General features: G+C 34.5%; 2 protein-coding genes across 2 annotated transcripts; both read right to left on the bottom strand.

Annotated features, from left to right (window-relative positions):
* Positions 1-35,543: 35,543 nt before the first annotated feature.
* On the bottom strand, positions 35,544-51,545 carry LOC149788721 (uncharacterized). Its single transcript, XM_089975757.1, has 2 exons — positions 51,382-51,545; positions 35,544-37,008 (listed from the first exon to the last, which is right to left on the bottom strand). The coding sequence occupies exon 2, from the start codon at positions 36,979-36,981 to the stop codon at positions 36,031-36,033; it is 951 nt and encodes a 316-aa protein (XP_089831883.1). The 5' UTR covers positions 36,982-37,008; positions 51,382-51,545; the 3' UTR covers positions 35,544-36,030.
* Positions 51,546-52,323: 778 nt separating this feature from the next.
* LOC149788720 (uncharacterized) lies at positions 52,324-68,014 on the bottom strand. Its single transcript, XM_089975756.1, has 3 exons — positions 67,815-68,014; positions 55,911-56,815; positions 52,324-52,882 (listed from the first exon to the last, which is right to left on the bottom strand). The coding sequence occupies exons 2-3, from the start codon at positions 56,788-56,790 to the stop codon at positions 52,812-52,814; spliced, it is 951 nt and encodes a 316-aa protein (XP_089831882.1). The 5' UTR covers positions 56,791-56,815; positions 67,815-68,014; the 3' UTR covers positions 52,324-52,811.
* Between the last annotated feature and the right edge of the window lie 4,075 nt (positions 68,015-72,089).

Below are 72,089 nucleotides of genomic sequence, written 5' to 3'. Positions count from 1 at the left end.
CCTTACCTTTATTATGATGCTAATTCTAATATTCGGTTCATTGAATTGTATTCTTGTTGAGACATGTTACTACGTTTCTGTTATTTTGTTGTTGCCTCCAAGGGGAAGAATTCTACCAAGCCTAGTATTCTTAATATTCAACGTCTTATGTTACATCCATTTTCTCTTTGAATACCTCAACTTACATTTGACTTTATCTATTATGTGAGACTATGTATCATGTACTACTACTAATGGCTTGAATGTGAAATTGCTTGGGTGTACAATTGTGCACATTCCATTAAAGATATCAGATACAAATCGAGTGTGTGTGAGAGAGAAAAAGAAGATGATGACGAAGAAGAAGAAGGAGGTGGAGGAAACTAGATTACATTGACATATATTCATTATTTGAATCAATAACTATTACGTTACTAAACAACTTTTTCCGTCTGTCCATTAAGTAATGCCGGCTCAGTACGTCGTGGCTGATACAAATAAGGCCTCAAAAGTCTTCACGGAGTCAACTAATTGCTAACAATGATATCTCTTTAGCATGCACAGTTTTCGCTCATAACATGTTTGTGTACCTAGTTTGAACACATTTACTTACAAATGTAAGCCTCAAGATCGGCGAAAGCTCAGATAAACACAAGAACGAACACATCGGGACGATACTAAGATCTTACTCATACTAACCCATCGCAGACTACATTGATAAAGACCATGGACAATGGGCTCATCACGATCTGTTAAAACATGAAACTGCTCGTGTGTTCAGAAGCTCAATCAGTCACATGAAGTTCATATGAGTCTGTGCCGCTTTAATCGAACTTACTCATGATGTTAACCATGTCAATTTGATCTCAACCTGAAACAAATGGTAGCTTCTAGAATGCTAAGAAGCACATGCTGACGGGATGACGATGAACAATGGACAATGAAGCTTATAACAATTCGGTTTTCTGCAGCTTCGGTACCAACTAAATTACGTGTTTATTCATGAGGTGATATTTTAATTGAGTCATTTTGATTTGTTAGCTCATTAGATTATGTTGCTTGTCCGATCTGAGTGAAGGAGTTAGAGTTTTAAGGTAGCTTTAACAATTGTTTCAGTCATCGCTGCGATGGCAGCAGTGAGGGAGTCACGCCGCTAATATATCGATGTCTGCAGCGTGACAGTTTACAGCGATGTTTAGCACTGGGTCATCATGCCGCAGACATATCTCAGCATGCCCCACCCAGCCACATTATCCCGAAACCCGGCCTGCCAGTTATAACACTAGCTGTAAGCCACGAAAGGCAGCGGCTAGCACTTATCTATATGTCTTTGGTATGACTCAACCGGAGTTCCTGCCGTCGACTTCTCCATGATGCTCTAGCCACTTAGGTCAACGAAGCGGATTGTAAAGTTAGACTTATTTCTTGAGTCCATTAATACACATTCCCATGCACAAACATACACGTCCTTGCATCAATAATGAATAAAAAGACACTTCCGCGTTGTTTAAAATTATATATTTTCCTGTGGCATCTGTTACGTAATGTTTTATTCTGTGTTACACCTTACCACCAAAAACAATCTACCCCTCAATAAATGACAATGTTCAACAATTTAAGGGATAATCAACTGTAGCGAATCTCGTTGTTATTTCAATGAATAACGTGTGATGGTTATGATACCAAATAGGCTAAGAAACCTTTCTACATTTTCACAACGAACGTAATTCATCCTTATGTTACGATATGCTATAATTCCATACCATAACCCGTCATGGCAGCAACTCTATTAGCAGTATGACTAACGATGGGTAGGATTTAAGCTATGAAATTTGTACATACAGCACACAAATGGGAGTGGCGCCACACAATATTGTTATATATGTTAAGGCAAACGGAACCTTGAAAATAATACGCAGTTCTAGAATATAAATTGTTAATCCTTTTATACTTGTCCCTTAATAAAATATTGTACAGGCTTCGTTTTCTTTTCTTCTTCTCAGGCGATGTCCTCTTGTTATTCAGCAGTATAATGTTCACACATATAGAACATAAAATTGTTTTTTATTTGTCGTAAATCAAATAGTCCTATAATGTTATATAACTATTAGATAAGTGTATTAAATTTAAGATTATGTTACGTATTTAGATAAGTATATTAAATTTAAGATTATATTAAGTATAACATTAAATGTGACTTTTATTCTGTAACTCCCATCATAAAAGTGGACATTGTATTCCTTTTTACATAAATAGTCCTCTTCTACTTTCATTTCACTTCATTCTTTGACTATGTCAAATGCTTAAATATAAATTAAAAACTTGATTTTTGATTTGTATTTATGCTCCAAACACTGACATTAAATTTGTCTTTTTTTTCTCACTTAGCAACTTATTATGCAACAAAGGTGTTTACAGGCCTGTTTTGTTCTGAACGGTTAACATAATCGGTTTGATCATGTGTTTATTGTAGTTTTGTTTAAATTGTCGTCTGCTTCGACTGCATACATTTTCCGGTTTGATGACGAGAATCACATACTTCATCATACCATACGGCGAAGACAATTACATAAATAGGTATTTACATGGATTCATAACATTTACATGGAGTCATAACACCCACATAATCGTAGAAGAGAAGTGTGACCGACATGTCTTACTACGAACACATTGGACGAGCTCGTGGTCGTCATGCAATAATTACCGAAGTAAGCAATCAAGCAAGGAAATTATAAGCTCGCTGACTTAGCGCGTGCAGTAGACACTAAGAATACAACATTGTCTCGTACAGAGCAGCCGATACTATCAAAGAGTCATATAGTGAACGTACCTGGATATGATGATATGTATTGTTGAAATTGGTATGTGGATGACGAAGTTGTTTCTTACGTAAGTGAGTAATTCTATGTCAAACTCGGAAAGAAAGTATTTGAAACAGATTTCAATCGTTAAATATAAAAGTCCAAAATAACAACTCAGGATAAAAATCGATTTACGTTTTTCATGGAAACTAAGGTTTTTTATTCCGTAAAAGAATATGATCATATATCATATACATTAATGGATCAAATTAATACAAATCCTAGTTTTAGTAAAAGTCAGTCAGTTACTGTATTCGTTCAGTTTCAATTATTTCCGTAATGATCATGCTTCTGTTTAAATGTTCTATCCATACCTTCTAATGGAAGTGATGCACTGTTTTCATATCATCATAAATCCATATTCATGATGAATACCATTATTTACACGCCTCGAAAAGTACAGACAGTGAAATTAATGTCAAAATACTTGGACATTTTAGGACGAAATCAATCTAAGGATGTCGTCGAATAAATCCCATTTTGAATATTGGGGGCTTTTATGTCACAACAAATGGTTCTGTAAATGGCGTGATACCATACATTGTAACGATTCGGCTCGACGTAATCTCTTTTTGACCGGGTTTATTAACTGACCATCTTTGTCAAAGTGAATAGCAACCGATAAGTTTCGTCTGCAAGTTTCTTCTTTACGTTTAAGAAGCAGAGTGTTCTTTAATTAGGATAGATTTGATTTTGGTACGAAAGGGGTATCAGAATTTGCCACACTAATTTATATTTCATTTAAAATTAATAAATCAGCATACATGACCTGTATGAGATTCATGATAATGTGGTACACGCAAAGACAAATACAACTATATGTGCATATTAAGTTAATCAACGCTTGTTCTGAACTTAACTGTAACCTAGCTTATGGATACAATATGCATACCAAGAGACATAGATGATATATATATATATATATATATATATATATATATATATATATATATATATATATATATATATATATATATACTGCTCAGCATATAATCGATATACACCAAGGGAATCGATCTGGGTCGATGATAAGATTCGAAAACACACCCTGTAGGTCAGGCGTTGATCACCTTCGAGACTGGGCCACCGTTGTTCTCTGTACATAGGTAAATAATTATTACCTTTTTATGATTTTTTTTTTAAAATTGTGTTTCGTAGCTAAAATGTAAGGGTGTTTATTTTAAAAAAATAGTATTTGATGAGATGAGTGTATTCAGAAGAACAATGAAAGGAACTTGCCAAAGTCATTAATGGCACACTGTTCATTTAACTTGCGATGGTATACAGATATCCACGTATCATTTATACCTTGGAAATGCTGAAATGATGAAAGAGGTGATAGAGTGAACAAAAATACAGTACGACATCCACTTTGTAAACATAAAATACTACTCATGTTTAGTTTGTTGAAAATAAAATTACATAAAATCTATAAATGAGATAAACGAAACAAAGATCCACTTGACATGTGTTTGACTGAAGGGTCCCAATAATCGATTTAGTTAATTTTAGCGTGTAACGCTGTTGAGTTTATTTTAAATGAAATGCATTTAACATTAAAACGTCAATACTGTCTATAACGTCTTATTTTCAAACTCTTACAATCTCTAGATAAAGATATATAAAAGTACATCATTTGAATATATGACATTAGCCGTATTATATAAAAAAATACCGAAAGAATAGTACTGGTCTCGGTTTGTTAACTAAATGCCTTTGTATCCTACTAATCAATATCAAGATGAACAATGTCAGGTCCATATTAACATCTGCTTCTTGCTTCAAAGGGTAGTGATACTTTTAAGGTTTAATTACTTCAGAGTCAAGTAAAGTGCTGCTCTAATAGACACAATACAATGTAGGATTCCTGCTAAAAGTTTCATGGGAATCGAGATAATTCATTTTTTGTTATCTCGAGCCAAATGGCTCTGCGACAGAGCCACCAACGTCACACGGATGAAGCGGACATAGACACATAACAATCTGGCGGTAGGATGCAGTACGTACGTACGTATCCAGTAGTTTCTATACACTATATTTTATTGCAATATGGTATCTAAAAACAAAAACGTTTGAATTTCTGAGCTTTAACCCTGGGTTTCCTTTAACCAACGGTAGAAATATATGTTGCTTTTCTATGCATGTATGTATGTATGTATGGATGGATGCATGCATGCATGTATGTATTTTCACGTCCCCCATGGATTCAGAAACGGTACATCTTGTTATCAGCTTTCGGTTCACTTGATGATATACTATTGTCATCTAAGGGAACGATCTTATTCTAAGAGTGCAATTAATGAGCAGAGTTGTCAAATGAAATTAACATTATTTAAAGAAAGACAAGATGCAAATCAAGTGACTTACATAAAATGTTTGTGAAATTATAGCATAATCTGGGTTCAAGGTTTGCTATTGTTGATATATGCAGATGTAGGCTATTCACCATGTATTTAAATTCCAAAATAAATAAGTTGAAAACAACTAATTTTGCTAAAGTCACAAAATTACACTCTGCTAGTGTTATTTTATGCAATAGAATTAGACAAGTTTTACATTTTGTTAACATAGCCACATATGATTTTAAGGTTGGCTGAGCTATTTTGTACTAACCACCCTTGAAGAGGAATGGAAAGTAACAACTACTTTTATATTATTATTAGTATTATTATTGACCAATAAGAATTTAGCGCTTGCTATCATCGGGCAAGAAAGAACTACTGTGGTAACAGCATTTTATCTCTATGTGGATCATTGGATGAAAATACAGTTTTGTGCGATATCCAATTGCAACTAAATTTTATGTAGATGTTGTAACCAATACCGCACAGGTTTGTTTGTTCATGTTTAAGTTCATACGTCCTTCAATATCATAGCTTTCTCTTTAATGGATATAGATTAAGCTTTTAGAGGCGGAGGAGTGGATACTTGGAATTAGTCGGCGTGAAAGTTTGCGGCTCTCAAAATGCTTAAAATAAAAGTCTTGCTCTGACTTTTAAAATAAAAGCTACTATATCCATTATATTATTTGAAAACAACAGAAAGTATCTGGAGGTCAAAGATATCAAACAATCTTGAAATAATTTTCCTTAAAAGAAACAACGGTTCAATTTGAAACTAATTATAGATCGGTCTAATTCCAAACTTCTACATAAACATTCAAATTTAGCAATTCCGCCAATGCCATTTCGTAAAAGATGCTAGGCCTTCTTGTTTTCCCAAATATTTCAGTTCTGTAATCTCTAAGGAAAAAACTATTCTTAGTTAATTTAGAAATCATTAATTGCTGACGTCATATCTATTTATATGATTTACTATGACACATATTGTAATAAATGAATAGTACAGTTTAATAGAAATCGACCTAATACGGTACCGTTTAAGCAAGTGTGTGATGGTGCATATCGAGTTTAATGGAGCGTCACTTTATTTGTGTTATGGGAAGAAAGTAATAAATTTCAACAAAACACACAACCCAACTATGGCATTAACCCCTCCAAAAAAAAAATCCTTGTCCCAGCCAGTATTTATCAAACGTCCCATTTGCAATATCTGAACAATCATGTCATACTCTAGTACTTTTCCGTGCTAGCTAATTGAAATATTAGTCCGAGTATTTGCTTCGTATACCCACCTCTGACCACGTGATTACCTGTCAGTGTTGACCCAATGCGGACGTTTTATCCAAAATCTTCAAATTCAGAATTGTCGTTAAATTACCTGATAAAAATTTGTATCTTTCAGGGAGCAAATTTTCAAATATTTTAACTAATCATCGTTACGGAGACGAAGAAAACAGTAAATCGATACATAATGGTCAGATGTTATGCTACATATTGCGTCCACCTACTGTGCAATGGCACAATGTCGAGGCGAGGCAGTTTAAAAAAAAGTTATAAGGTTCATTTGTTTAAGTGGCAATACAATCGTGATATTGGTAACATAAATATAACCCTAACCTGATGAGTCTGTTCCATTTAAACTGTATCATGCATGGCACATTTGGCTGGCAGTTGTTGCTCTCGAAACTGGCTGTTAGGAGTTTTGGGGTAAGTGCGAATATGAATTCCTCATATATATCAGTTATATCTAATCAGATTTTAAAGTAACCTCAGCATATACTTTGATGAAACTTTAACCAAGTGTTTATCTTGTCAAGTATGTTTATCCTATATCACAGTTAGATAAAATAACCACAGGAACTACGTTATTAGTGGAGCAAACGCATAAAAAGATGAATATGATGTCAATATATAGTCCAATGGTGCAATGAATGCCACATAAATGATAATTATTATGTTGAAGATCACTGAAGGAGATAGGGCTGGTTTTGTCAATGAGTTATGCACACATTAAGTCAACAGTAATGTTACCTCCTTCCTCTTATATTCGTATGAGTTACAAAAATGGATATGCAGGTACAGGGTAATTTCATTTTTGCTATCTGTTCCATAACATTAATGGTTCCAATGAGTCCACGTCAGAGCAATATGTATTGCATTGCTGGGTCTGTTGAGGTTTATTATACTACTGGATCGTAATACTTTATTTTGCGTATGTTTTTTTTTTTGTTTTATGAAATGAAGTTTGAGTCAGCATAATATTGGGTGAGCTATATAATTCCAGTTTATGTGAGTTAATTCATTAAAGTGCTGGACAATTTATAGATTGCAGTCACCCTACAAGGTTTCTCATGTTTTTTATTTTCTTATTCCTGGTGATATGCTATTGTGTACCTCTGGTTTTGCAATTGACACACATTCAATCGCAGTCATTAATTAACATGTTTGCTTTTGTGAATGTGCTAGTTTTTTCATTCATTTCACATTCTAGAAAGGTCATTCATAAGCTCAAAATAGTCATGATCCTTAATGACGCATGTATCATCCTTTCACAATCACAGCTGTGCTGATACGCGACAATACGCCCGCGAAAGAAGGAATGGAAATCATGTTTAATGGCATGATACTTATTGCATGTTATAAAATGTCAATCAATTTGCCCAATTAGTTTCAAATAAGAAATAACGTTGTGCATTCTTTCGGACCATATTCGTTTTTCACTTTGTATATGACATCTTCTTTGTCATGTGTCGATTACAAAACGGATTCGTGTGGCTGTTCTTTGAAATATTGATTTGTAAACTAGTGAATTCAAAACAAATTTGCCTGATTTTAAATATTTCCTCTCGAGATTTCTGACCGTTCTCACAGCTCTCTTGTATTTCGAAAATTAACTCATAAACGTTCCAGATGTTTCAGGGCTGTCACTTAACCAAACAGACAACGAGTTATGTGAGATGCTTGCTTGACCATTTGACCCTAGTTTAAATCAAATTCGTTCAAAATATGCGTTTCGACCTTAGTTAACGTAACTTCGTTCGCTCATAATTCATTCTAAGCCATGCATTCATCAAACGTTCATATTAAAGGTCAAATACCTCAAATATCTCAAGTAACTGAGAGCTTTAATGTTATTGCCGGCTCGACAGTCAGGAAATGGCTTTCTTGCATTCTATCTAATGTATACGGTATTCCATATTTTCCTTTACATGCAAATCATTAAATGTACTGTTATAGAACTTTATTTCACCAAATGTACCTAGTCAGGCTGAAAGAGTTTACTAATATAGTGCTGTCTGTCATTTCGGTTGATTGTTTCACTTTTCAGAGTATTAAATATACTTATGTTTAACTTAGGCTATTCTTATCATTTACAATCTTTATAATTTGTTTTAGTTATAGATGGCTTCTTTCCATGCCGCTCTTGTTATAAGAGCCCACTCATATGCCTCAACGGTACGATCGTTTACGTTAATAAGTATATCTACAAACATGTTCCTTATGTGCAAAGTTACTCTTCGGCAAGCACCACTAATAAGCTACAAACATATCTACTGATACTTCTTTGATATCCTCAAAGACTTAATATAACTTCATCTTATCGCGTGTTTGGTATAATACGTAGCAAATGTAAGAAATATATGATGCATATTTGTTTGCGTCTTTAAAATATTGGAAGAGATCTTACCTTGAAAAGATAACAGTAGTAGAAGAGATGAAGAACAATTTGCTGCTTCGGTTTCGAGCACGGTCGGACGAATGACAAGAGGGTCACGCTTATTGAATTATATCGTTTTGATCGCACTTATCAGACTGTTTATCTACAATGGCGTATCTCTTCACAGGTTACCCTGACTGGTCATATGCCCTTGTTGAAGGAGCAGAGATTAACTCTAACACATGTTCTGGTCTTACGGCTTGAATAGGTAAATGTCTAGCACAACAGGTTGGAATTCAGAGTTAGTTATCCTAAAGATGTAATATGTATGCAGATGTGTGTTTTTGTCACTTGCGCATCGTCTGATATGTGTTCATATTTTTGAAGGTCCTTTTCTTCTTAATTATGATCTTCAAGCAATATTCTTATCGCAGCTCCACTTCTATGTCAGGGCTCGATTGTTTAAATATCATTTATTTAATATCATGATATATACTCTCAGATTCAATATGTTAGTCAATTCGTCAGATACCTTTTAATTAAGAACGTCATGCCTTTACCGTTCATTATTTTGGTCCTCATTGCCTGTCAACTCTTTTATCATATATATATATATATATATATATATATATATATATATATATATATATATATATATATATAGATAGATATATATAGATATATATATATATATATATATATATATATATATATATATATATATATATATATATATATATATATATATATATATATATATATATATATATATATATATATATACATATATATATATATATATATATATATATATATATATATATATATGCAGAAATTTATGCAAGTAGACCCTTTTCAAAACCTGCTTTGTATTTTAAAATTTAGATTATTTCGCCAATACGAAATATATGGGTTTCAGATGTATCAGTTGTAACAAAACAATATTTGGATCCAAAAATATAATCCAGTTATCTCACTGGTTGCTTCGAATGAACGTGTACATTTTTATATATGATTAGCATTCTTGCAAACACCAGTTTCAGTTAGCAAAACGAAGCCCATTATCTGATTCACTTTTAAGTGAAATACTTCTACAATTTCAACTTCGAAGTTCACTTAAATATTTCTACCACTACTGTAGTTTTGAAATCAAAATAGTATAGAGCAGAAATAACAAAACATTCTTCTCCGTGGACGGGAGCGTTGTCAAAAGTATTTTTTTTTGTTTTGCCTGATATGTTTAATTTGCTTATATTTCCTAAGCCCCATCAGGACCTTTCAGCCTACTTAGATTGGTAAATTCCTGCATGAATAGGTTGGTGTAATGAACTGTGTTTCGTGAGCGGGTACAAATCCATTCTAATTTTTCCATAAAGTGGGATTTATATAGGAGAGATAGGACTATTTAAACATATTTCATAATATTGTTCTCATGGTTTTATATGAATGTATACATGCTTTGATCCATCTTGATTCGTTGCACATCTCTTGCGTTGGTCGTGTATAACCATGCACCCTGCACAGCCCACGCTCAAGCTGCGGTAGATGCGTCGATGATTTACCATCTTTTTCTAAACAGGAAATCTCAGAATATTCATATTACGAAATTGCAAACGTGCAAGACAAACAATTCAACAAAATAATCAACGTTATTATAATTAGTTTACTAAGCTAACGTGTGCTATAACGCTGACTATATATATATATATATATATATATATATATATATATATATATATATATATATATATATATATATATATATATATATATATATATATATATATATAAAGTCATTCGTTACCGTTTTACGTAGATGGTATAGTCATCATCTGTTACTACCTTCTCTAGCCAACCTTACCTTATCGCATTTTAATTCTTAATTTACATATTAAAAATGCATCCAGCACAGATGGTATTGCAGCACGTGGCCGAATGAGTCATAAGCACACTTAACAAAATAACCAAGCTTTAATTTGATGTTGGAAAAGAAAGACTAGTGTACTTAATAAAATATATTGTCGACATTTGTTTACAGGCAACTAAAAAGATTAGATTAGAAAGAAATGAAGAGCATCACCAATGTTTTTGTTGTTTCTCAAATAATTGGAATAGTTGTTAAAAAAGTTTCATTTGTAGACGGATTTCGTCTCAATATCCATATATACGGATTTACTTTTAAACCTTGTGTAATGGTCACATTTTTAGTAAGCAATCACTTATCATAAGTAGCCAATTTCTGCAATATCAATAATTATCATTCTTAAAACCTCATTGAAACAGATAAAAACAATAGGAGGTAGTGTTTGATTTACGTGTCATCTCAACCACAGTTGGTACATTACAGTGTGCATATATTTTGAAATGTGTATATACATGTACTATGAGAAGCAAGAGATCATAATAAGCTTTGAACAGAGTACTAAAAGGGCCCTCAAACAAGCAAGACAGAATCTGCACGTGTTTGAATGAATGTAGATGCATTGATGATCATGAGTGCTTGGACTTGTATTATTTTAAAGTACTATTTTGAATTTTATGTCATATATATTGTCTTGGCTTTGAGTAATCTGAAGGAGAGATGTTACGAAAAGCAGTTTTCAGGCGGAAAGTCGAAGCTGTCAATAAATTTGAAGCATCATCAGAGCATTAAAACAATGTCGCCCAGTTCATAAAGACGATTGGAACAGAGAGGTCTTTATCATTATAAAGCAGACTGATCTGCAGGGAATGTTATCTGACGCTACACATAAATATTATAACTTTTGTCTGTTACCACTGAACTCAGATTTATTATACAGTGTCGGTTAGGGAGAGTGAAACGTACATCTTCCAGATCATTAACTAACTCCACATATGTGTCATATGTTAGCTCACTAGTATCACTTAACCTACATAACTTTGTCACTATATATAAAACGAGTGGGATGTAAAAGGAACAAGCACAGCTACCAATCCCTTTTCTAACGTCACATGTAGCAGCAGAGAAGGCGAACAGACTCTAATTGACTCACCCTCGAATTGCAAAACTGAGCCGTCCGGAAAATTGCAAACAAAATCGCAAAAAGAGTTGCGGTGACTGGGTGCCGGGTATGAGACTTCACCCTCTCTGCTATCAATCAATTACATTTTGTATCAAGACCGATTCGATATTGTGAACGTGGATCATACAAGTTCATTGTGATGAAACCATGCGGGGTTGTCTGTACGCTACTAAATAAATGTTTTAAAGAATTATAATCCATATCTCCGATGCAACAGGTCTGATAAATATTTCGCAACGTATGTTTATCAATACCATTAAACACAGCAATAATATTACAGTTATTCTTGATCACTTTAGGTATTTGTGTGTACCGTTGAGTAACATAAACCCAATCTGTGTTTTTATGTCTTCCCTGCGAGAATATCGGAGCTGAATGTGATTGTTTGTCCAGCATCAAATCATCGTACACGACTAAATTGTTAATAGACCCATCAAGGTCATCCACGTACGGTGCATCATTGATATCAGTAATAAAATCAATAACATACTCGCCGTTTATTATACTTGCGCTTTCCTTAAAATCTTTAAGTACATTGTAACATCGTTGATCATCAACTGACAGATATATTAAATACAAATTATCCCATTTCATCCACTTCATTATCAAATTAAGCAATAGTTGTGTTTTACCACTTCCAGATTGCCTAGTTATAATCATTCGGACAATATTTGTTACCGCTGGATGATGCTTATCGGTTCGCGCTTTCTTGTTGCCGAGAAATCAGTGACATCCATGTTATAGAAATATAATAAATAATATGATTTATATTGTGTGAAATGCATGACACGTACTCGTACAGGTTGGACTAACAGCTATTACAACAAAAAACAAACGACAAGCAGTTACAGGTAAGTGTGGACGATGTGGTACAAACAAATTTAAATTTATTCCTGAGCCAAACATTATTAAAAAGGGAGGTGATATTGCCGCCCGGTTAATAAAGTAACCAGATACACCATGGGCGAAATATCCAGGTGAAAAAACATGTTACAGCATATAACTACTGCGGTTCTGGCACTCGACTTGATATCAGGCTTGATAACCACGATCAGCCAAAACCAGGTGAATATCATGTGAATGCTATCGATAAAGCGTGTCACAATCATAATGTAGCTTATAAAAGTAAAAACCTGCAAGATAGACATATTACAGATGTGAAATTAATTCACGCGCTAACTTCCATAAAAAATAAATATGTCAAAGAATCGTTAGCTTATTGGTTGTGTGATCTAAGATGAAGGTTAAGCTTGTGTTGGGAAATGGTAATTGATCAACCGATTATTATTATAATGGAGTCTATTTGTTATAGCGCAAGAGGATATTGGAGGGGTAGATCAGCGATTAGTAAATTCACTGAAGCAGCAGTTGTCGAACCTGTTGATGCTGAAAAACGGTTAGCACGACTTACAATATGACAAATTTAGCTACCACCGCCTGACACAATCCAGTATGCACATTTTGATGTTAGCGTTCCTACTGATGTTAATCCGGCTGATATCTTGTACAGTACAGTACAGGTAGGTGGAATCGTTTATTTAAGATAAATGAAGTTTGTTTTAAGAAACAGTACTCTCGTTTTACTGAATCCGTCCTGTTTCTTGATTCATCTGTTTTTTCTGCAATTGTAATTATGGAAAAATAAAATTACCAACAGCAATACGCCACACCAATCGCGTGAGCTACTGTTGGATTTCTGAGTAACAGTTTAGCTTATATACATTATGATGCGTTTTATTATTGGGAGTCCTCTCCTGATTGTTCGAAACTGAATAGACAAGCACACCTTCCCACCATATCAACACGAGGTGGGTGCCCTTTTGCTCTCTCCCGGGGTTAATTTCGGGGGATTGTTTGCAAACATCTGTTCAATATAGAGAATGGATCCTGTGTATGTTGTGCTGTCCCTAATTAAATGTTATATACTTCATGTATTGTGCAGTCCTTAATTGATTGTAAACACTATATGTACTGTGTCGTCCTTACTGTAAATACTGTAAATTACTGTAAATACTATATGTACTGTGCCGTCCTTAGAATTAAGATTATATATACTGCATGTACTGTGCCGTCCTTAGAATTCAGTTTTACTGTCAAAAAATATCTTCGTGAGCCTACTAGACTGTCATCTCTAGGCTTTCATGGGCGATTGTTCCGTCCTTGTATATACTACATGTAGACTGTTGTTTGACAATACAGGGGCTCACATGGGATATTGTGCTTATAATTAAGATTATGTACTGTGCCTTCTTCTGCTGCTAAACACGCCCTCTTGGGTATGCTAGACTGTTGTTTGACAATTTATGAACTCACATGGCAGGTTCTTTTTCGTACAAGTTGAGACTGCTAGAATGTCATATGGCAAAATAGGGGCTCACATAGGCTGGTGCTGTCATTAGTGTAAATGAAATCTGCCTTCTGGACTTGCTAGACTGTCATATGGCAACCGCGAAATTCATATAAGAGTTTTAAATATTTTTCTTTTAAACGTATATTTAGTATATAATGAATTACGAAAATATCATCGATATTATCTTCGCTATTAAAAAATTAGAAATAGACTGCATGAATATATCTGATGAACTAAATCCTGAAACAAATTATTCCTGATTTTAAAACATTACAACAACGTAAGGAGGAGGGAGATACACTGCCATCAGAATACCGGTTAGTTTAAAAAAAATCAAACGGCAATGTTTCAATCGCTTACAGTAAATGTAAATGAAGTGAGGGAATTCGTCTTTTTCTCACTCGCATTAAACATAATAGATCAGAACTGTCTCGGGAATATGAGGCAAAAAATACAATCTATACTCGCACAAGACAATTAAGAAACATTGTGTCAGAAACTGTAAGTGATAATGAAAAGGTAAGTTAGACCCATTCGTGGAAATGAAGGTGAAAGTGTATTATATTTTAGTCGATTTGTCAGTAAAGAAACAATAACCCCTTGAAAGAGTCAAGGATAAAATCAAGGGATAAAAACCAAGGACGGGGATTATTGATCTTTACTGTTTTGATGTGTATCATGCGTCAGTGTCATTATATAAGTTTACACTTGTTCCCTTGCTAAAAGCAAGGGAGACAACACTTTATAATTAAAATTCATCGCAGATCGTAGATTTTTACGATTTCACGCATAATTTCAGACTCATCGTCTCCCCACGAAGGTCAAGCAAGTTGCTGGACAGGTCATTTAGTCTGAAATACATTCTTGATAATAGCGGATTATGACATCTTAGATAGACCGCGTTTATTGGTTCTTGCTCAATCAGAACTTGCGGGGTAAAATTATAAAGAATATATTATTGCAGTGCTTGATTTGATATTTCTGTGTTTGTCTGATGGCTTCCATCAATTACGTCACATACACGATTTACCGCGTTCTATGAGGTTCTAGCTTGGGTTTTTATTCTGACTTTACTAAAGTTTTCATAAGACTTTCGTAAACAAATTTAAAATCATATAAAATTTGATTTGATATTTCTATCTGTTTCATGATTTATTCTCTCGGCGATGACAAATCAAGACGATATTCTGTAAAATTCTGTCGTATTTTTTCTGATATTTTTTGTGGTTTTCTTTAATTTCACCGCATAACGTGTTTAAACTTGATATACCACCACCCGCTCTATTGGTGCTATCATCAGTGGTAAAATAAACTGTACTCACAATATAAATTCCTCCCCGAACAATAATTTACCTTTACAATCAGCTTCAATAATTATTGCTGTATAATACGTTTTATGTAATATTCTGGAACAGTTCCCCAGTACGAGCGTTTGTCCGAAGAAAAATCAGCTCGGGTTGGTTCAAGTATTAGCGGTGATGCCTCCGGGGCAATATCAGGCCATCCTAGCACTGATATGATCGATGACCAATAGATATTCACGGCGCAATCGGGGGAATTTATCTCTATTGTGGAGGACAGTGTTAATTCGTGGACTGTTATTGCTATCTTGGAGTATTTTTCCGGTAACGTAGTTGAATCTGCGCTGAAATTCATTATTGATTTGTTCTATTTAATAAGACGTTTCAGCAACAAATTATATACACACCAGTTAGATGTTGCGGTTAGTTCCTTTACAGCTGCTTCCAGTAAAAATGTCACTTCGTTCCCGCTATTTCACACAAGAGACACAATCCCTGAAAATGTGGCGGTTGAATTTCGCAACTGATATGTAGTGTATATACTAATGTTTTCAGCGCTAAGCACCGATAGTATGTACACACCAGTGACTACTGCGTTATGTTTGATAGGATTACTTTGCTGCGACCATGTTGAGAATCCCAAAGACATCGATTAGATTATATTGCTGATCTGTTTGTGAGGAATTTTAATCATATTAATTATGTTAACGATATCAAGAATTCCACTTATGACATCTTCTAGTGTTTTTTGTTTTTTGTTAATCGTTTCGTCTTATAGAGAGTTTTCTATTCAGCTGTCATCGGAGTATCAAAGAATTCCTCTGCGGTTTCATTAATTTTTATATTTCTACAAAGATTTGCAAACTTACTTACGTGAACATCATACTCAGCCCGCAACCTTAATAATTTACCATCTACGGTGCTGTGGTTAACGTCTACATATTTTTTTCTTGCGGCATCTTCGTCGGATGTTAGATTTAAAAGCATTACTATTTTATTTCCGTTCATGCTGAGCTCAACTGTCATTGTGTCACCGATATTCTTCAAACGATTAGCAAGGCTTCTTGTAGTTTCAGCTCTGATGGTTATAAACGATATATTTGAGTCTCTGATTATACCGCAGTCAGTAAACACATAGATGTTATCCGTGGAAGCACCTAGAACTCTACGAGTTATATCATTCCGTTTGCTGGTTTTCAAAACGCTTTATTTATCCTGAAAAAACAACAACTTCATCTCGGTCAACCCCAGAGAGGTTCATCATACCAGCGAGTTTGTATTTAGTCGCGTAATTTGGCAAATCTATGTAATCGAACTTTCTTTTACTCCTAGTGGTATCCCCGCAGGATCTGTTGTTGTAGGGTTTAACGCCATTTTCAGCACAAGATAGGCTATGCATGGCGGCCAGTATTAATGGTGGAGGACGAACCCGGGAAAAACCCTGAAAGAACCACCGACGCACGAGAAGCTACTGGCATGCGATCTCACATAACCACATTAGCCGAATCCGAGACTCGAAACGACGCTGACAGATGTGAGATGGCAGTGATCCGTAACGTTGACCACTTTAGACAACTCGGCCACTAGGGGCCCCGCCGCAGGATTTTCCGTAAATATCGACATTTATTCCTTTCTTTCTGATCTAAATCAATGATTCCCGAACTGTTGACTTGCATAATGAGATACTGCTTCGTGAGATGGCTACTATGGCGTATCTGATTTCAGCGTCAAGTACAGCAATTGCTTCACGGCTGCGTATTGGTGGATCCGTTAATGTTTGTGATGGTAGCGTTGAGTACCAGACTGGCACTCTGTGCCCGACTTTGTACGCAGAGATATTGTGTATAAATTCCTGCGGTGGAGATAACCCATACGAATCGAAATAAACAATTCCACGAGGATCAGTCCCGTATGCTACACAAAGAGTAACAGATTAATAATACCGGTTTCAATATTGTTTGGTCGTTGTGGTAATTGATCTCGCATAAAAACAACTGTATTGTTTTGTATTTTAGTTGCTTAGCAGCATCAAGGAAATCTAAATTTGACATAGGTGAAACTAACGAAGTGTTCATGGAAGTCTTAGACCCATTCGTCGATGAGTTCCTGAAGTCTTGGACCTTTTCCGGCCGATTTTGTAATGCCATTCCACCAGCTGTTCCAACAGCACCTAACGCGGATGCTTTTTCAACGGCTGGTGCTGCAGCAGTTATCAGCGCGGTATTGCTGCTAGAGGTGTGAATATCCCGCCTGTCTTAGCAGTATCTTTGATGGCGCCAAGGGAAAGTTTATGTCGTAATCCGGTCATGGTTTGTCTGGCTTTATTAAAATGTTTAATCTGACGTTCTGTCAAAAACAGTTTATTTTCACCGCCTGTGATTTGATTGTGCTTTAGCGTTATTGTGGTTCCGGGTCTTTTATTGATGGGGATTGTAGTTTTTTAATCTGACCAAGAACCAGACACTAACGTGATGATCAGACATTTCTATAAAATACTCGTGTTCTTAAATCGTTACATATTTTGAAAACATTATGTGTTTTCTACTGGTACGTCAACGGGTTTCGTTCTACCACTGGCCCCTTCAAATAACACTTCTTTGTCGATGAGTATAACTTCGATTGCTCAGTAATTATCACAACTGGATAAATGTAAGTGCTCCAGTGAAAGCAACAGATGGGATACAGTGTTCTAAAATCACACTGTGAGATTTGTAATCCAGTGTCTACGTTTGGATCACGTTCCATATACGATGATACTTGTGCGCAGTCCTATTATTTTCAAAATGCAAGATTATATCCTCGGATGGTTTTTGATGTCAGTTTATTCGTAAAGATACTTCATTGACTAAAAGGGGATTAGATATCATGTGACTACGCGTAGGACTGTTTAACCGATTCAATTGTTCTAGAACAGCAAATATTTGCCTGGTGCAGAAACACCTTGCTGAGTCGCTATTTGCCATGTAAATACCCCGGAAACATTACTCTGAATGCATTCCGTGGACTCTGTGTGCCATGGCAGCAATGACTTTCCGTATGTGTTCAAGAAAGAAAGCAATCGTTCTTCTTTAACTGTTGACGGAGTCATTACTGGCATCCACAGTGAAAGTTTATGCAGATTTACCTTATCAGCAGCAACTCCATCAGCACGCCAGATAGCATCAACGTTGTGTTTCTGACATTTCTGAAAAATCCAAAGATATGTGACAGTGGCGCATGAAATTTACGGTTACCTTTCAACACCTTTTTACGCGAGGCAAATCCAAGATTGTAATCACCGTTGGTGCCTTGTAGCATTAAAAAAAACAACACCAGGTCTTTCTTTTGTATTGTTGGAGGCGGTCCTGGTTTTGGGTCAGTCGAAGTATTCCGTGCTACTTCTACCTGAAGAAATAGCGTGTAATCAGGATGTATATAGTTATCTTTGTAAAATATCATCGACGACCAGCTGATCTTGAATAATCGTCGGAGTATCGTGCAAGCCCTATTTCTGTTGTGGCAACATCAACATCCTTTTGAATTGTCTCGATATTTGTTCCATCAATCATGTATGTCGCGCTGTTAAAAAAAAAAACGCCATAATTCCGTTATTAACAAAACAAATAATAGCCCCATCGCCGTATGGTCAGATGGTATGAAATATCTACTTGTATCATGGACATGCTAAACAATTATTCCGCGAGTGTTAGGTTCACGTGCGTCGTAAACATAAAATTGATAATCACGCACGGATTCTTCTTTGTGAATTGGTTCATCCAATATCGAATGCTTGAGTCAGATATACGTTTCAACATTTTATTGTACTGTGGTCTTTCCAAATGGTTATCGCGTGCGCCTACGAAGACCACTTCCTGAAATTAAACTGTTGTTTGTTTCGCTAGGTTCTTCTTGTCTTTTTACTAATTTTGATTTGCAGCCTGATTTATTATTTTACTGGTATTTGCAGGCATAACTTCGGGGCTTGGTAAGTTGTCTGGTTGTTGCTGAACCATCTTTCTTCTGCGTATTAATCGTACTATTCTGTCATTCATTGCCATGAACGCTTTACCAGCAACGTCGCTGATTGCATCAGGAGATTTTTCACGAATAACGTCGATGGCTTTCATTTATAATTGTTTTGCGATTGGTGCTGCTTTGGGGGCTATTCTTGTGAATAATCGCCGTCGACAAACATCAGCTGCTTCACTGATTATTTCCGGATAATTATTACCGGCTCGTTTTCCTCCTATGTGTACTTCTAGTCGTTGCACATCATTGATGATATTGTTAGGACAAGCAGCAAGACCACTTCCTGTAAAACCGCCACCAGTAGCACCGGTGTCAGGTACATCGTACAATTGTTCTGGTGATTGCGGTCGAGAAGGTTGTTGTGTTAGTTCATTTCATCTTCTTTTACTTGCTGCTTAAAATTAATGTAAACCGGAACTTGTAATTTAATCGGCAATTTTTTTGGAGCAAAATATACCACAGGAATCCAATTACCAAGTGTTATTGATCTATCGTTTTTTAAGCAATCTCAACGTGTTTCATATCCACTTGCAGCATTATCGATTAAATCATCCTGAGTTTTAAATACATTAAGAGCTTCATTGATAAATATAGTTTTAAGTCGGTAACCTTCTATACCCGACGGTTGTTGTTTTATTATTGCAGCGGTGGAAGAGGCTCTTGCTTTGGGGGTGACGAATGGGGGGAGGGGGCCCTTGTTTTCCCTGCAATAGAGCCGCTAAAATATACTTGTCCATTTCATCTAAATATCATCAATATAATACATCACTATTTGAAACTCGATCCTTTTTAGATTTTACGCGAAAGTTACATTTATATCATTTTTCTCTGCATACAGGTTTAACTCGTGTGTAGCTAGATCCCGTAGTCTTCGCGAGTAATGCTTTCGACATAGACGATTGATTTTCTTTGACTTTCTTGAGGGAGGTTGTACTGGTTGATGATAATGCAATCGAACTGTTCAAGAAATTGTGTTATGTATACTTGATTTAATTAATTTTTTATTTGATTCAATTGTTTGTTAGTTTTAACTTTTTCCATTACATGATCTTGTAATCTAATTATATTTGTTGAATTTGATATTTTCCACACATTCAGTCCAATTTTTCGGAAACCTAATTTTTGAAATTTGTATCTAAAATTTACTTAGTTCCTAATCTTACTTCTGGTACTAAAACACCTTTTTATTCATTCTTAGTGCGGGTTTCACAAACAATCATACAGTGGCTGTAGTTGCGTACGTGACTTTAGGTGTAAGAAGCTTCTACGATGTTTTGAAACATGTAGCAATTATTTCGAAATTTTGCGCCGTTATTTGAAAGTGCTAAGTTTACTGGAATTGGTATACGCAGTAGCTAGATTTAAAAGTGATGTGTCGGGAGATAGTTTTCAGTTGGGATAGAAACACTAAAACTCATGGTGTTTTCTTCTGTTGTGACCAGTTTGAGTAATATTTAAATTTTCAATGATATTTTTTGGGATTCTAAGAGATTATTCTTCCCTGGAAATTCTTGTGGTCAGAATTAATTCTTTGACAAAGTGAGTGATTGAAATTTACAGAAGTGAAAAACCGGAATATTATTTTCTGTACTTCAGCAACGAACTGTAGACAAATCAGTATTATACTGACCACATCATTCGTCAGTTTGGATATTCGTCGGGACTCGAACTCAAATTCAGTAGACCATTTATTAACATGATTTATATTTGTTTAATTCTAGGATTATTCTTGGATTATTTTTGGATTTGATTCTTAAAACAGTAAGTTATAATTGTCATTTTTACCTTGTTTTTCTAGAGAAGTAAATTATTTTGTTAACTTGTACAAAGCTTAATTTCTTCACGTTTTTTTTTTGTTACTGTTATAGGAGCCTAAACGTGTGACAATGTATACGATACAGTTCCTCCCAACCTGAATGATCTAACGGAAAATCAATGGCTTTGAGGGCAAATAAAGAGAAGGTAGTGGAAGAAGACGTAGTCATAGCGAAAGTGTTTAGAATTTCAAGAATGACACACCTTTATTCAGTGCTCAAAGTTAAACCTCGAAATGAAATACAAGAACACACAACTTCTAAAAGGTTAAGTACATCGCTAAATTGCAAAGCCAAGGTGTCAACGCGCAACACAAACAAGTCACTGTACAAAAGTGACGTTTCTAGTGTACCCTAGCAGTGACGGATTTTCAATTAGACATAGCATGTACCTACCCAATGGCCACGCGATTTTTGGGGACCCCGCGACGACGAATCAAAATAATATTGAATATAAATAATTTACGGGTTTAATCCGGCATGTACCCTATAACTTATGTGAAAATGTACTCTATTGACATTGTTTTCGTCAAGTATGACATTTACTTCGTGTCGATGTTAATGACGGTAATTTTGTACTGAATTTGTTTGTCCTCTGTGTTGGGTTCTTCTGTCACTCTGGCTAATATGGGTTTAAATTTCACAGTTTTCAGTTGGTGCTTTAAGTCCACTTTATGCACTGGATCAGTTACAAATGTCTTTGGCAATGTCAGCCACTTCGTGCGTCTAAGCATCGTAGCCAAAACGTTTCTAGTCACTTAATCTTTACAGTGGTGGTATAGGTCGCAAGCTACAAAAATATATTCGTAAGAATCCTAAGTTACTAGATCTTTTCTTGGCACAGAAGTAGAGAATTATTTATATGAAAGGGCAACGCTTTTAACATAATGATTGTCTAGTAAACATTTAAAGGAGCAGCTTTGACTTCTTTTAGGAACACTTAATAAATATAAAGTTAAAAAGAACAAGATGTTTTGCAGGAACTGTTAAATTATTCAAACGGAATCTGCTGGCAAACGAAGTGCTATAAATGTATTCACTAACATGCACACCACCAATATTTAAAGAAGATAGTACTTGTAAAATGTTCAGGGAATCCTCCAGATTCTGAATACGGTCATTGACTTCCTTCGAGGAATATGTTACAACGTTATAGATAATGGACGTGGCTCGGTGCTTTTGTATTGGCGATATAAATAGTGTCCTGCAAGAGTCAATATTTGTCTCGTCATCGTAAGGTCGTGTCCAAAACCCCACTTGTATATTTGTGAATAAAGTAGTTCCTCCACGAATTAATCTTCTCATACTTTGGAACATAGCTTTAAAAAGAAACTGATGAATGACTTTGTGTTTCTGTTCAACCTTGATTTTTACAGACTCTTTTTAAATCTATTCCCTTAGCTCCAGAGGCAGTTTCTGAATGTGCTCTTCCAAACAAGTCATTTATAGCAGTCTCGCCTCCTGTGATATTAGATGTAATGTTTGCACATAGTCTCGTTCACTCTAGTGACGAACATAAATAATGTAACACCAACTCACACACCTCGAAGGAATACAATTTCATGTACAATTTATTTTAGATCTCTAAGTCTTTCTTTGCAATTATATATAGCATTGTCACCTAGTATGTAGAAGTCGGTGCATTCAAGGCCGTTTGAATCTCAGTGGATAATCAATGTCTAACCATATGAACACTTTCACAAGAATCTCTCATCTTATAACATTCCGATACAAGTGGTTAAAACTTTTTGGTGATGCAAAGCATGCAATTGCTCTTTGTGTTTAATTTGTGTTTTAACGAAATCTTTGAAAAACGCTTTCTCTCAAGTCCGGTGGCAGATGAACAAAAGCTGTCTAGTAGAGTATCCATGCAGATATGAATGGAGTCCCAGTAAAAGAAGGTAGTGACAGTGCGGAGACAATGAGCATATTCCAGGTAGGCCGAGTCTTTCTACTCCCACTCGTGAAGTGTCACACTTCAACTGAAGCACTTGACTGTATATCCTTTCCCAGATAGATAAATCCAGCTCCGGATAATTAGTCATCTGTAGGTCATCTGTAGATATTTAAACGTTTTGAATTGACTTTTTTAAAGTCGCAGTATCCATTCAAAGCTACATGCAACGTATATTCTTCTCTGATGGATGCACTTCGACGAGAGAGTGTTAATACCCGAAGTTGTTTACTCATGCTTGGATGATATCCGTATGATGGTAGACGTACGGTATCAAGTTGATTATGTAAGCTAGTAAACGTGTTAGGATGATGAAAGCATCTCTTTCGCATCAATACGTGTTTCCACGGACATCATTACCTTATATATTAGTCATCGTAGTAGTAGGTACAGAAGTGGCCTTGTCGTACTGAATCCATGACGTATCAGGTACGACATCGATGCGTCTCAATGCACAGCATCGCAATCGAGTTTCTCACAGAACTTGAATCCCTCGTTCACCTGCAATTATGTGAAAAGATTCATCGTTCTAGGTCTTTATTTCTCATTGTCAATGAAATGTCGGCCGTGGAAGTCTTCCCATTTATGTACTCACTGATACCACCAAGTCCGTACGGTGAAGACGTTAGGAAGTCGCGTTCGCTTCCGGTAGACAATTTGATGTTCTTTCCAAGGGGAGACTAACAATTACGGGAGTTGATAACCGTACAATCATGTGAGACTTGTAGGTGGTCACTCTAAATTATGTTTCCTTCAATGGCTGAAAAGCTTATTTCAGCAGTCAAAGTTGACCAATTGACAAGTTCGATGGTTCAACATCAATCCTTTGACTTTGCCATGATGTTCAATTTTCATTGTTTATCTCGGTATTCGTAGCTATAAAGGTTTAGGACCTCCGCCAAGGAAACTCTGAAGATTGCGTTGGGGGTGCTTGTTTATTCGGTTTCCTTCAATGGTTGGGTAATACTGATGAAGAGATCGATGTAGATGTCACTGTCCATGTCACAGTACATGACGCCGTGTCTTAATTCGTGTAATGATTCGTACAATTTTATGCGAGCTTGGGCTTTCACATAGGCAGCAATAATGACATTTCCAACTTCATCGGCCTGTAGAAAACAGTTCTTCTTTTGTAGTTCACCAGGATTAGGGTTTGGAGAATCACATATATCTATTTCATATATTTCCTTTTGTAGCAAATCGTGTCGATGTAGCGGGGGGGGGGGGGGTGGCTCTGCCAAGTATTCCGTCTTGGGTCAACACGGACTTGGTGCTATTTTCTCCCATAAGCAATTCAACATGACTGGGTAATAAGCGTCTTCATTCGTCTTTTTCGACGTGGTCTAAAATGATGCCTTCGTTGGAACTGTATTCCTCTTTGAATTCGTTTTTTCCTTTGGTAGTGTGGCACCAGGAAGGATAACCACTATCTTCTTGTTCGAGTTTCAAAAAGGTATCGACTTTGCCCGCGAAAATGATAGATAGATAGATAGATAGATAGATAGATAGATAGATAGATAGATAAATAGATAGATAGATATATAGATATATAGATAGATGAATAGATAGATAGATAGATTGATAGATAGATAGATAGATAGATAGATAGATAGATAGATAGACAGATAGATAGATAGATATAGGTACATGTGTCATGGTAGTGTGTATGTATAAACGTCTAATGTGAATCGTCAGAATATACAATATTGTCTTTACATATATATATATATATATATATATATATATATATATATATATATATATATATATATATATATATATATATATATATATATGCTCCAGCCTATCGCATAAGGTAGAACACCACCGTCTACTAACAAATTGTTTAAATTTTATTTTAGAGTCCTAAAGTGCTGTTATCCGATTTGTTGTCATACATTGCACATGGGAAGCTTTTTGTGATAAGTTATGCCATACCAAAACTTAAGTATTTCTTTGATTTGCATGTGATAGTCAAAGGATAAAATGCATTTGGAAATACGGCAAATACTAATATAACCCTCACAATGAACTTTTATTCCCACAAGTATAGTCGACATTTATAATATGCATTCAGATAGCTATAATTCTGACCTCATCAAGTCTTGGTTTATCAAAACTTTATCAACTTGTATGTTGATTTAGCGGGTATAAGGACGTTCCGAAGGACAAACCCATACAGATTAAGTTGACATTACTACCATCGAGTTATCGTCGATGTATCATATCTTCTGTAGCTTTATTCAGTGACGAGACACACTAATTCGGCCAGATAAAGACGGTGTAATAATAACTGAGTCACCTAATTTGTGAATGACAATGCATGTGCGTAAATCATGTAGATTAAATCAGCCATATGTTTCAAACTTATTTTTATGTACACATATATGACTTATGATTATTTTCCTGCAAAGGTCAGTTTACGCACATTAATCATGTTCTTTTCCAAAGTATGAATTTTGAAGCACCACATTGCTTTCATTTATCTTGCATATATGTCTGAAAACCTAACTTCCATATGAAGGCGTTAAGTTAATTTAAAGTATTGAATAAAAGTGAGTACTAGTCCAGAATAAATCCAAAAACTGACGACGATGATGTGTCTGTTATAGTTTTCATTGTGTTGATGTACCAACAGTCCTTTGATGAACCACATAAATATGATTCTGGTTTGAATATATTATCAACTCCAGTGAATGTTTCTATCCAGTAATTTTATCAGAGCACACTTGAATTTCCAGAGAAAATAATCACTCGAATACAATAATTTGAAGAAAATAGATTCCAGTTCAAAACTACTGGTCCCAACATATAATGCAATTTGATTGCGCTAACACTTCAAGCACGAATGACAAAATCCTCTCAGTTACAATTAGCGAAATTAGCATTTCCAAAAAATACTAATTGATAATAACCCTCTAGAACGATCCTGATGATTACAAAATAAAATCCATACACCGGATTACACTCAGGAAATTGCAAACCTTAGACCCAATAAACTTATGTACCTCTTATATTAAGAGCAGCACTGATTTTAACCCCATACATATATGGAATAATGTATTTGTTTACAATGAATAAAAAAGAAAGGCCAATTTAGGTCATGCATAAATGAATTCAGATTTAGACAAGGTCAAGGCGAACATACAATGTTACAGTGCAATAACAGGTAATACAATAAAATAAAACTAACATACAAATCATATTAAATATGCATAACAGTACCCACATTTACAAGAACAGATGTATATCAATATGTTCCTCGTGCAATTGTGATACGGCCAAAAGAGTACTGATTAAATTGGTAAGATCGTGATGCTTATTATTCACTGTCAACATAAGTAAGTCGGTAAGCAGTTTGAAGTGTCTTGAATTTGTACCAATAACATATCGACAAGATTTAGGAATTGTGAAAACGTGAAACTAGCCAAACCATCGGGTTTACTATGGAAAGAAACATATATTTTTGGCAGGTGGTTTGCATCTAAAATAGATTTATAAATATTATGACAAGTTTACAAAATTCTTATTAATTGAAGAAATTAAGATTGACGTTCATAGTGACATCAGGATTCAGATGAAGATTATTCCGTGACTCACATATTTCATTTTTCACTAAGTCTTCCTAACTAAGTCAGGTGTTTGGTAAAAAGAGAACATCTCCTTCAAGTACAGGTATTTAATTTCAATCAACGTATTGGAATCATAGCATAAATGATCAGAATTCCATACATTTCCTACTTGCACTTTTCGCAGATAAACAGGACACCTTAATACTGATTGCAATAAGTTAATGAAAAAAGCAGCATAATAAATACACTTGCATTCTAAATGTCCTTTTTCATCCGATGTCAAAGTCCTGGTTATGTGTACATTGGATTTGTCAAATAAACCCAACTTGATATTATTATGGAGAATTATGAAACACGCATACTGAACTAATCTATATCATGTATTGGCGATTATGCCAATCATATTCCTGTTAAAATATTAAGGGACACAGGAACTTCTCAGATTCTTTTATTATCAGGAACTTTGCACTTATCTGAGTCTTATTGTATTGAAAGTGGTCACATTCAAGGGTAGAGTGCATATTGTTTTAGTATTCTCTTCGTTGTGTTAATATGTCATTAGATTAAAAAATTTCAGAAAAAGTTAAAGGTCTAAAAAATGAAAACAAATCGCACGCTTTACGAATGAACAGAAGGTGTATGAAAGTTATTTTAGTTTGTAAAGAGGCAGTACATTTCTCCCTTAAGTAATTAAAATGTACCATTTCCATTTCTTAAAAGGTAAAATAAAAGACCGCATTTACATCATAACATCTTATTTAAGTTTAACACTATATGTCTTTACAATAATTAGTACATACTGCAATTTACCTTTACAGTAGTCAGTAGCTACCTTTACAAAAATTAAAGTTCCTGAAAGTATTATCTTTTGTCAGTCGTTACTGGCAACAAAAAAGCAGTTTCTACTGTAAATTTGATAATAAGCAACTTTGATTTGCATCATAATACATCTTGTTACATTGCATATTCAACACGTTTCACCAGTGAGCTTGGGTTCAATCATCCGTGGTAGCAGTGATCACCATTCGGGTTTGATGGTTTCGTCTAGGATTTCTAATCTCCCTCGCATCCAAACCAACATATGCCCACGTATAACAGCCATCAAGTTCACAAAAGTGATGGTAAAATGATGCGTGAATAATTTATGTCATAAAAACTGCATGCCTATGGAGATGTCTGTTCACTACTGTAATCTTGGTAACAAGTTTTACTGTATAATAATGTGGGTTTATCTGGCAGGTAAGTGTAAAGTGTAAAGAACAAATGTAAAGAACAAACTCAAAAAAGAACAACATATTAGTATCATCCTTAATTAAAACATTAACTTTTTCAATAATTAAACAATAATGACCTGTACATATGGCAATAAGTTATATAATCACATCTTGTTTATCCAGCCCCCCTTAATCTGTCAATTGCATTATGATATGCTTCACATGTACATGCCTGATTAAACATAATGCATACATTTATCCATTTATGCGACAATTGCCTTTATCAAATATTTTAATATCAGTGGATTGTCTCATATAAACGAGATGAGACTGTATATTTTTAAGGAAATTTATGTTATATTACTATGTAAAATAACAATATACAATATTCAAATGAGAAAAGGTGCAGCAGGTCCATTACCAGCATACTAAAATATATATGATAATTGATCATATACTTTTTCCCCATTGACATAACACACAATGTTTTATACGACAGAAAATAACTTTGTTGTGCTGTCTATAGCTATATTTTGTCTTAAAACCTTTAAAAACATTTCCAACCGTTATTTATAAAGAAATTTAAAAGATATATGCCGTAAACGAATCACGTAATAATATCAATGGGTCACTTAATAGATGAGCTACAACAATTATTTAATTTTCTGATCCAAGTGCAAACCGATTATATTACTTCTATCGGTGTATTTAATTTACATCACACCTAGATTTACAGCAAACCAACAAGTACTGCAAGAGTAGTTGCATTCACAAAATTCTGACATACACTGCTTCAAGCTGTAAGTTAAGAAGGACAATAACTCCTCCAAAAATTAAGGAAGCAAAAGAATTTGTCAACATATGCGTATATTTAAATGATGAAACTAGTATGTGCTAAGTTTAACCGCAATCCCCCAAAATATCTTTTTTAAAAAAGGGAAAATAGGTTAATAACTAAGGTTACTCTATTGTGATTAACATAACAAGTCACTGACGCAGTCTATAAAATGCTGTATATATACTGCTGACTGTATTGTGCGGGAAGTCATAACTCGATCCTAGATCTAGTGGACACTTAAGACAATCCCGTTCTCTTTCTTATTGCAAAGCAAATTTTCTAAGGTTTCTAACTCATGCGAACATTCACAATGCTATAAAATGTTTTGACAGAAGCTTCTTTTCCCTATAACTTTGCTTCACTCGTTTTAGCTCATGTATTGCTTATCGCCACTGTGGACATTCTAGTGGTACCATAAGAGAGGAGCAATGAAAAAAAAACTATAATTATATCATTAACTCCTATATATTCTCCACAATGGGCACGAATGAAAGCAAAACTGTCAATGACAGTCACTAGCGAGAAAAAATAAGTCAGACTGGCTCCTCATCGCAATGTAATCAAACTGGGCATAGCCAATTAAAGACGAGCTAGCTCACAAAATTAGCGCGCGCAGTAGCCGTCAGCAAATACGTTAATTTCTTGGTTACAGCTTCCGATATGGACACAGAGTCATGTACGTACCTGTACGGCGGTGGGCATCGTCATCCTGAATGATCTATGGGTGATACGACACGTGGACATCTCAAACAGTTCAGCTACTTTTAGAAAGACTTGATAGACTTTTGCGACTGTACCAATTTTACCATCATAGAGGATTATGAAAAGACTCGGCAACTTTTGTTGGGGATTTTTTGTCAAAGCCTTCATACGGGCGAAATATGTGGTGAGTAACAATGAATACAATAAGCCCAGCAGTTTACTGAAAAACGTGAAAGCTTACATGCAATTAATAACAGAATAATGAAAACTACCGCATGAAAAAGGGTGTTCAAGAATTGTTGCTTAGCTTTGAGCAAAGACCGATAATTTTGCCAAAGAGTCAGTAGTAAATCGGATGTCGGCTGCCGATCCTTTGAAACATTTTGTTTTTCTCTTGTGGGAAACTAACATTTCCTTCAGAGTCGTGGCATTATATTGAGAGGTATACAAAATAGATTTCTGCTTCGGAGGATCTCAGGAATATACAGTGAAAACAATTATATATATATATATATATATATATATATATATATATATATATATATATATATATATATATATATATATATATATATATATTGATTATGAATGTAAATCCCACTGTTTGTGGCACTAGTTGTTGCATGAAATAGATTTAAACCTTATTCTCCGCATTGTTAAAATTGTTAAGTTAATCAACATGTTCACTTTAAAGTTGGTTAATGGTTTCATTTCGTTTTTATTGTATTTATTAATTTGTACAATTTGTTATTGAGTAATACGATTAAAGATACAAGTTGTCAGGCATGAAGAAAACATAATCTATAAAACGGTGACATCTCCTGTGGTTAAGGTTCCAATGTCCTTACTCGAAGTATAAAAGCTATACTTTCAAATCACTTTCAGTTATATGAGCTAATTTACTAAGTGTAAGAACATGATGCACTAACATGAACATAATGGGCTATATTAATAAGAATATCGATTTAAAATACTACTCAATAACAACAATTTAGATATGAATTACTAAATTTATCAGAAAGAGATTAAAATAAGTTGACAAAAACTGTGATAAAACATATCTAATTGATACAAAATGCATACTGAAAGACATAGTTGTATGCTGGGAAAGTATCGTTCAGATAACATACATTCGATTGACACTGCCAGCATTATTATTGTTATGGTTATATGTTTACTAGCCAATACAATTATTCAAGTACAATTATGTTGACAAAGAAGATATGTACAAGCATTAAAATATAAACGAGAATATAAACCACCAACAAAATATCAGTATACATTAATACTATCAAATTATAAATGCAATAAATTATAAATATAGATTATAGATCGTTAATCGGGTACAATCAGAAATCTAAGAGCTACATTGATACACGCACATATATCATGTTAACTCTAATTTTGAAGCAAATAATACAAGATAGCCATAAGCAAAATGACACTTTGGGTTGAAGAAATATTGTAGACAGCCAATATAGTAGAACAGCCAATATAGTAGATAGACAGCCAATTTAATTGATGGCCAATATATGACACAGACAATATAATAGACAGCCATTATGCTATTATATAAGCCAGAAAATCATCATTTTCAAGTGGTCTCTGAATGAAATTCATCTTTCTGATGTATGATCCTTTTCTACGATCGGGAACTAATAAATCTTTACCCACTCAAGATGAATGTATTAATGAGTCATATAGACATTCATTTGCTATTCACAGTGTGGCTTATCCGACTGTATATACTAATGTTCAAAAGCTGTTAGGTATAGGCCAGATTGAATCATAGATCTGTGGAGAGTGTGGAGACTTTTATAAAGTTTACAAAAAATAAGAGCGCATTTGTATGTCCTACTAGTACTGATATTATATCACAGCTGATATCTTTGAGATTTCAATTCTAATAAATAAGATAGCGTGCTTCATTCAATTTATCTTTCTTTGTGCATGAGCTATATCCCTGTCCCTCGCAACACCTTGAAATATTATTTAATTTGGAGTTTTAGACAAATTGTAGGCGTTCAGCTTTTGTTCTTCTGAAATCTTTTAGAAATAATGTTTATTACTGCTTACATGATCAAACAGGCATTTATATACAGGATTTATCATAAGTTGAACAACATTTATTATGAAACTAAAAAAACTCGGGTCACAAACTTAAACGTCTACTAATTTATTCACACACGTTAGGTTTTATGTGATACACTTAACTTTCTAGATGTGATTTGAAATAGTATTATGTCATTAATAACTCATCATTACTGAAAATAATGAGTACAAAACATGGAATTTTTTACCGCTGGAGGCAGCTCGCTTCTAGCCGAGTTCGCGCTTGGAAATTTCCATATAACAAAGAGGAATTGACGTGATATAGGGAACAGTGTATTTCTACTTTCTGTGCTAGTTACATTCAGCAGTTGGTACCATGTATTATCAGACCAGTGACAGTCGAGATAGTCTTCGGTGACTATATGAGACACGGCGATTTTGATACCGCCTATAAAATTAAAGAGTCACTTGGTATTACAACCATCGGACGACTCAGGCCAAATGCAGTGCAAGATGTGTTTTCTCGCCGGATAACTGAGTCCATGAACACCGGATCAACACAAACTAAGGTTACGGCAGGGTTTACAACATGTTGATTGAGAGGAGCTCTTCCAGAAGCGAGGGTCGCAAGTGTAAAATATTTATTCATCTTTATCTTGTTATATTATTGGTTGTCAGCCTTACATCTCGCCACAAATATACCTAGCAAAAAGAACGATCAATTGGCGATTTTAGTGGAACAGTGTTTGAAAATAATAATAACCCCACCCCTAACCCCATAACGAATCCTGCTTTACCATGCGAGCGGTGTGTGTGTTTGTCACTTGGATTTTTGTCTTGTCTTCTCCTCTATTATTATTTGCCCCTCCCTCCAGAAAAAAATGCATTCTCATGTACATATGACATATCATCTTGTGCATTTCGATGTCACATTGAACTTTCCATTCATTTCCCATGTTTACATGGTTTGTATAGCTTCATAGTTCATATGACTTCCTAAGTTATATCAGAATATGAGTCAATAATTAAATTCTGTAGTTCTTTTATTGCTGAAACACTATAATGTATTGGTAATATATACAATCTTATGATCATCCCTTAGTTTTAAAGGAAGGCAAAAACGTTTATTGCATATTTCAAATATTGTTCAGACATGCAAAAAAACCTTCATGTATGACTAACATATATATTACAAATGTATACACTCGAATTTGACAAACACATTTTTTCATGTTCTTATTACAGGGACTAGACACATCATACAGTATTGCTGTTCAATGTCAGACTGATATGACACTTGAGAAAATGCAAACAAGGAAACAAAATACATAAATTTTATTAACGAAGCACAGTATGATTTTGTAGGCGTTTGACTGTAGACCAAGCACTTGTTAACTTGTTATTATTTAGCAATGACACACTTTAAGTGATGCACATATTCATGAGAAATCCTCACCTGTGTAATAACCACGATGATCAGAATACAGATGTAAAATATTTCACCTACTACACAGCGTGTCAGGTAAATGTCAAGTAAGTAAAACGAAGGAGTAAATGCAGACTTTCATGTACTTTTCCGCATTCACACGAGACACTTATACGATAAAATGAGCTTACCTTTACAATGTCACTTATGCAAAAGTCCATTTTTAAAATGTTGGTAAACACATGTACAGTTGACGTCACATTTCCAGAAATAAATTTACTCAACACATTTTTTCTTCTTTTTTCTTCACAACAATAAAGTGAAAAGTAGTTACCACATGGAGAAATAAGGACTTTCTCGAGCCATAAAAAGCTGCTGCAAAACTACAGGTTGGAGGTAGATACTATAAGTATAGACAGGCATGTTCAAATACAGAAATGGATCAGAAAGAATATGAGAGCCACACACTGTTTTGATGTGTGACATGCTGTCAAAGGCTTGTTAATATTGCAATATTTACTAAACTGAATAATACCATTTGATAAAACTCGTATACAAGCACATATAGTAACATAACAGTTGTATGTGCAAAGTTCTATTAAAGATGGACAGTGAACATATCACTTGGAATACAGTCAGCTCCCCCATTATTAGTTCTACTCCTCTTGCCCCTTGTACATACACACTCAGACTGCAGAAACTAATTAAAGCGTATCCAGTCTGTTTTGTACCAATGTTCAAATTCATATATCGCAACAAAAATTAGTATTATTATTATAAATACTTATGTTAAATTGAACAAAATTTAAGTTTTGTTTCCAATTTTATTATTGTCTTTAGTAAATTGTCAGTGTGTTTATATGCAGTATATGACATTTTTCAGTTTCATGAATTACTGAGGTATCGATTTTGTTTCAGACGGTGTCAAAATATTGATGGCAGCTCTATAGGAACTGGTCAGGAAGCCCGATTCAGTTGATAGGCAGTTATTGCCACCTCTATGCAGTCATGTGACTGAACATAGATTAAACAGCACATTTTTAACCTTGAATCAAATTATGTTATTTCGTGTACATTATTTATTCCGCTTTTCTTTATTTATTTCGTGTTTCAGAGTCAAATTAGATCATTAAATTAAGTTTTACTACAACAAGTGTTAGAAGCTAAATGAATCAAAAGTAAACAGTGAAAACGTACAGTGTTTTCGTAATGGTGTAGATTTTTTAAAACTTCATTTGTTATTAATACCCTCGTAATAAAATATTATGTTTACAAACTTGATTCCTTCATTTTTTAGAAATTGCATCAATATTAATAAAATACAATTGTAGTTAATCTTAACTTGCATACAGAGAGCAATTATGGCTTTCTGATTATAGTTTCGGACTACTAACCAATAAGGCTGCGTTGCAAATCTGACAATCTTCACAGATCAGTTATCATAATGCGTCTCTAGGCAAAGTAGTTGATTTCAACTGCCAATGTACATTTTGTGTTTTGTTGTGGCACAGAATACGAAACGAAGCGAAAGTCTACCACTTTTAGTTTAGAATTTCAAACATTCTAATCTACAGATATTCAAACTCTCCCTCTTGCTGAAACTTAAATTTAAATCAAAGCAAGGTCTTTGCGTGCTACAACCTGGCGGTAGTTATTATAAATACTAAAAAACGTACAGCTTTGTATACATTGTAATTTTGCATACCTTGCTATTGGTAAACATTGCTTTATTAAAGACGATAATCGAAATATACAAATATAATAATGATTTTATGACACGTTTTGCAGAGACGATAAAGGACAATTATTGTGTACAAACTATGTACCATTGCTGTGGAAAAAAGACTAGCAAAAGAATAGCAACAGCCAGATTGGCATCCATAATAACAACAACGACAAGCACAAACACAATATGTTCTTCGGAAGGATTAGCTACAACAGAAGCATATTGGAAGTTAACAATAATTAGTGATTGTTTTATATACATGCGACGATTATGCTAAAAATTATTTTTCATAAAATCCCTCATTTATTGACAAATGTTTATCCCAAACTGTCATGTTGATAATATGTATTGCTGAAATTATTTGCCCATTATCCTTGGACTTCTTATGAACACATATTTTTCCTCATTAATTTCATTATTTGAACAGATTCAATAATATGACATTAAAACATAAAGCTGCCATTACTAGTTTGGCAGAGCATCTATGTTCGAAAAATGTAAGAACAGGCCAAGTTTGCGCTAATAACTACCCAAGTAATTAATTTGTTAATGATATTATTATCCTTATGGTCCTTATTATTATTATTATTATTATTATTATTATTATTATTATCATTATTATTATCATTATTATTACTATTATTATTATTGCCAATGATTCCGCCACACAATTATTTTAACAGCTTTAATTTAAAACTTTGAATAACTCTACTTTGATCTAATTTATGCTGTTTGTATCTCGCCATGCTTTGTCTCGTTTTTTGAGGACAATTTAGAATGAGGTCGAATTATACTGGTTGGATAATTATTTGATATTCACATGAACCTTCCCTTCTGTTAACTATGCACAACCATTTATTGCTACATAGTTTGTTGTATATTGTCCCTAGTAATTCCAATATATAGCAGTCTAGAATTCTTTGTAGATATTTAGTTTAGTGTTTTTCTTATATGTTTCTTCTCCCCTGACAATGAGCTTGCTTAGTCAAAAACGTTCGAAAACCGTTTTGAATTTGCGGGGTTATCAATGTTTGTGTCTTTGTGTGTATGTTTGAGTGCGCGTGTGTTTGTGAGTGTGTGTGTCTCATTGTATCAAACGTTCATTATTTCTGTCTAATGATTATTCTAAAGAAATGAATGAATTGGTTGCTGAAAGAATATTACATCAGTTAATGGGATATCATCATTTTTACATCAGTTTATATGAGTAACAAATGCTCCTCGTCTTAGCACAACCAGATGTAAGAAGAAAGCTATCACCTAAACGTTTGAAGCAAATTGCCCTTGGTAATTCTGGTATCATACTTTTGATGATTTGCTGCAGCTGACATTCTGTGGACAGACGGTGGATACTATGCAGATTTCTAACCACCACATACACATTGTTCTCACTGTCCAACACTATTCCAACAGGTTTCCCTTGGTTCGGACCTTCCTGGACCTTATATTCAAAGTACTGCATCCCATCTAGGCCGAAACAATACACGGTTCCGGCGTCAGAACATGAAATATATACACGTGTCTTGCATGAGTTTAGAGCTATGTTTACTATAGAATATGCGATGTTGCCACGTGGAATGTGAAAACATGATTTCTCCCGACCATCCCGGGTGATTGTTCCAAAGTAGTATGTTTTTTCTTTCACCACGGTACCAGCATAAACTAGCTCTGTCTTGTTGAGAGCGACTAATGATATACACATACGTCTTGTGGTCATATGTCCTGATGGTTGTATTTTATCACCGATCTTCAGAAACTGGATCCTGCTCTCATGAGGAAGTGTGACTGCGACTTCATCTGTATCTACAGTACACATACCCCAGGGTTTTTTAGACATCGTACAGTCAGACATGTACTTGTAAGAAGAATCATACAAACAGCATATGCTATTATAGTAGTCCGAGGTAACAACTCTTCCATCAGCGAGACAAACTATATCACAAGGACTTGAATTTTTCTTGTCTTTTCCGCCACTCAGAACAACTTCTTGAAACAAAACAGCATTACGGTTTTTAAAGGCCTTTATACTCTCTCGTGTTGTCCTTTTAGCTATACTTGTAGTCTTTAATGTGTCCTCTATAAAATCACAGTCCACAACAGATGATTGGAGCTCTAATACAGAGTGACCTGATGTTGTCATGTTTGTCTGGTTTGCTGCTGCAGTTTGCTGATGTAAAAAAAAAAGACTTCAGTTACAAAAACTGATTAATGATAATAGGGTAACTCCGATGAAAATGAAAAATTAAAAGGTAAGATTTTTCCGTTCTGGAACACTATTTTAGACGGGCGATGCATCAGAGTATGATACAATTTAAGACATAGTTTGATCTTTGTCTTCTACATTGCACTAAGAGAAATTACAATGAGGAATTTTTAATAATTTGCGCATATTTCTGATTTTAAAATTAATTTTAACGTATAATGGCTATACAACCTACACTAGTCGTTATCACAACAACACAATTGAATAATAATAATAGCAGCAGATGGAGCAATAAGAAGAACTCAACTAACACTACTTATAATACTACTACCAATAATAATAATAACAATACTAATAGGAAGAGCAAAAAGAACTAAACCATGAATAACTAATGCTCTTCCATGCATTACTAATGCAAACGTCTGAGCATCATAAATTTAAATATTACCACTACCAGACCCCACCCCGTCCAATCTAAATCATATAAAATACTAAGATCAATTCTGAAATGATATAAAAGTATGGTAATTTTGATGGTAATTGTTTGAATGTTTAGCGGTTTTAACTTCCTAACATCGAATGCATTACTACCATCATAACCTCCGCATATGTAGCGCAACTTGTAGTACCAGTCATGAACACGAAACGTAAAAGCTAATGAAGCGCAACTTGTATTACTAGTCATGAATACGAAACGTAAAAGCTAATGAAGCGCAACTTGTATTACTAGTCATGAACACGAAACGTAAAAGCTAATGAAGCGCAACTTGTATTACTAGTCATGAACACGAAACGTAAAAGCTAATGAAGCGCAACTTGTATTACTAGTCATGAACACGAAACGTAAAAGCTAATGAAGCGCAACTTGTATTACTAGTCATGAACACGAAACGTAAAAGCTAATGAAGCGCAACTTGTATTACTAGTCATGAACACGAAACGTAAAAGCTAATGAAGCGCAACTTGTATTACTAGTCATGAACACGAAACGTAAAAGCTAATGAAGCGCAACTTGTATTACTAGTCATGAACACGAAACGTAAAAGCTAATGAAGCGCAACTTGTATTACTAGTCATGAACACGAAACGTAAAAGCTAATGAAACGCAACTTGTATTACTAGTCATGAACACGAAACGTAAAAGCTAATGAAACGCAACTTGTATTACCAGTCATGAACACGAAACGTAAAAGCTAATGAAAATGAAAAAAAAAATCATATATAACAGCGAGGCCTTAGAAAACACTAGAACAGAAAGGATGTGTGATTTATAATGAAATTATCATCTCACTCTTCATCTTTTTATTGTAACAATAACAAAAAGCTTAATTAGATCATTTTTTCTTTTTATTTGAGAGATCAGGACTATAGATAGAGCGCAAATATAGCATAGGAAATAAAACGTGATCGCTAGTAAAACAGTGAGGGAGAAATTACGGTATGATTTTGGACATAAATGTTTTTATATATTGCCAGACCCAAATAAATAACACCATAATGCATTTAGTATGTTAGTTAGAACCTAAACTGGAATCTTACGTGGAATGTATTATTGGTGTGCGTGCGTTGGTATATGAGAGAGAGAGAGAGAGAGAGAGAGAGAGAGAAGGGTATGGTAAATTGTTTTAGAAACAAAAATTACAGCAGCTGATCTCAAAAATGTGTGAAAAAATGTAGCAAGAACCTAAAATCTGTGCAATTTATTTAGGAAAGCTACAAGATACATAAATAGGTGTCACCAAATCATTTCTTTTCATATACGTAATTTGTCCAATGTTAACTCTCATAAATCACGATTATAAAGTCATAAAAATCGCCTTTTCAGTGAAATATCAAAATGACATAAATATTGAGTCATCTAATAATAACTGTCTTTAATGATCATGATGAATAAAACTCTAACACTTTGTGTCAACATATCCAAAACGCGAATTACGTAAACTTGTGGAAAAGGGCAATGTCATCCAAGACATAGCAGGTTGAAAACAGAACCTTTGTTGCATGAATTCGTTCTCATTTCTTGCAATGTAAAGAACCTCTGGTAGTAGTAACTGTATCACTGTTATAAGCATTATTTGTAGTAACATTTTATCGCATTGTGTTACTTTTGATATTTTGTTTGCTAAACAATACAGAAGGTAAAACGCACTAAATGCGGAGTAAATATGAGTATAATAACACTATAGACAGCATGTACGACGTAGATCAGACAGTGAAATATAATTCCAGTAATATCTCCATTAGTGGCATAAACTTATTAAAGAAAGCAATAGTAAGATACTCCCATAAAGAATAAAAAATAATCATAGGTTGAGAAATTTTAATATTTTTTAAATTTTAAAGTTGATAGAAGACTGAGGAAAGCTAAATATCTCATAAATATGAGAATACTATTCAAACTGGAAATTTCATTAAATACATTACTTGATTTGATTAAATACGATAAAAAAACTGATTTGAATAATGAATTTCCTGAATTGATTAAATGCATCGCATGATCTCATTAAATACATTATATGATTTGATTAAATGCATCACCTGATCTGATTACAAGCATTACATGATTTGATTTAACACATTACATGATGTCATTAAATACATTATCTGATTTGATTAAAATAATTACCCGACGTGGAGTATATCGGCTCATTATATATCATAATATGTGTCACATTATATTTTATTATTTTCACATTTGTGTTATTAACAACTTCAGCCAATAAGATTATATTTATTCGCTTGATAGTTGATTGGCTGCATATTTATGCCGCTAGTCGCGAGCATGAGCCGCTGTTTGATATTAAGCATTACCAGACTTAGGTATACTGAAATTAACAAACATGTACATACATTTGGACGCTGTTATTTTAATTATCAATGTAATGTATTTCATTCGAGCTCGGAGCCAAGTAATGTACTCTCTTGAGTCAAACTATTCACAACATATACATATATAGATCGCAATATGCAATAATAATTTCGTTTCAGGTTTGTACGGATGTTGCAATGCTGCCAGTGTCGTATTTGTAATACTTGTAGTAATGAGTAATTATTGAACAAATATGCAGTTGCAATGGCAACATGATCATACTTAATTGGGGTTCATTTATTAGTCTATGTGGCGAACCACGATAAACCAGTGGATATATTACGTCTCTATCGAATAATTGTATCAAAAATGAGTAGTATGACAATGGAAATTTGAGACGAGTGGCCCGATTCCGTTCCTAGATTCGACATGTCGTTTAGAACCTCAATCACCTTTACCCGCAAAGGACGTTTTCACAAGTGGCTATCTGTCATTGTGGGTGACGTGAGTTAACATGGAATCTTATAGTAGCCGTGTTGTAAGTTTGCAACCTGATAGATACACGCTGACAAAAATTGAATCTATTTTTAATGATTGTTCCTTAGGACTCTGTTTGAAATTGCGATTCATAGAGATATGTGACAAGATATACATTCCACTTTGGTAGCACAGTGGCAAGTGCGTAAGGACGTTTAAAGTTAATAGTCCATCAACAAAGCGTTATCACCATGCCCTTTAGAGAGTAATAATCCAAAACGAATTTATTATAACGGCATAGACAAATGGGCGCATTTACTAGCCAGCCTAGCTATTTCGGACTAACCATTACGTGGCTATCAGAGAAAGCATGCCAGTAAGAATCATGTGGGTACATGTGTCTTCCCGGGAATGTTTGGGTTTTATCCTCTACAAACCATATCGGCAGTCATGGAGACCGATTTCGATTATATTTTAGTAAATCTTAGAAATTAACCTAATATGGTACTATCTAGCTTCTCTACTAAGATACGTCTGGGTGTATTAATTGAGTGTTTTTCAATCTGCTGGGCTTCATTACTCACTGCAAACTCAATTGGAATTAACCTTGATAACTATATTTATAATTACATGATTCATGTTCGATTTGTGAACAACATCCATTGATGCTATTAATACTTTTAAAATTGGAAGAATTATTAACAGTCAATATTAAGAGATATGATAATCGACAGGATATACTGATTTAGAAATGTCTTAAATTGGGCTGTAGTTTGAAAGCACCACTTAAGTCTTTTTAATAGCATAATAATAACTATAATGTAGGTAGTGTCTTCGATATATGGCCTGGAAGCGTCGCTTGATTTCAATAATATTTTCAGATGACACATTACTATAAGGTGGTCCAGACTGCTGTTTTGTATTATTCCTTGACTTACTGTTTCCATCGTGTGAAAGAGATAATGATAAATATATAAAACCGAGTCTGGTTATACTTTCGATACAAGAAAACAGTTATCTGACTACAAAACCTGTGTAAGAGGATCCCAAGTGTCTTTGATCCGAATGAATAGCTATGCTACTAGTACTAAAACTACTACTACCACTAATACTACTTCTACTAATAATAATAACAAAAAGAGCAATATTAGATATTATCATTGATGATTACTTGTAACAGCACCTAATTCTCAGAATTTATATGGAGACAATATTGCAAACAAAGACAATCTCGTGACATTACCAATATAAAAACCATAATAATAATTATCGTAGTCTTTACTATGTTCTTGAACCCGAGCAATGCGGGTTTTCATAGCACTCTTGCATGAAATCTTACTGCCATTCTCTCTAAATCATGTTGGCTGTGGCCTAGCAGGAAAACAAAAACACTTTAGGGTTTGATAGTGTGAATACGAAAATACAAGTGCCGAATGGAGAGTGTAAGTTTCGGAAAGGAATGTACACGTGTTTGATGTCATATTTGCGTTTTGGAATGGTGGCAGTCAACTAAAATGTACCACAGAAGACAGATTTTGCGATTATGTCAGAGTGCACCAGTAGCCAGTGAAGGACAAAGAGCAGATGTGGAAGAGGAGAGCACGATTCCGGTCTCGAAACTCCACGAATGGTTGAAATATCCGCGGTTTGAAGACTGGTGATTTTGAGACGAACCAGATGATATATAATTGCAACAACCCAGTCTAGAAAGTAATAAATACGTTTAAGTGTTTCCAAAATGTAAAATAAATTGCGAATGGACCCAGTGCGTCTCAGGTCCTGATACGAAGCCTTGCTTTTATGAGATAGCATTTTAAATGTTGATACCTAGGTTACCTACTACTTATGTGAGCTTAATGTGGATGTTGTTCCCACGTGTTGATTGAGATAAAAGAGATGAAGCTGATGAGTCTTTGTGTTGTGCTCAACATGGCTACAGATATATCGTCCTTAATCTGCATTTTGTTACATGTTATCAATGTCTTCAGATCGGAAATACACCTTTCTACCCCTTGTATGGAAGAATTAGGATTTGCGTGGCTCGCGAGATTGATAGATGACACGTCCGGTGGCCGAGTGTATGGAATGAAGAACACGAATACATCAATCACGTAGTCTGGCGTATTTTCCATTTACGGACATAAATTTCGTCCGCTCATGTCGACTAAGAAAGATCTGAACAATAGTAACGCTGTATCGCGAATGCCAAACACATCATGGAGTCTTTGGAGCTTTCGAAAGAAATATGTAATTAATATGTCCTGATATATTTTGCCAAATGCTGCAGATAGGTCAAGGAGGTCAGGTCTGTTATCACTCAACTATCAAAAACGAAGACCAAGTCTTTAACTAATTTCAGATAGGCTGTCTCAGTAATATGCATATGACGATATTCAGACTGTAAATTGCTAAAAGACTAATTAAATTCAAATGTGATACAAACTGGGACTGAACAAGATATTTTACATATAAGCAGATCGGTAGTGTTTGTCTTATTGACAGAGGGTTTATAGCGGCATTTTCCCCGGATGATGGATACGTAATAATAGCATAGGTTGGTGAAGTAATTTATAATAGAATTGTGTGCACATAGTATTTTTCATTATACCCGAACTAAATTGTGCTCTGGTGTTGTTTCCATGCACATCTTTCTCGGGAGTCGTTTATTCAAGTCCTACGTTATTTCCAAATATTGAGTTTGGTTCAACAAATGGTGCGCAAGCAAAGTGCTTGCAGCTAAAAAATCGATTATCTTTAGATTTCTGGTCGTCGATTACACCATATCGTGTCAGCTCAGACAATAATATCACAATGAAGTTTGAATCATGAAAATGTCTACTTTACGGATGTCTTTCGGAACAAAACAAAACGGATGTAAAGCTAACCATCTTTCAGCGGGTTCTTCCCAAAGAAACCAGGTATTGATTATATCCTGGAAAAGGTGTACACCAAAAATATTTATAGGACCAATAGTAGACAAGTAACAGCAGTATGAAGTGGGTGGTGGCTGTACGTTCTGATAAAGTGGCCATGGAAGTGAAGAACGCCGTGAGGCAGCTGCAATATTTGCGGTGAAGTCTGACCTACTGCAGACGCTTACGAGCCTTCGGAAGGGCCTCACTGATCACCAAATGAACGATTACAACTTCCACTGCGAAACAAGAAGGGTGCCGCCTTGATCATCATTCCAGCAATGATCAATCTTGTTATACTATTGTGAAAATATTCAAACTCTAGGATATTTAATCAATTTCGGTGGATTACGTAAAACATTAGAACAATTTGGTGACAGTAAACTTTCTCAGGATCGAATTGAAATAAACATTGACGGATATTATAAAAGCACTAGGACATAAGCACATTAGGCTCTTCATTCGGAACATATTTTGGATTATTTTATCGGAATATTGTAAAATTACTTGTACATTATGCACCTTTAGAAATAAAGAAATTAATGCTGTCAGTTACGTTTAATATTTTTTTATATTTTACAAAAAACAAGCTATAGTTTGGAAATTGAATTATTGTCGGCTTTTATCTTTTTGTTTTATATAGTTCTAGCCCAATAATACCAGAAAAACTGTAAAGACGAATTGACCACATGTATGATCCGCATCTATTAAACGTTTACAAAGTGTTCGAGTTCTTTTAATTTTATCAGATTATTCCTTTAGGGTACATATTCGATTGGAATACGTATTGTTAAAGCAATTATCTTGTACAAGTAGTTATGATGAAATAATTCAATACTTAATATGCATGTTCAAGTACATATTGATGGTACGAACATACTAGGTTGGTATAAACGTATATACATATAAATGACTGTGTAATTTCAAATGAGTGTTAGCATTTGTTCCCTAAGGGTATAGATAGTATAATGAAGTTAAATTCGAGTATTTGAATGTACCAGTTATTTAGGAAGGCAAAGAAAAAAATATCCAAAAGGCACAGGACTGCGTCTGATTTAAAAGCCGTTATAATGAATATAAAATGTAAGCCATTTTGAACACAATTTTGGAAACATATAACTAATAAAAACACATCAAATGTGATGAACAAGAAGAAAGAACATTAACTTTTGTATCGTATCGTGCGTGTCTGTCTATGCACAGCAATATACAAACAGAGGACACACTTCATATTGTTGTCACATCCATGCAAGCCATTCGATGTTTCAGCTATATGTTAGGCTATGGTCAGTTTCCATTACAAACCATCAAAGCCTAACACCCATGCCAAACTGAAAACGGTTCAATGAAGTACCCATGTAACAGATACGACAGGAAGGTTATCATTAAAATCTAACATTGGGTCCATTATAGTAAAAAGATAATCTAGAACTTGAAACAAATAACATTATTGACATGACAAATACGCCGAACAGATGCTTTGAAATTTAGAGGTTTTATTAATAACTGATTCATTGACAATACAAGAATAGGATGAGAATTCATAAACAACATTGGATCAGATTAATCAAAGAAAGGAATTATAGTTAAAGTCCAGCAAATAATGGTTCGTTTCACAAGCTCAATCCTGTATAAAGATCAAGGTCACTTTAAAGATACATGCTATCTAATATTGTCTCCTTTTTGATGCTATTGTATTTAAACCTCAGCAGACAAATTGATGAAACTTTAGCCAAGTGTGTATCTCGTCAAGTATGTTTGTCTTATATCACAGCTTGTATCTCGTCAAGAATGTTTGTCTCATATCACAGTTGGATATATCAAACTTACTCAAGGCTAACAGTGGATCAAACCTTACAAATGGGGATTATGATGTCAAATATATAGTACAACTGAACATTAAGCGCCACCTAAAATATCATAGTCCATTTTGTCACTGATTTATTCACAAATGAATGCAACGTTAATGTGACCTCCTAACCTTCGTACGATTTGCATAAATATTATATGCAGACGCAGTTTAGTTGAATAATTATTGCATCTCTTTCATAAAAGCAATGGTTCTGATTAGGTAAATTCAGAACATGAAGTACACTGCTGTTCTGTCTCCTAAAGTGTATCTTACTACTGGTTTGTGATATGTTCATCGTCTTTATGATATGTAGTTCGAACCAGATTTATATATTTATGGGTTACCTATTTCCAGGTGTTGCGTCTGAGACGTAATTCGTGAAAATGCTGGATAATTTGTACATTTTAATAGCCTTACAACATTATTCAAAATTTAAACGCTGGCCTAGTGGTTAGAGCGTCCGCCTCGGAAGCAGGAGGTCGTGGGTTCAAACCTCGGCCGAGTCGGCTGGGCACTCAGCATTAAGAAGTTAGTGTTAGGACTGGTCGAACTGGCTTCGGGATCATGTGGCTGGGTGGGACATCATGCTACGTGTCTGCGACATGATGCCACAGTGCTAGACTTCACTATAAACTGCCACACTGCACACATCGTAGCGTTACTACTGAAAAATTGTTAAATAAATGTTAAAAATCTATATCACACACACCGACACACACCAATTTCTTACAACTGGTGATGTGCTATGATGTACTTTGCTCTCTCTCATCTCTTGTAATTGACACAAATGACGTCGTCATTTATTCAATTTCTTCATTGCTTCCACATTCTAGAGACGTCGCTCAAACGCTGAAAATAGCAATGTTCCTTAATTCTGCATTAAGTGTGCCTTAATGTCACATTCTTTTTATAATACAGAGCATTTTATGTTTCAAGGCGACAATGCATACTCTTTGGATGGATTGGATATCATTTTTAATGGCATGATGTTTACTGTCAGTTCCAAACTGACAATAAAACTGTCAAATTGCCTTTAATAATTTAGAAATGTCTTTTTCCGTACAGACTTGTGGACTATGTTCATTTTAACTTTGTACATGACATCTTTGACATGTATCATGCATAAATTACTTGTATATTCTTTTCAATATCGAGTTATAAAAAAGTGAATTCCTAAATACAATTTTCATATTGTAACAATTTCATCTCGAAATTTATGAAGGTAGTAATTTTTCGAACCACAATTGTATTTCGAAATGAATCAAGCAATCATCCCAGATGCATCTTGTGTCACATAAAAAAACACATACTGTAAGACGCTCTGGCCTTCGGTTAAAATGAAATATATTCAAAATAAACATCAACATTGGTTAACGTATTTTCGTTTGGTAGTTGAATTTCCTTCATCAGCCTTCACGATGGTCAGTGATCTCTTGTCCTTGAGCGTTGGCGATATCGCGGACTCGATAGTCAGGATTAATTTGTTAGGTATTCACAGTTTTGCTTTTCATGCAAAAATCATTAAATGCCGTTATGTAAAACTCGTCTCTTTTGCCAAGGCTTAAACAGTTTCTTAAATAGGCTTTTTTAATTAATACTGTATTTTTCTAACTTTTCAGAATATTCACATAACTATTTAAAACATTCAACGTTTATCTTTATCAATTTCTACCTTTTACATTAATAATGGCTGTTTTTATACATCCATTTGCCTATTATGGCTGTCGTGTTATCAGAGTTCAAGCATTTATCCCATCGGCATCATCATTTACATTAATAAGTATATCTGCAAATATTTTCTCTTTCTGCAAAGAGCTAATTTTGATCAACATTCATGTTACATGTAAATGTTATCTCCTGAATCTGACAGTATTTGTTTCCATGCTAAGGAATTCATATCGCAACATTGAATTCAGTATAGTGTGGCATTGCAATAAAAAATAAACCCCGATTTGTTAACGTTCCCCCTGCCTGGGTGCCGGAAATATTGGATATTTGTATTTCCTGTTTGTAGCAACAGAAAACAATTAGGATGTAGATGATGACGATGACAATGAAAATCATGGCAATGATGTAGATTTACTGTAAAAGTGCTGCATTGGTCACACAGTATTATGTAATAACTTGTCTTAATGAAAAATGTGTATCCTGCATCTTAAATGAAGATGCAAAAATCACTATTAAGCAGAAACGTGCACTAGATGGTAACATTTCCTTTTTTAGATGTGTTAAATCATCAATATTTTAGAAGTGTTTAAACTTAAGCATTTTGTGTTACGAATGTATGTCTTGCATATTTAACAGAAAGTAATAAAGCAACATTTTAAGTAAAATAAAAAAACGGTTTTGTTTTGTAATCTACAAGGTATATAATGTTAGAAACACTTGCAGCATTGTAAGGTAAATCCACAATAATCCCAAATGTCATTTCCCCAGTTCAAATCTATAGAATCCTCCAAAATGAACCGCAATGGTCCTGAATACCATGATATATCAGAATGATGAAATCCAGACTGTCATTTAATGGGTTCTCATCAACTCCTAATTACCCCAAATTAATATTTTAATTCAAACATCCAATTAATACTTTTCAATTCAATGAATGATTTAGTCTTGTAATTCATATCTGACCACAAATTATCCAAAAGACTGATCGTAAGATCGGAATGAGGACTTTTGTTCACAAAACCCTTTTTATTTTGAATATGTCACTTGACCGATAAAGCAGGAGAATGTCTGTAGTTGCTAGATATGCTATTTCTATTTGGAAAATACCATACAATTGTAAAGTTGTTATTTATAGTATATTCTGGATCAAAACTGTTATGTCATCATCTTATTTACAACTTACATTCATGAACATACTGTAGTTATTTAGAAATTTGTTTACAAATGATTATTATTTCAAAGTACAATCAACAATCACAGACAACGATACACACACACACAAACACACACCATACACACACACATATAAATATAGACGAAATAATTTGATATAGAGTTCTGCAAATATTTTATGAATCGTGACATTTAGTTTAAGCAGGAGTTATAATTGTATATTACGAACACTGCCCTGGAATTCGAAGATGTTATTGGATGCGGCTGTAAGACAGGACAGGAGCATTAAACAGCAATGTTGTCCAGTTAATGAAGAAGATTAGAAAAAAGATGTCTTAATCAACGAAAAGTGGCGGAATGCATTATGTCGTGTGACAATCAGAGGTACCAAGTCATTATCTTACGTCATACGAAGATGGAATGATTATTGTGCGACACTACCTACCTCACACAGTTCCATCTTATTGCACTAGGAACGTGAGTTTGGGGTCCGTAACGGAGGGTGTACATTATAGTTATCAAGTCACTGTCCTAAAATACTGGTAAATAATAGAATGATTATGTGGTAGGATTTCCTCTACACCACTGTATTTATGTACTCTAACATTCTCTATTATTCTCACTGACTGCACATAAGTCTGCCTTGTTGTGGTAAGATGTTTGACATACTATATAGAAAAACGTGAGGAACGTTTGATGAAGATTTCAATGATTTTGTAAAATATAGGATATTGGAAAAGATGTTACATTAAAAAGATCTCAACGATTGGTTTGATTTCAGATTTCGTCGTTTAAAAAGTATAATCTCTATGGAGATGTCCACAAAACTTAATATGTATTCATTTCTTGTTATTTGGTAATGGACAAAGAATGCTACTGGAAATCCATTCTCATTTATCGACGCTAGACCAGTCCGAACAGTAAAAAAACGACGACAGAGGTGTGATGTTGATAAGCTATACAATCGAGCGCATTAAATGAGAAGACCATCAGGGTGTTTGCTTACAAATACGGAACGTAAACTCTACGTCGTTATTTTGTATTTAAAAAAGTGCGAATTTCGCTTTAATATGAACGCGAGAGTATAACAAATTATTAAAAGTGCATTGAATGGGCTATGCTAACTGTCGTGTGCTATAGTTTAATTGGGCAAATAAGCGTTGACAATTGCTTATCTGAAAATTATATTTTATTCTCTAACAGGTTAAATGGTAATTTGAAATACTCTTATCAGTAGTTGAATCTCATTTAATGTTGTAACTACCACATTTTGTTTTACAATTATAGCAAGTGCGTAAATACATATTCCATTGTCAGGTTCCAATGAGTAACATAATTTATGTAATAAGGCAATGACACTAGCAGACGAAAACAATTGGCATCTCCATTAAAAGTTAACCTTGATAAATAGTTTTGTCCAGTACACTACATGATAATACCTATGTGATGAAATTAACATGGATTGCAGGTGTCTGCATTAAATTGTACGTGCATATAGATATCTCGTCCATTTATAGATAAAGTTGTTGTCCAAATTGTAGTGGTCCAAATATTGGGCAAAAGTTGTATAAATTTTCAAAGTAAAGTACATACACGGGCTCATAAAACTGTGCAGTGAGACATTGCTTTGACATTACTCTGCGGCGCGGAAACTCAATGACCAGTTTTTGAAGATCAAGGCAGAATCATTTCAATCTGCAACTGCGAAATGATATTTGTTTGGGTATGAGCGTATATGATTAATTTGGAGAGAAGGGTACATGGTCGTGATGGAATATGGACTGGTTTGAGCAGGACTGCGATATGTGCCTTTTACCCGCAGACCTGGCTTTGAATCTCAGATTAGGACGAATTAGAAAAGGTCTAGCATGTACGATAGTAGTAACTGTATTAAGTATTAATTCGGCCTACTATCATCAAGCATTCTTCTTCATAATCCATGATAACACTTCCTGTTTTGTTTAAGGTATATTTATAATTATTTATTGAGTTATGTTAAAAAAGTATATATATATATATATATATATATATGTGTGTGTGTGTGTGTGTGTGTGTGTGTGTCTGTGTGTCTGTGTGCGTACTTACGGACTAGTACGGGAATATACGTAAGTCGAAGACGAAAACAGTGTATCATATACTAATACGTATAATGTACTCACATTTAATTTAATCAAACTCTGTATGATGATATATCTTTTGTGTGTTAAACAATAGCCACAAGTCACACACGCTTCCAACGGAGCGTAAAATAATATAAGACACGATTATATTACTCAACATATTTGGTTCTTATTAGTGGGGATATACAAAGGACTTTGTTGAAAACAACCCACACATAAATGGTATAAATGTCAATACTTATCATTATCTGCTTTATTTACTCTGGAAAGAATGGTTATTTCATTACCCAACCATGTTCTCCGCTTTTTGGTTTTAGTTATGAAGACGGACATTGTTTGTTGAATGTTAAAATGTTTCTGTTATAGTATACCATGTCTTCAATGACTTATGATCACTCTATGCACGCGCTAGAAATTAAGTGACGCATAGGACAGATTGACACGCTTAGCATGTGTTTCTATTAAAATTTAGAAGTAAGAAGTTGTGTTATAAAACAGATCCCACACATATCGAGAATGAGCTACATTATTTCTAAGTATGTGATAATGTGATACTTCCTCGCCTAGACGTTTGAAAAAGCAATTGCCCCGAGTAAGCTACAGATCATTACAGTTGAACCAGTCAAATCAGTACAAAAAGCACATAGATAAGAACCACTATGCCTTCTGGTGTATAAGGAGTGCACAATTAAGTATTAACTGTACTATTTTTAGCGCGATTATTTGACATAGTATAATCTTTTTAGCAATATTACACAGGAATCATTTAAAAACAATCCGCTCAGAAATGATGTATCCTCAATACGTTGTATTATTCAGTGGTTTTACGCTGGTAATAACTGCCATATAGTACAGGTCGTTGCGGTGATAGTTGTCTGGTACGATTTGCTATGTGGAACTGTTTTTGTTCTTGCACAAAGGGTGGGATACTCCAAGGATAAGCATAGTAAGTAATTCACTAACACTGCACCTATATACGAAGATGTTATTTGGTACCAGCAACCACACGTCTACATTAATGTGGCGAGACAAGCACAGCAATCAACTATATATTCATTGTTAAACGTATATGCCATGTTGATTTTCTGGCACAAGCTAAGTCAAACAATGGTGCCTATGTTCGAAATGGTTGGAGGACGAGGAATAAACACAGCTATTAAGTCATTTTCCAAAGCTACACACGTCATGATATTTTATATCGAGTGTGACCCCGCATAACACCGTCTTATTAAGTAAATGTTTGACATAATCTGTTGAAAACGTAAGATAGATATAATGCCGATTCGTTTTAATTTTTAAAACATAGGATGTAAGAAAAGATCTTACCTTCAAAAGATATCAGCAGTAGTAGGGAATTGAACGATTTGCTGATTGCGTGATATGGTTTTGTCTTTAGTTTTAAACACTGGAAGAGGAATGATGAGACGGTCGCTTGCATTTGCTTAAATCAGCGCCCTTATCAGCCTCTTTATCTAAAGTGGTTTATCTCCCTTCTCAGATGCCTGGGTTGTCAGATGCCCAAGTCCACGTAGCAGATAATAACGCTAATGTACTGTCTGGTATCACCGCTTACAGAGGAAAATATCTAGCACAGGGAATTCAAAGTTGAACCGTATCCTAAACGTGTAAAATGTATGGAAAAGTGTTGCGTGGTCACCTGCACACATACTGATATATAGTGGTTCATTGCTGATTTCAGTGGATATAATTTGTTGTTAAATGTTATATTGATATTCAAATCACATGTAAATTGGCATGTAGCGGAAACTAGTAGAGAAAATAAAATGATGATTCATGACTCAATGTGCACTTTATTTTACACGAGGTTACAATTATACTAGTAAGTCTTCACCAATAGGCTCGTTCATTGTGCATCATAAAAACAACGGTCAACAGCGAAACACGACTAATCGAGTTTATTTTAGGAGCTACTGTATCGATTCATCATGGGAACTATTTGTAACATGTTACTCTCATGCTAACAATCAAGAGGTTTTTCAGGACGTTGCAATCATTTGTAATTTTGCAACATACATTTCACTGATATCTCACCGCTGTCAGCGTGCATTTGATTCTCGGGTTAGTCTAGTAGGGATACATAAGAAAGCTGGCCAGTAGCTTTCTTTGAGCCGTTGTAGTCTGCTTATGGTGGCCATTATATCTCGTTAAAGAAACCCAGAAAATCCTTTAAGAACCAACAAAGCAAGGAAAGCGAATTGTGTATGTGACAAGCGAGCGATATAAAAATAAAGTGAACGAAACTATTCATTTCCAAGCATTAACCTGCTGACAATTTTTTTAATATTTAATAACGCACCATAAATTACATGGTATACATAGCTAATATACGCTTAATTTATACCTCAGAAAGAAGCTCTGATTAGCAAATGAAAGTGCTAAGGAGCTGCTGAAAAGTAATTAATACAAATGCATTTTCAGCTCATGTATGTCATCATAAATTGAAATAATCAAAGCAAAGTTATGGCATCGACATGTACTGCATGGAATGAGTTACAGGACGTCATCGAATAATTCTTGGTGTAACATTCATTCAAGTATCCGATAAGCTCTTTGTGCGTGAATCTAAAAAATATCAATGATGTAATTGTTGCTATTAAAATATTAGAAAAAGAAAGTATTAATATATCTGATGAACTGAATCCTGAAAAGATTATTTCTGAATTTGAAATTTTAGAAGAAAGTAAAAATGCTGGCGGTTTTACACTGTCGTCTGAATACAAGTTTATAAAACGAATTCAGGCGGCGATTTTCCGGTCACTAGCTGCAGTAAAAGATGACCAGGTCAAGGACTTCATTCCTCTTTCTGCTGCAGTAGAAACAATTAGATTCCATTTTAAAATCTTGTATTCAATAGTTCAACAAAAACAGCTATACTGTCAGATAAGGACACCACGATAATAATGAGTCTCTCCGGGATACAAAAAAATTTAGTCTAAAGTTCCAACGTCACAACATAGAAACAAAAAGATGCATTTTAATGGAAAATATCTGATTTATTGACTAGAAAATAATAGAATGATACATCATACACGTTTATTGATCTAATGAATGAAAAAACAATATATATATATATATATATATATATATATATATATATATATATATATATATATATATATATATATATATATATATATATATATATGGAAGCCTGATCATTATCATTAAACCCTGGGAAACTCGAGGCTGCAGAACAGATTACAGGCTGGCTTGATAGTATACATGTGAATTAGCCGACGGCTCTAAACAATAGCAAACCGACATCAAAAGAATTTCTTGCCAGACTATGACAAGCTACTACATGCCATGTATAGCAGACGCTTAGGACAACCCTTCGCCCGTGTTTGCTCCTTAGAGCAAAAGCATACGTTGTGAGCTTTCTAACTACATTCAACTCTATAAACGCAAGCGCATCTTTCCAATACTTTTGTTCCGTCATGTGTTGCTTCGTTCCAAATGTGGAGATTCTTATGGTAACATATTATGGTAGCAATAAAACAAAAGTGTAAGAAACTGTGCACTAGCCAGATGGCTAATGTTTTGAATTTATTAAACTCATGTATAACGTTTTGAATTTATTAAACTCATGTACACTAAAAGTATAACAACAGGGAAGTTAATCAATTTAGGAAACAATATAATTACTAAACATGATCACCTGTGACCGGATTATGGGTGAGACCACACGTGGCTACCGCAAAAGGATTAGTGACTTAGATAAGGACTTGAGAGGCTTTTTGGACATTACCTATTTTATCATCTACCGTAGGTACGAACTTTAAGGATTATGAAAAGTCTCATCGGCCTCTTTTGCGGCTTTGTGCCAACGCTTTTATAGGAACCCAACTTGTGAAATGCATCAGCGCAGAAGATAATCGCAAGAGTCTGCTCAAAAGCATGAAAATAAAATGCAACGCATTCGATCACAAAGAAATGATCCATTCTGCAAGAGCAGCACGAACAGGGGTGTTCACACATTGTTGTTTGCCTTGGGCTAAGTCTGAGAATTTTGCTTAACAGGATGATAGTAACCAGGACATTTGGCATAAATACGACCGAATTAGATGGACATATTTTGATTTAATTGAAGTTCAGGAGGACAAAATATATATTCATGGTGTAATGAATATTGATTATCATTGGAACCCGATTCTCGTCATTGTTTAAAATTGGTAACTTAGTCAAACACAAGAAGCTGACTAGAACGTTGTTTAGTTAATCACTTTGTTTTTTTATTCTGTATTCATTCGTTTAACATTTCTTTAGATATAGATATACGGTTATGAATTAAAATACAATATAATAGAATAATGCAGTCTTTAGGGATAGAAGAAAAAAAGTCGAAACTGATATCAACGGCTATGGTTAATGTTCTGATGTTCTAAAGTCATACCTAAAAGTCAAAAGTCTATACATTCAAGGATGGCTCTCTATATACCAGTTACGATTGACTACAATTTTTTAAAATTAATTTGAATACATTTGTTTTTAAAATCACATTTTCATAAATATTAATTTACGATGAGGGTATTCAGAGATAAAGAACACAAAACGTGTCTATGCCATTGAGAAAAAACTGTACGTTGCTAAATAGATAGACACACAGCATTTACGTTCAAAATGTAGATACGCGCTACGTGGTGGAAGAGGGAATCTAAGTATAGCAATGCTTCTTTTATGTAAATAGAAAACATAACTTTAGCTGAGTTTGTTAGAATATAATTTGAAAAAGATGAAAGCGAAAATCAATGCAAGATATAGCAGATAAATATAACCATCTCATTCTGATTTTATGGTAGTAATTATCGCTTCAGTTAAGTTTCGCTGGAGTCTGAAAGGGAATGTTATTATAATACGGATCTTATAAAATCTGGTCTATCTACGTCGTTCTACCACTTTGTCTGCATGTCCGTATATATATATATATATATATATATATATATATATGAGGAACGCGGACTACATGAAAAGAGATTTAATATTCCCGTTGCAGCCTTGTCAAAATTACCACCAGTCATTACTTTTGCACCCGATTCAACAATCATATTAATATTAAACAATATACATTTGATGATTTTATTGTCTGTATTCTTAATATTATTATTATTATTATTATTATTATTATTATTATTATTGTTATTAAAGTTCTTATCAATTATCCAGACACACGATTATTTTAACATCTTTCCTACAAAACCTCCTTGAATAACTCTACTGAGATATAATTTCTGGCGTCGATCCGCCACATTTTGTCTCGTGCTTTGTTGACAACTGAGAATTAGGTTACATCGTACTGACTGATTGGTTATAGCATAGACGCTGGTCTATATTTTCTGCACAACTTTTTATTCTTATATCTCTCGTTTTAACTTGCACATAGTGATTCTAATATGTAGGAGTCCAGATTTATGCGGAGATTATGGGTTGAGTGTTTCTTTTTATGGGGATTTTGTTTTCCCCTGGCGGATAACCTGCTTGGCCAGAAACGTTCCAGAAGAGTTTGAAATTTGCATCGTAATCAAGTTATATATATATATATATATATATATATATATATATATATATATATATATATATATATATATATAGATAGATAGATAGATAGATAGATAGATAGATAGATAGATAGATAGATAGATATCTGTGGGTGTTTGTCTGTGTGTGTTTGTTTGTCTGTCTGTGTTAGAAACTATCATTATTTCTGTGTAATGATCATTTAAAAGACATTTATCGCCTGGATGATGGATGACTATTGCATTCGTTTTACTTCAGTTTATATGAGTAACAAATGTTGCTAGTCGTAGCGCAATTAGATGTAAGAAGAAAGTTATCACCTGAATGTTTAAAGCAAATTGCCTTCGGAAATTCAGGAATTATATCCTTGATGACATGCTGCAGCAGACATTCTGTGGACAGACAGTGGATACTCCGCATATTTCTAACCACCGCGTACACATTGTTCTCATTGTCCAGCGATATTCCAAAAGGCTTTCCGTGGTTTGGACCTTCCCGGACATTGTATTCAAAATGTTGCGTTCCATCTAGGTCGAAACAAAACACAGTTTCGTCGTCATGACATGAAATGTATACACGTGTCTTGCATGAGTTTAGAGCTATGTTCACGTCAGCATATGTGATGTTGAAGCGTGGAATGTGAAAACATGATTTCTCCCGACCATCCCTCGTGATGGTCCCCCAGTAGTATGTTTTAACGTCTTTCATGGTACCAGCATACACTGGCTCTGTCTTGTTGAGAGCCACTAATGACCTGCACTTATGTCTTGTGGTTATATGTCCTGATGGTTGTATTGTATCACCGACCTTCAGAAATTGGATCTTCTTTTCTTCAGGAAGTGAGACTGCTACCTCATCAGTATCAATAGTACAGACATTCCAGGGTCTTGATGACATCTTAAAGTCTGTCATGTGAGTATAAGAAGAATCATACAAACAGCATATGCTGTGGTCATAGTCCACGATAACAAGCCTTCCATCAGCGAGACAAACTAAACCATCGAAAGATGGATCCTTTCCGTCTTTTACGCCATTCAGTATAAATTCTTGAAACAAAATAGCATTACAGTCTCTAAGGCCCTTTCTTTTTTTATGTTTTGTCGTTCTATCAATAATGGTATTATTCAGTTTGTCTTCTAAACAATCACTGTCTACAACCGGTGATTCGAAATCTGGTACCGAGTGACCTGGTGTTGTCATCTGTGTTGTTTACTGTTGCAGTTTGCTGAAGTAAAAGAAGAAATATCATTTGCTGTGATACTGAGGCTAACGTTTTACATTAAATGTGCTTGTAGACGATATTCGATGGTAGCTGTTGATGTTAAAACAAAATATTAGTATGTTAGAATAATATATTTGTCAGTGTGAACTCAAGACCCTAATGTTAATGTTTCCTACTGTCAGTATTAGTTTCTTTCCATTGCTTAGGGTTGTTCCATTTAAACATACATGGTACCCAGGGAAGGCAGTGTTATAAAACTATATGTCACGGCACTTTGATTTCAGAAAGTTCATATTAAAAGGATAAGAAGATTCTAAATTGTATCTGTGAGTAACCACTTTAAAATTGCCTTCCCTGGGTTCAATGTATGATTCAATGGAAACGCCCTTACAGTTGAACAATTCGTATTTCAAATGGCATCAATGTCTGGGGAATGTAAGATCTAAAAGTAAAAGGGAATACTTTGTTTTAGATAAAAACTGCTACTGAAGTGTGAAAGCAAAAAGGAAGAAAATGACTAGAATACCATGGTCGAAGAAGGAAAAGGCAGCTGTATAAAGAAAACTGGGACAATTTAGAAGGAACCTATTATGGCAAGGTGCCAGATTAGTCTATTAAAAGATCAAAAATTAAGCTATATTAAAGCTTTAAAACTAAAACCTTTACCTACAAAATTAAAACAGATAATAAATATTTACTGGTCTATAAGCTGGTACTTTTGGAATAGAACGTTTCGGCTTTGTTCAAATCAACAATGTATGGGTTATCTAATTCAAATCATGTTATCGTTCATCGTATAATTCTTTGTTACGTAATATATATATATATATATATATATATATATATATATATATATATATATATATATATATATATATATATATATATACATATATATATATAAACGTAATAAAAAAGTACACGATGTTATATTTCTCCAAAAGAACGGCATATAATGTGTCAAATACTTATCATTTTAGAAAGAGGTCGCGTACTAAAAATATCATCAGCCTACTTTGAGGAGGATTTTAAAATAACTGCTTGATATTCTATATTAAATTCATGTGCATCATATGTAATTGCGCTAAAACAGTATGCACTAGTTATATATTGTTTTAATTTGATTACATATATGTGCATTTGAAAATCCCTAACCATGACAGACAGTTATATATATATATATATATATATATATATATATATATATATATATTAAAAATAACATCGCTTTTGGAATGTTGGTAGAAAGAAATTTGATAAACCAATACTGTAGGTATATCAATTTGTGATCCGCCCATGAAGCAATGATATGCTTATATAAACATTCTTGCGACGGCGCCTTTGCTAATGTGTTCTGTCCACTTATTAATCACTAGTGACGTATGAAAATAGCGATAGAAATGTGAATAATCGCCGTTTTCTAAATGAATGCACAAGTTCATTGCAATCCTTTCTGCTTTCCGTAATTAGAAACTTGGAGTGAGTGAGATACAATCTGGGATGCATGAAACCTTGCAACTGAATGTAAACCAAGTAACATACAAGAATATGGTTCTTTGTATCGGTAGGTGTGCACTTGCCGTGGGATTTATAAACAAATAAGGAAAGTTACAAACACTGTCGACATTATCAGGTAAATTTCTTGCTTACTTGGTACTCATACATGTACTATGATGTGTGTTTGTGATCTGAATTGTAAACGTAGTATTAGCGTGTTTTCAGTCATATTCCTACGATATATGCAGTGTGGTATTTTATAGTGATGTCATGCACTGGGGAACCATGCCGCAGAGATGTTGCACGATGTCCACCGCCAGTTATATTACCCTGACACCAAGCCGACCAGTCCCAACACTAACCTATTAATGATGAGCGACTAGCGAAGCAGCAGTAGCATTTGTATAAGCATATATATAGTATTATTCTGCCAGAGTTTGAACCCGCAACTTCCCGCATCCGACGGGCTCACTAACTGCTAGGCTACCGGAGCAGTCCCTACTGTTGAGTATATACAATTTATATACAATTTATATACAATTTAGTTCTTGTTTCATAAACCTATTATAATGCTCTAAAATCGATTATTATTAATTAAATATGAAAATGACCACCCACCACCTATCTCTAGCTGGATCATAGTAGCATGATAGTGCGAAAATCTATGAAAAGACAGGCTATCAGGATGATTTTCGTTTGTGTCATCCCAAGATGCCTCTGGACGTATGAATGATGGTAAAGGTTAATTCAAACCGACCAGTGGGTGAGCGAGAGAGACAGACATAGAGAGAGAGACAGAGAGAGAGAGAGAGAGAGAGAGAGAGAGAGAGAGAGAGAGTTTATGGTCGTTAGTACTGTTATTAAAGCAGAATAATAATTTAGATCAACTGTAAATATATTAAAATAATTTAATTACCTCTTTTTTGTTCATTATTTCACTTTGTTTCTATTCCACACTAATTTCTATACGCTTGTCCATGAAGGGATAAGCGTTCACGTCAGTGATTGAGCTAATCATGTGTTTGTAGTTCTCTACTTTCTTCATTAATACCATCCTCCAATTGTAAATCATAAATGTGTTTATATTAATTTTAACAATGTAAAAAGGAGAAACTCAAAAGGAAAACAATCAACTTATAAGATTATGATAGTGATTTTAACAGCAATAAAAGGCACATACTGCAGTTTGTAGTGGATACACTCGGTTGGGATGTGAATAGTTCATTCACTCGGTCAATACACAGTTGCCTGTAGTCAATCTTAAAATGCATTCAAAGTGCAAACACATGTATTTGCATGTGATATCAATATAATATATGTACAGTGTGTACTCTGTATCAGTTATAAACCACTCGTATACATTTTTCATTGAAAATATGTTCGACAAGCCTCAATTTATTTTAATGAAAATGTATACATCTGACACCTACCCCATTTTTATCTATACTCTCTTAATTCTAAATATTTCAAAACCATAATATATGTATCTATGTATATACACATGCATATATATATATATATATATATATATATATATATATATATATATATATATATATATATATATATATATATATATATATATATATATATAATTTATTATTTGCACACATCTTTTTGATAAATTTAATTAATTATAGGCATATGATTTTAAGGCATAAACAAAATAATTAGTAATTGTAAAGCGAATGGAACGCAATTTCCTTAACTTCCTGTTTTATTCTGCCTAATATTTAAACTTTAGTTGCAATATATTGTTATATGAATCAAGCGCAGATTTCCCAGAAGCAGCTTCAGTTAAAGTGAATTTGCATTCGGTAATCTGACTTAAGACATTTGTGTTGCTTTGGTGTCAACCTACATTTTTAGAAATCACATTTTTTATTTTAATACATAAATTGACAATTTTGATATGTTTGATAGTCTCAAGTTTTTAGTTTGCACTATCTAGACTTGATGCATATTTTTGCTATAATGCTATTTCACATTTCCTAACTGGATGGTAACTTTTGATTTTGTCAATAAAAGAGGTTACAAAGTTGCAAAACAGTGTCTGAAGTTTTGTTTTTGCAATATAACTTAAGCTTAAATTTTAATAAGATTTGAACAGGTAAGCTAGTGTATATGTCTGTCTATAGTTTTAATTGCAGGTAAGTTAGTTCATAAGCTTTTAAATAAATATCTTCTCGTGCTTTTGCAGGACAGGCGCAATAAGAAAAGAAATATTAAGGTTCTCCTGGTTGATGGTAGTTGTTGATTGTGTGTAATTAGTCCTCAAAATGATGTCATCACAATGATGGTAAAAAAAGAATAGTCCTCATAATGGTTCAAGAAGTATACGGCAAAAATGAAGTGATAAAGATATTGCATGGCTTACAGTCAAGCTTATTTTCAAATTTCTAACATATACTTTCATTCATTCTTATGGTCCTCGAAATGTAGTCATATGTCAAGGTCGTCACAAATATAGGAATACACGTGTGTGTGTGTGTGTGTGTGTGTGTGTGTGTGTGTTTAATGTAATGTTCACATTTCTTTTAATAAAGACCTGATTAGATTTCCCGAAAATAGAAATCTTCAATATTTGTTTTCGCTGATATTAAGTTACATTTGTTCCCTTGTTTGGCTGCACATTTATGCCGCTGTTCACGTGTATGCTCCGCTGTTTGATAATTATAATTATCAGACTTCAGTCTACAGATCTAAATACACGTATGTATAAATTTCGGCGCTGTTGTTTTAAAGAATAGCGCAAAGAATTTCGATCAAACTTGGGACCAATCTTGCAATCTAGGGTCAAATAATACAACCTTGCTGATTGAAGTATTTCTCAGAATGCAAATATAGTAAACTTCTGAGTATATGTTCATTTGCTTAAATACTTATGGCTGAATAGAACTATGCTATATGTCGTTTTAACTTATTCGTGAGATCTACTTAAGTTGTAAAAATTATCATTTTGGTCTACTTACAATTGAAATTTAGAGTCATATTGTGAATATATGCTATGAATAACTAAGAAAGTACATTTTGAGGACATTAAAGATGCATAAATGGATGCATATTTATTACCATTTGTATCACCAGCTACAGAAAACTTGCTTAAGTTTGCTCACTGGAATCTCGCAGCCGGAGGGACCTCACCTTTCACCTGTATCATAAAGTGTCTTCTATCGCTAGTCTAACATTTTATTAAAATAGTTACACGGGGAATTTGAAAAGCAAATATTGTGTGATACCCCATTTACCCAGCGGAAATAATGCTTGTTCGTCGTCTTGGAATATTGGCTCTGAGGCTCTAAGTTTCCTACCAAAACCTTCAGCTGAATTGTTTTCTCGAATCTATTATTTTGACAGACTTGTAAGCGACTAGGTCTTTGACAGGTATGCTATAGCTCTTGGCCTCGATATGCTTTTCTATGGTATATTTTTGTTAGACATTAGAGAGCACTTGCCATAGTCTAAGCCATTCTGTTTGCGAAAAGATATGAATATTCTCCTATATAACTGTCACAAAGGTCAGAATGGTATCTTCAATTTCTCAGTCCCCAACTTTTTTTTTGACATTGTGAATATCACATTCATTCGTTTCCTTGTCTGAAAGTTTAATTGATGGTTCATTGAACTAGTAAGCATTGTTAAGGTTATCATCTATACCTTCAAATGGACAAAACAGCTGAGTTAGTTCGTTCACAAACAAATTTAATCAAATAGTACCTAAAGCGTCCACTACACGAATGTAAATGGTTTGCTTACAAAGTTGTTCCTTATAGACTATACTATTTTTAGGAACACATTTTGTGCACGTGCGTGTACTATGAAGGTGTTCAGCATTGTACAATACTGCAGTTTCTAACAATTTAAAGTTAACGGAGACAAATATGAGTATATAATAAATACAGACTTAATTTTCTATATTAATAGCTTCTCAGGTTTTCACAGATGTGGCAATGATGCCATAGTTTCTTAATTGTAATACTTGTACTGTTGATAAATTATTGTACAAATGTACAGTTGGAATGGAATCGGGGCGATACAAATGTGGGTTTAGTTTATTAGTCTCTTTGGCGAAGCATGATCAACCAGAGGGAATAGTGTGCATGTCTCTCTGTAAAGACATTGTTTAAACAATCAGTACTATGGTAATGGGGATTTTAGAAGTGCCGACATCGTTCAATTCGTAGACCCAACACCCCCTTTAAAACGAACATGACTTTTACCAACTAAGGACTTTTACACACGAGTGCATCCTGTTACTGTATGGTAAGAGAGTCCACACGGAAACTTGGTTATGTTTGGAAGCTGCACTGTTGTTGGGTCGCATTCCGATTTATATACTCTGACAAAGGTTTAATCTAATTTTGCTGAATTTAAATCAGCCACTATATTTAGTAATGTGCAAGACGATGCATATTTAACAAGTTTGTTATTTTTATGGATGCTAGCATGAAAGATTTATCTAAATTGTTAGAAGTTTCAATGTTATATTATTAAACTAAGGACTATTTTGCATAATGTAAATGAAAATAAGGTATATATAGTATGTTTTCATGAAACACATGGTACAGTTTATTGAACTGCTGAATGGAGATGCACATATATATCTAGCCAATGATCTTTAGAATTCATTTTAAAGTTGCCATTCACAGAGAAATATACTACTTGGTACCCTTTCAACTCGTTCATATCTGTAAGTGCGTACATGCTTTTTATATGAATATTATGTCACAAGGCGCGCTAGAAGGTAATAAAGATAAAATGAATTTAATGTTAGGCCTAGACACGTGATTCTCTTTACGAACTAGTCTAACTGGTCCGGACAATCTTTGATGTGGGTATCTGAGAAAGCATGCCAGTAGCATCCTGAGGGTCCATGGTATCATCTGGGGATGCTTGAGTTCTTCCTCTACCAAATACACTTACCGTCATGGAAACCGATTTCAATTAGATTTGACTAAATCTTAGGAATAAAGCTAATATTATCTTATGTGGCTTCTCTGCCAAGAGAAGTCTGGGTTTATTAATCACGTGATCTTATATCTCAATCAACTGGGCTTCTTTATTCACTGCAAAATCTGTTTCTTATTTAGTTTTGAATAACGCTTGGTTAATACATTTATATTTGCATGATTTATGTTCGATTTGTGAACAATATCCATTGTTGTTATTGATATTTTTACAATGAGAATACATTTTAACAGCCACTGATGTGGAACCAAATCACTTTTATACATCGTCATAGAAATGGAACGTATGCCCTTGCTCATAAAGTATACATAATTAGTTTTGATCGGTTTGAAAATTAAGAAAAATATAACTTTATAAACAAATAAGGAATAATGTGCAACCTTGAGTCATTTCGGGTCACCATATTGATAGGATCGAGGTATAGAGTAATTTTAAAACTATTGTTTAAGAACACAAACTTAGGCAATATTAGCTTTGCTGTTTCTTGCTTGTTTCGCGATTGAATAAGCAGAAATATAGGTATAATATGATATGGACCTATTTTGTGCTACATTCTTTCTGAACAAGATCTCTCTGTTTGTCGAAGATTGATTGTATTAAGGGATTACGCATGTTTTGATAATGACATAACTACTACGATTGTTGTAATGATTACAAAGGAAAAAGCACATTAGTAGTGATAGTAATAAAAGCAATATTACTACTAATACTACTAATACTACTACTACTACTAATAATAATAATAATAATAATAATAATAATAATAAATTTAAGTTCGGTGATGAGACCAACATAAATCGCTTAATTAAAAGTAAATCAGGAGACAGAGATAAAAACTGTGCTCGAAGTTTCAGATTTTGGAAGATTGAGTAATGTACACGTGTACAATTCAGAATGCTTGACAAAGCAACGCAAATAATCAGTTTAAAGTTAAATGTACAGTTGCGGAAAAGCTAACTCAACCTCCTCAATGTAGACAAGTGCTTAAAACCAAATATTTCTGTACTCACTCCATTTCCCATCAGCTAAATGACTCTCTAGCAGTAGCATTAGAAGTTATAGCAGTATTACCAGTAGCTTGGTGTTTCTTAGTTTTGATATGATTGCAATGTTTGTGGTCGTTAACATTGAGCTAAACAATACGGGAAGGTAACATAGGCTAAATATGGAGTCATTTAGATTAAAATAAAGAATGGCTAAACACGAAGATTGTTATTTTAATGTATACCAATTAGTTACACTTAATTGGAATCACCTCTTCATGATTGTAATGAACCTAACACAAAATTAATAGAATACAAATCCCCAAACTTTGCAATGTGTACTGGCCTTTTATACCTTTATTATATTGTTTGCTCTTAAAGTTCAGATGGTATTACACATCATAGTTGTATGACTATGTTTTGTATCCTTTAAATCTCCGAATGATATTTCCTGAAAATTTCGTTAAGTGTATTACCTGATGATTTAAAACCCTCGACTACCTGCTTCTTTCTATAAAGAAGTGTAAAGCACACTTAAATGAACCTTCATCCAGCACTTGCAGACGTTCTGGATGCCACTGTGTAAATGTTATTGTGACCTGAATATGGAATCAGGATTTTCCTTAATGTATGCTGTACGTTTTAGTGTCGTTATACTCCCAGACTACAATATATGATCGTACACTACAACCCGACGCTAACTCTTTGCAAAGGTTGTATTGCACCTCTAAAGAATAAATGTTAAGCAAGTCTGATTGTTTTAAACCACGTTGATTCATTTCAGAATCTACTTAATGTGTAAATGTGTAGTTTTGATAAGACTACAAGATGATTAAATCAAACAAATAAATAACTGGTAAAATCGATTATTTAGGGTCAAGAATGAAGTACAATGTACAGCACCTCTCAAAATATAATTGTATTTTATTTCAAGTAAGACATACGTCCGAAGAATATGTGACACCATGTACACATTTTAACTATTTCACATTGGTTGAATCAAATTTATAACCATCGGAAAATCATAGAAAGAATCGTCAACAGAAAAGGACACAACAGAGGCCCGGACGTTTAGATCAATTTTTATCTTTATCGCCACTGCCGGCTCCGTAAGTGATGTAGCCAATGATAACCTACAAATAAAGAATTAGCCTAATCATCCTGTTTATCTCTACATATGCAAAATCTTTTTGTGAAAGGATAAATTGGCATTCAGAGAATAATAACGTGTTTGTAGGTAGCAACTCACGTTTAGTTTCCAATCTAAGATTAGGTTGCATTCATTTTCCTTTGTTCTAGCATAGTTCGCGACATTAGAATCTAAACAACTCTGTGTAGGAACTCCAGTAAATTAGGTATATTAAAATTACAGTAAAATGAGTACCAGTCTTATCGTTTCTTTCATTTGTTATTAAATGAAAGCAACTATATTAAATTATAATAATCAAAAGCGATAATAACAATATTTGTTACAGACAAACATATAACTCGTAGATGTAGATATATGAGAATTAATTATTGGGTCGTCATGCGAGTGTGCCTGCTACACACGAATCCATATAACACCGATAAAGTAGTATCATTTTTTGGTGATGTGTACTTAGTCGCGATGGAACATGGGCTCGTATGTGCAGACAATGCCATGGTTTCCGATTATTTGCGGACATGGATTCAAATCTCCATAGAGTATGAATTTAAAATTCTTTAACCTGTAGCATAGTATTATATGGTATTTGTTGACCTTAAGTGTATAAAGTTATTATGCAGACTTATTAGGACAAATAATTCGCGAGTTCAAGTTTATTTTTATGTTTTAAATTACTGCCCTTGTATATCACTAATACAGCGTTTCATGACAGAAGCTTGGGGTTAATATGTTTTGCGTCCTTTTAGTAGTGAATATTTGTATAAAACGGACATATCAAACTAGAAAAACCAATTCCCTACGAAAAATTTTGTTGATGCCATTTAAGAAGATGTTATGCATGTATTGTTTCAAGCAAAATATAGAAGAGACATTTGTATATTTTATTCACCGTCTACAAGTATTTATGTTCAAGCTGATTCGTTTCATTCGTGTGTCCTATAACTCGTATTTAACTAAAAAATAAAAATCCAAACTGTTTGAAAACAGGTCATGTCAGTAATAGGAACTGTATAGACTGATTTCAATTAAAATATACGGATACACATAATTAACATGAGGTATGGAATCTAACTACATTCGCGCATTGAAACTTTAGTTATGGGTCAAATTTAGTTTTTAGTATTATGAACATCAATCTTGCGTATACAAGCTATAGGCATGAATAAAGACATCCAGTTTTATGATTATGAATTTAAATTTTTTGTATACAATTTTAAAGCTTAAATGGATGGAGATCTAGTTTCCGCTTGAATATGTCTACATTCACCCTGACTGACCGAGTACATAATGCTGTACATTTTGTTTGTTACCGATTATGTACCGTTTAATAGGGGACAAGAATGCTATTATTCATTGCCAGGCCATCTCAATTCCAATATTTATTTTCTAAGGATCTTGAGAGGATGATCATTTATATGGCAAGAAAATAATTGATCTGATGTGGAAATCACGCGCAAACGTAAGCTGAACATTATATTTATGTTTCAATCAAGCGTGTTTCTTTGTGAGTGTCTGTAAAGAAGATGATATTATAATTGTGCTAATTAGAAATTAACCGACATGCGTAATATACGCCCATTAAATTCACAACGGTGTTGGCTGTGTGCTGAATATTCGGTCATATTTCGTTCTTACAATAGCACACATGTATCGGCGTAATCAAGAAAAACATATGTATTTTGTTATGCATATAAACTTGAGATTTTTTACTCCAGTATACATTTCTTGCCCTCTATAACTGTGTATCTGCAGGCATGTATCCATATATGCGTACACGCAAATATGTATGCTTGTCAAATTGCAGAAAAGGGGGAAGTTTAGCTCTTCGTTATTTAAATATGTAGTATGTTGATAGGCAAAGGCTGTATAGATGGTGCGTGTGGCCGAGAATATTACATTGCACGTCTTGACGGAGCACTGCCTTCTTGTTTCGTCCGCATGGGGATGTCTAAAGGCTTGCCAGTAACGTCCCAGAGGTTTCTGTTTTTTCCCGGATTATACTGTGCTAATCCCCCAAACGTTAAATAAGGTCGCATATATAGAAATCATGGGCTAAATATGGCATTATACCCACAACAGCGCAACTCCAAAGGCTAGTTATGTACAACAAATAAGGCAAACAAAATTTGAAGCGTGGAGAATTGCACTGTGTGCTACGTAGAATAGCATGCGGTAGAATAAGTCAATTGTGTGATTCCTATTATTAACTGTCCTGCTACCTTTCGATTGATTAGATTCCATTCACAGATCTCCACCCTTTCTCTCTCTCTCTCACTCTCTCTCTCTTGTTCTTTCTCTCTCTCTCTCTCTCTCAATATATATATTTGTGAATGAGAGATAAGTGAATAAATGAATACATTTACATCGTAAGATATTCGATGCGGTCTCATCTCAGATTGTTACATACCGAAAATCTCTGTCAAACTTCAGTTTTCTGACACTCTTCCGTCCACTTTAGAATAATGCTGACATGGTTAGCCCCCAAATATCCAAAGGGACGTGTAAAACGGAACAAAATGCTTATTATACTGTAATTGGACGGGCAACCATGCTTGACGTTTCATATCCAAATAGTTGTCAGAGAACGGTGTATAACCTTTCAATACAAAAATATTTAAGGCACACTATTAACTTAATAGCAAACTTGTTGACACACGCAAATACCTTTGCGAAAAAAAGACTATTGACTTCATTTGTACCTGGGATAATCACGACAAAAGCACAAAAGAAAACCTTGAATGATACCTAGGTGTTCTCCCCATTATCTTTCACATAAAATCTCCACATTTTCATTTTCAAATGGATAGTCACGTTAATTCAAGCGTTACGTGATTAATTTTGAAAGGCCAGTTTATAAAATGGTGGGTATTTAAAGCCGTCGTACATGAGTGTTATGTAATATTACCGACATTATCCATTGAGTACTTTTGTTATATGTCTAAAGTATTTTTTGTCCTAACAGTTATTTTTACTCATACTTTCATTGCAGCATTTTGTCAGGCTATTGTTAGGTAGGGTGTGACTCGCCTGCTATATTTAGTACCCATACTTAGAAAACCAATCATGTGGTCGCCGGTCATGGAAGCTCTGAGCTGATCTTGTCTGTCGACATATCGTGCTGAAGCAACATTTTAGCGCGGGTGGGATCAAGCACGTGAAGAATAGAAACCTCGACATTACTGTCAACCTGAAACCGACAAAAAGCTCAGAAAACCATCGCCTAGTGTCCGATAGGTGGCAAATGCCATATGTTGTAGTCCGGTAGACGGGTTCGTTTGGAAACGATACAAGAGAGAGAAGTTTGTGAGGAGGGCGGGGACATCGAATAACGCAAATAAGTCAAGTGAGTCTCGACCATCCATCTTTGTTTAGAAGGGGACCTCGTAGTAGCTTAAATAGGTTTTCTCCGGAATGTCTCACTTTGATCAATTCAGGAGAAGCAGTAAAATTTGAAGAAGAGCAAGCGGAATGGTCTCACCCTCAACGACAACCAGTCCGACACGCGCGTATGACATTAACAAATCCCCAATGGTTGCGCCTACTCAAATCCCCGGCAGGTGTACCGACTCGCAGATGTAGACACCACTAAAATGTTTCATTGACCGGGTCAAATGCAAAGGTCAAAGCAGGGGAGGTGCGTAACGGCATTTTGTTTGGTCACTGGAGTACAATCTAAATCTTTCTTAAGAGCCATGGCACCAGGTGATAACGAAGTTCCAATCACTGATACAGTACTAATTCCCGCCATAGCCATGGATAGCAATGACATGTACAGTCAGTATGACGCCATTCTCTCGGTGGCTTTCTAGTCCACTCACGGAATTGTAAGGTCTATGCCATGCTCTTACTTGCTTCCAGCTTGAAGCTAATTGAACTGGGAAACTTCCGCATAATCAGTATAGAGCCAGATTCGAAAGATAAGGAGACACAGTGACCTATCAGAATTCTTTCCAGGCTGAATTTTAACGATGGTCACAAGATCTATTGTATGGCATTGCTTTACTATTTTGACCACGGGCGTATATGCTAGATCGCTTGTATGACTAGTGTTTTCCATTGAGGCATTGTCGACCAACATCTCGAACAAAATTAGTAAGGTAATGTGTGCTAATTTCGTTCCATTTATGTTATATCTTATACTTTGACAGTAGGTCAGAGTTACTGGTAAATAAAACACCTTCTTGGAAAGAAGGGTATATTCCACAGGAGATTGAGATTGAGTGCTGGATAATACACTTACGGATGATGTTCAGTCTAAACGAAGAGGCGTTGTTGATGGTATGGGGTGATCGTTGGATAACAAAAAACCGTCGCTCGCTAGCTGGTTCCTTTTGTCTGATCATTCTAGTACATGTTAATGTGCAGATTGAGTAATATAATTAAAATAAATTTATTCCTGTATTTATTTAATTAGGCAAGGTCGGAACCTTTTAGCTTCAATATATGATTAGCAATTTCCAATTGACCTGTGGCCTATATTCATATAGTAGCTTCTGACTGAAATTTTATTTATAGCATTTCATTTTCCGTGTACTAGAATATGCTTATATTATTTGCATTATTTGCACCTACTGGCCTCGATGCTCTGACCGACAACGATACAAAGAGGAAAAAGAGTATGTGGGCTGTAGACACCATATCTTGAGAAACTCATTAAAGCTGTACTTTATCGCCGTCAGCGTCCAATACACACAAGCTGTTTAGTCAGCCTTGACATTGTCACCAGAATATCATTTAAATAGCAACCTAATATATACATACATACATACATATGGACATGCAGATAAAGTGGTAGAGTAACGCAGATGGAGACAGTGTGTCAGAGAGACTATAAGACGAGATTTTACAAGCTAAATAGTGCAACAGCATATATATATATATATATATATATATATATATATATATATATATATATATATATATATATATATATATATATATATATATATATATATATATATATATATATGTGTGTGTGTGTGTGTGTGTGTGTGTGTGTGTGTGTGTGTGTGTGTTTGTGTGTTATTAGTATGATTTCACTATCAGTGCCTGTATCATAGTCTAGCTATAAGCAGTGACTTTTGGCAAGATCATTAACGTTCAGGATATTTTACACCTGAGACTGTCAACAGGTTCCATTCAGTTGTTTATATTCCCATGGCTAACTGAACCTGATCCAATTCATGCCCATGGATGAATGTTAAATTAATTACAAAAATCCATTATCTCTATCATTTACTAAGACAAAAATAGAATGGGAGAGTAGGCACATATGCAGCTGGGCTTGGTACTATAAGTTATACAGGTTCTGGCTGTTTTCCAGATGTTAGCGTTATTTTGCATAAAGTTACTTTAAACAAAATGATTAGAGTGATACACAGCGAGAGAGAGAGAGAGAGAGAGAGAGTAAGGAAGAAAGAGATGCCAGTATATTTCAGAATGATTTCGTGATGTCGCATGGGACACAGCTGTGCTGTTGATCCACCATCCGTTAAAAACGCAATCCATTAAGTGAGATATTTCTACTAAGCATAGGTTTGTTTGAAGTGGTGTTCATCCATTTCTCTCTGTTTGTTTGTATGTGTGTATATGTGTGCGTGTGTGTGTGTGTGTGTGTGTGTGTGTGTGTGTGTGTGTGACAGAGAGTGAGAGAGAGAGAGGGATAGATAGAGAGTAGTAGTTTGGTTTGGGTAATGTCTGGCTCACCTAACCGTATGGTCAAATGAGCTCATAGCATGTATCTTCATTTGTTCTACGCCCGTCAACAGTTGCTAATTTCAGCTTCATCCGTCAACCATAAAATCTTTAAACTAAGCTTACCATAGAGCATCCTGGTACAAATAACTTTAACGTTAATGACCATGATACGTATTGGTCATCAGATATTGCGTTCGATACAAATGAAGCACATAAGAGTGGTGTAGTGGGGCACATTAGCCTCAATGGGAAATCCAGGCACAAAAGTGTCCCGGCACTATAGCCTCAAGATGTTTAGCCTCACTGGGAATTAGCATTACCGACACCTCCACCTGCCAGTGTGCCTGTATATTCTCAAGACTTTTAACAACAATCTGGGCCGCTATAGCCCCAAGGGAATGAAAGATGGGAAATAGTGGGTCTCTTTACCACTGGGGTTGGTAGAGTGTCTGACGTCACGGTAAGGGAGATGGCTAACAATGTGGCATATAAGGGAGGTGACGTCACAATAGTGAGTAATTGAGCTGGACTTAGATTTATATAACACAGACAAGAGACAAACTCTGATACAACATTTAAAAAACATTTTGTGGGGGAGGCAAGAAATTCATTTATTTTCGAGGCATGTGAGTGGCCCTGAAAAGGGCCTTTGGGTTTATGTTAACATAATTTCATTAACACAGAGGGTATGGCATTGGTCTTTTTCTTTTCCGCAACCTTTGTCTGACTTCTGGTCCGTAATTCATAACTCTCTTTAAATAGCCTTGTCTCTTCACATAAATTCTTCTTTTCCAAACGCTTGTATCCGTCATCCTGACAATGGTTCACGATGATCTGACATACATGGGTGATTCCGTACGGAACATCATTGAACATACGAGAGTAGAGGATTCTAGGTTGGTCGACATCTTTGTGAAGAGAACAGGTGAAGGAATGCAGCGAACTGCGGTTATTTATAGGGGAAGTGAGGATCGAAAGGGATTGA

This window comes from Sinohyriopsis cumingii, chromosome 11 (genome assembly GCF_028554795.1).
Source record: "Sinohyriopsis cumingii isolate HCF-2022 chromosome 11, ASM2855479v2, whole genome shotgun sequence".
NCBI classification, from domain to species: domain Eukaryota; kingdom Metazoa; phylum Mollusca; class Bivalvia; order Unionida; family Unionidae; genus Sinohyriopsis; species Sinohyriopsis cumingii.
The sequence above is the reverse complement of the archived record's forward strand: the minus strand, read 5'-3'. Positions and strand labels throughout refer to the sequence as shown.

Excerpts from the sequence above, each read along its gene's own strand:
- LOC149788720 (XM_089975756.1), bottom strand. The coding sequence starts at position 56,790 with ATGACAACACCAGGTCACTCGGTACCAGATTTCGAATCACCGGTTGTA. Across the intron at positions 52,883-55,910 it reads AATTTGCTTTAAACATTCAG|CAGAAAGAGGAATGAAGTCC; the intron begins GTGATAACTTTC and ends TTTCTACTGCAG.
- LOC149788721 (XM_089975757.1), bottom strand. The coding sequence starts at position 36,981 with ATGACAACATCAGGTCACTCTGTATTAGAGCTCCAATCATCTGTTGTG.